Source organism: Elaeis guineensis, chromosome 2 (assembly GCF_000442705.2).
Source record: "Elaeis guineensis isolate ETL-2024a chromosome 2, EG11, whole genome shotgun sequence".
In the NCBI taxonomy this organism is placed as follows: domain Eukaryota; kingdom Viridiplantae; phylum Streptophyta; class Magnoliopsida; order Arecales; family Arecaceae; genus Elaeis; species Elaeis guineensis.
This window is the reverse complement of record NC_025994.2, coordinates 2,768,142-2,840,230: the sequence shown is the minus strand read 5'-3', so window position 1 is coordinate 2,840,230 and position 72,089 is coordinate 2,768,142. Positions and strand designations below refer to the sequence as shown.

The 72,089-nt window shown below is 38.9% G+C and overlaps 1 protein-coding gene across 1 annotated transcript; it reads left to right on the top strand.

Moving 5' to 3' along the window:
* The first annotated feature begins 18,865 nt into the window (after positions 1-18,865).
* Positions 18,866-69,700, top strand: LOC105033480 (uncharacterized). The gene is given in 10 exon segments (XM_073251428.1): positions 18,866-19,034; positions 19,146-19,245; positions 19,683-19,863; positions 23,360-23,432; positions 23,522-23,701; positions 24,907-25,004; positions 43,446-43,565; positions 43,644-43,816; positions 69,367-69,398; positions 69,401-69,700. Coding segments are annotated over 10 exon segments (1,203 nt in total). The 5' UTR covers positions 18,866-18,925; the 3' UTR covers positions 69,538-69,700.
* Positions 69,701-72,089: the final 2,389 nt, after the last annotated feature.

Genomic DNA, 72,089 nt, shown 5'->3' with positions numbered 1-72,089 from the left:
AAATCTACTTGTTAGAATCATATCATTCAATGCCGAATCGATTTTTTGAAACAACATCTGATACTGACAACTGATACCGAATCATCCGATCAGTGTAACTGACGACTGTACCTACCAATATGATAAAATAGCTGATCACCCGTATCTCAGAGGAAACGATATCAAAATCGGGCTCAATGTGATAGAACTCTCTTCGTCTAACGTGATAAACCACGTGACAATTTACATATTGGATCACTTTAGACTTGAGAGTGGGGGGCAACTATTGGGGTAAACCTACCGACTCCGACTTTGATCTTCATGACTTCGACTCGACGATAGCTGATCGATCGAACGTATGACTTCGACTGATCGACTCTGATCCGAATATAGCCGATTGACCGAATGCACAACTTCGATGGAGCATCGGTCGAACTGACGACTCCGACTCTTCATCAACCTATTGAATAAATGTCACGGACTTATGACCGATGACCGATGATACAGCGGAATCATCAATTGATGGCCGTGCTTACTACCGACATACAGTCGGCTAATCTGCTCAATATGCCATAACCGTCACGAACGATTACTGACCACACATCACGACGTCATAATTAAAAAATTAATGACCCACTACGTGATTATGGTCCGATGATTTAGTGTCATAAAATGTAAGACCACATCTGACGATTACAAGAACCTCGTCTATAAAAAGGAGTAAGAAAAATATGACTGATAAGTCACTTCTGGTCAGAACTCTGCTACTATGAATATTGACATCTACTGTTCATCAACTTTTCTCTCTAACTTAAGCATCGAAGGGTCCTTATCGGATACAAATCTGATCAGTACGGACGTTATCATATAGATATTCATTTTCGATGATAGACGATGGAGAGTGGGCTACAACAAAAAATTTTACCATCCATGGCGCAAAGCATATGTTCCCGTGACTGCTTAATCATTGGTTCTATATATGGAGGCAAATAAGTCATCTATCAATGGAGCTTAGGTGAACATCCGATCAAACTGAGATAAAGCTGTTATCCCATATCAGATTCCAATGACAACCCCTTTTTTTTTTTTTTTTTTTAATAATTTTTTTATTGATTTATATATAAGTTAGCTTCTCCTTGCTGAGATACAGAAATTTTCCTTTATATAATTATTTTGGTAACTTTTTTTGGTATATAATTATTTTGGTAACTTTCCACTTTATCTTTTCGACTAGTACGATTCCCAAGAAGCGCCAGCCCGCCCAAGCAACGACGCAAATATATGAATGAGAGCGTGGCAAAGTTGTAGTTGATTGCAAATCGGAGGGGCATTAAGAAGGGGAGCAGTTCTCCGTCACTCTCTCTCACACACCAATAATACGTACAGCTGAGCTACACCCGTCACGCTCCTCCTCCGGGCGGCCCCCCACCCCCCCCCCCCCCCCGAGTCCCAACTCTCTGCAATCCAAAACCCTCACCCTAGCCCTAATATGTGATCCTCCCCGTTACTCACCGGTGGCGATCTCTCCAATGGGTACCGTCCGCGTCCCCGCCCGCGTCTGGTTGCCACTCCAGCAAACGCACCGCCGTTTCCTCGTGGGTGGAAATCACACCTCCTCCAGATTCTGCACTCGCTAAAACCTCCCTCCTCCCTCCTCTCCGGCTTTCCATCTCCTCAAATTTCTTCCCGTCCGGTAAGGGAAAAACGCCTTCTTTCCCCGCAAAAAACGCTATTTTATTGGAGCTTGCAATGGGGCCAACCAGATCCCTGGTCCTCAAAATCCTCGCCGCCTCCGCCGCATTGGTGGCGGCCACCCTCCTGCTTCTCGACCTCGCCGCCAGGACCGAAGGCGGCGCCGGCTGCTGCGACGCCTTCCTCTCGGAATTCCCCGCTCCTCTCGCGAACTCCACTGACCTCGACGTGGCCTTCCACGAGCTGATCGCGAGGAACTGGCTCTCCCCCGGTGGCCGCGCCCTCTGCGTCGGTCCGGGCTCTGGCGCCGCCGCTGCCGCCGCTCGGCGGCTGGGATTCCGTACCGTAGCCGTCGCAGCCCCATCTGCCGCCCGCTGCGGCCTCCCCTACGCTGAGGCGTCCTTCGACTTCGCCTTCTCCGCGGCGCTGGACCGGGCCCGGGTGCCGGCCCGGGTGATTTTAGAGATGGAGCGGGTCCTCCTGCCCGGCCGCGTCGGTGCGGTGTTCTGGTTCCTGTCCGGTCCGGTCCGACCGGACGGTCTGATGAAGGCGGCCGCGCCGGTCGCCTCTTGGTTGCGGTTCTCGGAGGTGGTGGCAGCGCGAGCGGTAAACGGATCCGCGATGGTGGTGTTCAAGAAGAGGGGCTTTCCCGGCCAGCCGATCGCCGGGGTTGGCGGGGGCACGTCCCAAGCCGCAATCACAAGACTACCCCTGTGCTTTGACGAAATTGTCGAGCTCGTGCGCGTTGCCCTCCTCGTTCGTGGAGGGTCTCTTGGTAAACTGGTGTAGGTGCACGTGCTTACTCCTGCGTATCTCTCGGAATAAAGTGCTGCCTCTCTCGCTTTCGCAGCGTTTCGGCATCCGGTGGAAGCTTGGGAAGCAGGAATTGATGGTGTCGTTTTTTAATGTTTTGTTTGGAAAGTTTGGTGCAAAAGATGATGCAGTGACGGTGGGGAGTGACTCCTGACCGCTGTGTTGCGTGCTACCCGTTTGGTGTGGTGTGGTGTGGTGTGGTGTGGTGTGGTGTGGTTTAATAAAGGGGCCCCACCTTTGGTTGGGATCCTCGTTTGATGTGGTCCGTTGGTTCAGTTGTGATTGGGTATACCTGGGGGATGCTGGGCCCACTGTTCCTCAGGTGGAGCGGCTTCATGGGCTTTGGTAGTGACGGCTTTCTCAGGCTTTCTTTTACTTAAATCATTGATCAAGTGTGGTGTTTTTCCTAGTTTCGTTCAGTTTGTCACCTTGCTAAATTTGCTGATGTTAAGTTTTGCACGGTGGAGTCTGCTACTTTTTGCTTCTTGGTGCGGGTTAAGAAAGTGAGATCTGGATACAGAGTTAGGTTGGTTGTTATGGTGGGATGGTGGTGGAACGTTTCCCATCCTAAAGCTGATACTTGGTAGAAGTAGATAATTTCTTTTTTTTTGGAGCTGTAAAGTTTGGAATTGATGGTTCTTCGGACCACCATAAGACGAAGAAGAGAGGGATAAGACAGATCTGACATATGGTTCTGTGGACCCCGATTAGAGGGATAAGACAGATCTAAGATTTACGTGTGAACTTTAGCTTGGATGGCACTTTCTCTTGTCCTCTGATCTAGAGATGGGAGATTCAATTTCTTATAACCATAGCTTTTCTTTTTGATATATCTTCGAATCAATGGCAGATCGACCAATCAGAATTTGTCGTAGGGTTTTCGTTCGATCAATCAAAATCCACCATGTGACTGACTCAGAGTTATATGGAGATTTTAAAATCTCCGTTCTCAGTTAGGGACAGTTTGATTACGTTCGTGAATAATTTTTATAAAGCTTTCATACGATCAATCAAAATCTATCATGTGACTGACTCAAAGGTATGTGGAGATTTTAAAATCTCCGTTCTCAGCTAGCGAAGGCTTGGTTACGTTCGTGAATGAATTCTATAATTATGGGATGTGATGTGCGGACTGAATGCTCAGATGAGATCTTCGGGACCAGCAATTAGTTACCAACAATGATCGATTTATCGATGGATATCGATTCTCATCTATATAAATCACTCTTAGGAATCCTTCAAGTAAGTGCTCTTGGGTCTCATACATCTATGTTGTTACTCTATTGCTCTCATAACATCATTATTCCGTAAGAATCTGTTTGACTTAAAGATTAAGAGATTCCTACAAGATACTCTTCGATAAGAGGATTATTTAAAGATTGGGCCTCCTTCCATCAACTTCATCTTAGAAGCAACCCATGTTGTAGCGATCACCATCCAAGCTTGGCGACTACTGCACGATTTCTTCAGAGGCACGTTGTGATCTCCAACCTATCCCTCTAGTTTGCTTAGCCGTACATCCAAGCCCTTCAGTAGATCAAACCACTCGATATTGTGGTCGGACTAGTTTCCAGCAACAATAGATTGATACTATAAATAGAGTCCTAATTCCACTAGGAGAGGTTTTGTTAGATGGTAGATAGATGAATCATATGCATGAAGTTTCGAAGAATACAAACAGCACCATCGATTGCCTAGCCAGACATGCCTATAGAGTTCGATGGTTCTATATAGAGCCTACAGGGAGCTCCATCTTCATCGAAGCTGCAGGCAGTATAGTGGTCAATGTTGAGAAGTTTTAACTGTTTGTGCAGTAAATTTAGGCACTGATTATGGTCATCCAAAACCTCCCATCAACTAGCAGCAACAATGATAGGCTCGTGAGTCGGATGATCGTGGAGTTCCAGCATAGTCAAGCCACCATTTTCCTTTATAGAGCTTGGGGTAGAGCCCTTGCCTCCCCCCTTGGAGACTAGGGAGAGCCCCTTGCAGTCATCACTCCCCTCTTCAGAGTTCAAGGTGGGCTCTATTAAGCCATCACCCTTGTCCTCTGAGTCTAGTGAGGGCCTCTCATAGCCACACTCTCATTTGTGAAGTCCTGGATGAGCCAAGAGATACCGATCCTCTAGCTTATCATCTCATGAGGCCTCGACATATAGCCACTCCTCTCCTCGTCAATTTGAGAGTGTTTCTAGGAGTGAGGCCAATCTCAACTAGAAGCTTGAGGAGATGGACTGCCATTTTAAGTCCTTGTGGCAACATTTGGCCAAGCTTGAGAATGACATGGAGTTCACCACCAAGCCTCCATTTTTTGTGAAGATCATGAATGTGCTTATTCCTCATTGCTTCAAGATGCCACAAATTATGACCTACAACAACACCATCGACCCATTGGGCCACTTGAAGAACTTCAAATCTCATGCTCCAGGAACCTATCGACTCAATGATGTGCAAAACCTTCTTAGCCACCCTTTAAAAGGCAGCTCAGATATGGTATGTTGGCTTTAGTCGAGCTTCGTCTACTTTTTTTAGTAGTTTTATAGAATGTTCTTTGCTTATTTCAAGAGCAGTCAGAAGAAGCAAAAAGATTCCAGTATTTTCTTCACAAACAAGCAGAGGAGAATGGGTCTCTCTGAGACTATATCAAATACTTCAACATGGCCACTCTAAAGATTCGCAACCTAAACCACTCAATCATAATGTTAGCCATGAAGGGAGGGATGAAGACAAGTTGGTTCATTTTCTTTTTGGAGAAGAGGTTTTTGAAAAACTAGTCAATCTTTTGATCCGAGTGAACAAGTACATAAATGCTGAGGAGGCCATGGAAGATCTATGTAGCGAGAAAGCCATCAAGAAGAAGAATAAGCGGGCAGGACAACCTAGATGATCCTCACAAAATGTCCAAAAAAAATGAGAAGAATTCTCATCAATCAAGGAGTCCTTGTCGGAGGTTCGAGGGGTACACACCTCTTAACAACTTTTGGGAGTAAATCTGCTTAGATGTTCAGAACTAAAGCTATGTTAAGCGGCCTCGGAAGATGAGGTCAGCCGCCCGTAAGGACACGAGCAAATTCTGTCAGTTCTATTGAGATTGTGGGCATGATTTTGAGGACTATGTTTAGCCGAAGAATGACATTGAGGCCTTTATCAAGTGGGGATACCTCGGTGCAACATCAACCATCTATGCGATCAGGGTGATGTCAGTTAGGAGCAGTCTACTCCCAAGCCTCAAATCGACAATAGATTGACTATGGATATTATCAATACTATTTTGGGTGGACTAATGACTGGTAGAATAAGCTTGTTCACATGGAGAACCTATGCTTGGGTGGCTTAGATAAGAAGTCCAATGCTAAAGATGTAGAGATCAGATGAGATCATCACTTTCTCAAATACTGATGCCGAGAGTTTTTGAACTCTCCATGATGATGCTGTTGTAGTTCTTCTTATAATTGCAAATTATGATGTAAGAAAAATTTTAATTGATAATGAAAGTTCAGAAGATGTCTTATTTTATGATGTCTTTTTGTAAAATAAACCTACCTAAGGATCATTTGAAGAAGACCAACTCTCCTTTGATCGGATTTTCAAGAAACCCAGTCTCCATGAAAGGCATCATCATCCTTCCCATCATTGTAGGACAGGAACCAAGGTAGACTATGATGATGCTTGACTTCTTAATTGTTAAGGTCCTCTCGGCTTTAATGCAATACCCAGATGGCCAAGCTTAATTACCTTGCATGTTGTAGTCTCCACCTACCATCTGCTTATGAGGTTTTCAACTACCAACTATATTGGAGAAGTTTGAGATGACCAAGCGCTCACCCAATAGTACTACATCATGATCCTTAATGGCAAGAAATCAATAGAGATACTGTCAATCGAAGGCTTTGGCACTCAAGATGAATATAGGCAATAATGTGGGGAATTGATTGTAGAATTACTCTTAGTCCTTGGTTTAAACAAATCCAAATAGGATGGTATAGATCAAAACTCAACTCGATGAAGTATCTAAATTTTACTTTTGGATTTTCTTTAGCTAATGCCAATGCCTTTGCCTGATCAGCTTCAGACATGCTAGGTATCAACCTTGACGTCATTATTCACAAGCTAAATGTGGATCCAACACACCAGCATATTCAATAAAAGAAGAAGAGTTTCGCCCTAGAAAGATGGCATCTCATTGATGAAAAGGTGGACAAGCTCCTCATCGATGATTTTATCCATGAAGTGGACTACTCTAATTGGCCAAGCAACATCGTCCTTGTCGAAAAGGTAAATGGGAAGTGGTGAGTGCAGATCAACTTTATAGATCTCAACAAAACCTATCTCAAAGATAGTTTTTCATTGTCAAAGATTGATCAGTTCATAGATGTCATGTTGAGACATCAAATGCTGAGCTTCATGGATATATCTTTGGATGATAATTAGATCTATATGGCATCCGAGGATGAAGAACAAATCTCCTTGGTTACTGACAAGATTCCATATTGCTACAAAATCATGTCCTTCAATTTGAAGAATGCATGAGCCATCTACCAGTTTCTTATCAATAAAATTTTCAAGATCAGATCAACCATAACATGGAGGTGTACATAGATAACATGCTGATCAAAAGTAGACAGGTTGAGCATCATGTGACCAACTTGGAGGAAACTTTCTAAACTCTGAGAAAATACTATATAAAGTTCAATCTGAGCAAATTGCCTTCGGAGTTATCTTAGGAAAGTTTCTTGGTTCATGGTGATGTAGCATAGAATCGAAGACAACCTATAGAAGATTCTTATTGTACCCAAAATGACATTTGGAGGATGAAGAAGGAGGTATAGCACCTAGTAGGACGCATCATGGTGCTCAGTAGATTCGTGGCAAGATCGGTAAAGAGATGTCTGCCCTTTTTCAAAGTATTGAGATAAATCAAGGACTTTTAATGATCTAAAGAATGTCAAATCACCTTCTACCAGCTCTTAAACTACCTTAGCTTGCTGCCACTCATGACCAAACTAAGTCTGAGGGAATGCTCTATCGCATTTAGCTGTATTCCCCTTGGTGCTTAGCTTAGTTTTATCTAAGAAGAGAATGAAGTATAGAGGCTTATCTACTATACAAGTTGAATCATCTAAGATACTGAGATGATGTACCTTAAGATTGAGAACAAGGTGCATGCTTTCATCACTTCGGCCCATTCCATCATTATACTAACCGGTTAACCCTTGAGGCAAGTTCCATAAAAGCTCGATATATCGAGAGACTAATCAAAGAGATGGTCGAGCTCGAAGAGTTTGACATTCACTATCAGCTTAAGCAGTCATCAAAGCCCAAACATTGGCCAACTTCTTTGTGGCCTACACAATTCTTGAGAAAGTAAAGGTTAGAATGAAGCTGGAGGAAAGTAAATCAGAAGACTTTGGGACACTCCATATTGATGCATCCTCCAACCCAAACAAAAGCGGAGCCAGGTTGATTGTCACTAGTCCTAATGGAGTAGTGGTAGAGTCTGCCTTTCATTTCGATTTTAAGATATTCAACAATGAGACCGAGTACAAGGCCTTTCTCATTGACCTCAAGCTTGCCCAAGAACTTGAAGTCTGGCACCTTAAAGATTTTAACAACTTCCAATTAGTCATTGGATAAGTCTGAGGAGACTTCAAAACTAGAGTTTATAGCAGGGCTAAATACCTTCAAAGGGTGAAAAACATCTCTTTGGCCTTCGAAGAGTCTGAGGTCCTACAAATATCCAGGTCCGAGAATGCCATAGTCGACTTGCTATTGAAGCTGGCTATCTTAGAATGCTATGACCTACAAAAGATGACCTACTTAGAGGTGATCAACAAGCTGAACATCGAGGAAGAATTGGCCCCAGTTTTACAAGCCAATTTTCAACCAAGTTGGATTGACCCTCTTGTTGACTACTTTTAAAATGAAAAACTTCTTGAGGATAGAAGGGAAGATGAAGAATTAAAAATCAGGCTATACACACAGAGAGGAAGCTCTATAAGAGATCATTCACTCTACCTCTCCTTTGGTATCTCTGACCTTCTGAGTTTGAATATACGCTTTAGAAAGTTCATAAAGAAATCTACAAAAATCACCAGGAGGGCAGGATCTTAGCTTATAGGATTCTACAATAAGCTACTACTAGCCAAGCATCTAGAAGGAAATAGTTGACTTTATGAAGAAGTATAACTAGTGCCAATGATATGCAAACATCCAGCATTAGTTGATCGCTTATACTGATTAGTGCTTCTTGGCATTTTGTCCATTGGGGTGTGGACATTTATGGACCATTTTTCACAAGCAACTGGACAGAGGAAGTTACTAATCATAGCCATCGATCACTTCATCAAGTTTTGTACCAACTTGTATATTGATCGATCACTTTATCAAGTTTTGTGCCAACTTGTATATTGACCACTAGCTCATCTTAGTCGATACCTCCAAGCTAATGGAGAGATTGACGTGACTAATAGAACTATTCTGTAAGGCATGAAGATGCAGCTAGATCAAGTGAAAGAATTTTGGATTGAGCTCCATAATATTTTGGGCATACCACAACATCCATTGAACTCCCACTGTGAAAACTCCCTTTGGCCTTGCCTTCTTCATCGAAGCAGTAATCATGAAAATTGGTCTGCTCTCTCATCGAGTAGCCTCCTTTGACATACAAAGGTATCTAGAAGACCTTCGAGCAAACTTGAATCTTCTGGAAGAGATGAAGGAACAAACTCGAGTCTAGATAGCTATATAATAACAACGAGTAGCTCAGCACTACAATTTCTAAGTGCAACCAAATTCTTCTAACTTGGAGATCTGGTGCTCAAGAAGATTGAGGTAGCTCAACTAGCGAAATAGGGCAAGCTCGTACTGAATTAGGAAGGGCCGTAAAGATATCCAAGACACCTTGCAACCTCCTATCTAAAGCATTTAGAGGAGACTCCCATTCTTTGGATATGGAATTCGGTCAACCTCTAACTGTGTTATATACTTAACTTATCAATAACTCTTTTCTTCTTACAAGAAATTATTAAAAGTATTTCAGACTGGGTACCTAGCTCCCAAGCAAGCAAAAAAATTGGATGCATCCCGAAATGATTACCGATAAAGATACTCTCTAGTGTAAGAGGTTGGATGAGTTATCTGACCATCCCAACTAAAGAACCCTCATGGTCTACAAAGTTTGCATGGCTAGGAAGTTCACGGAGAAACTTTCCTAGGGCCTACACCTCTGCCCATTAGATAAGCTATTTTACTAACCTGACCAATGAATTTTTGTAGTGTACAAAGCCTACATAGCTAGGAAGTTCTTCGAGGAACTTCCTAGTGGCCTACACACCCTTTTATCGATTGAGCTATCTAACAACCCTGACTTGCAAAGCCTTTATGGCCAAAAAGTTCTTAGGGAAGCTTCCTGATGGCCTCTATTTATCGGATGAGCTATTTCACAACTCATCTTATCGACCCTCGAGCCAAAAGCTTGATGAGCTATCCAACCTCTCTAGGTTGGGATAGCCCATGTGCCAAAGGATTGATAAGAAATATTTTGTTGGCATGTGTGCTTGAAAAGAAGAGCAAGACCCATTTTTAGTTATGTGGCAATGCTTTCTCTCAACAATGCCATTTTGCTCAGACATATGAGGATAAGAAATATGAGAGGCCTTATCGAAATCATCAAGAAAGATTTTGAATGAGCCTTGAATTAATTCTCTTGCCCAACACTTTGAAAGAATTTGATCGATGTAGAAAAGATTTTTTTTTATTAAGAATTTTAAAGCAATAGAGGCAAGAAAGTACATCAAATTTTTATTTCAATGGATAAAACCAAATATAATAATTGAAATCATTCATAAAAATGATGTGGTAGTTATTGCATTAAGGTTTTGAGGTGAGTTAATGTGGTGGTGGAGGTGTGTCGATCAGGATGCCAGGATGCCATGGAAGACCTACAAAAAAAGTCCACTTACGATGGAGGGGGGTGCTCCAGTGGAGGACCCTTCGATACTTAAATCAATGGGAGCTTTGAGCACAATCAAGAGAGGAAGAGAATGCTGATTTAGTGAGGCATTGAGTGTCATATCTTTTGGAGATCTCCTTATTACCTTTATATATGGAGAGATGTCAGAGTTTGTTATATTTGAAGCCATATGATATCAAGATAGGGAGCCCACCCACTAACTGGATTGTTAGTTGTGGATGACGTGGTCACGTTTTAGGAGTCAATGGGAAGATTCCAACTGATTGCCCATATGACTCAACAGGTTGATGCACTGGGGTCAGCATGTAGCCAAAGTGCTGCCTGAATGGATTCGCTTCAAGGTGGATTGTTGGATCTTGCCCTTTGTGGCTAGTGAGTTCTCGACTTGATGGTCGGTGAGATTTCGATCTGGAGGTTGGTCGGAGCCTGAATCAGCATCGGTTGGAGGACTCCATCTTTGTTGTTGACCCTATAATTGATTTTAATGATTCCAAAATTTTGAGTGATTATGATACTAATTATGTATTTCAAGAATGGATGTAGGATTTTTATTAAAAAAAAAAGAATGAATAATAAAATAAATGCTATGCTTGATTTCACTGCTCAAGTCTTTTGAAAAGTTCTATTCCCTTTACAAGCTCAAAGTAATTACTTACTTAATTGAAAATCTGATTATAAAGTCAAATTTATTCAAAAAGGGAGACAGCTTTTAAGTTTCTAAATTCAAGCTAATTTTAAGAAGAAAGAAATATTTTAAACTTATTTTGAATCAAAAGACAACTTTTAAAAGAGAGATGATTTATGTGAATTAATATTTTGATTTTGATGCACCTCTCATTTTGATACATTCTTATAACTTGTTGATTTTGATGAAATTTTTTGATCATTTTAATAAACTTTTTGATGCTGTCAAAAAGGAAGAGAGAAATGTTGAGTATATGCTTAAAAGATTAATGCTTAAAAAACTCAATAATTTAACGTTTAGAATGAAGCCTTAATACTCATTGTACTCATTGATTTGAATTGAGACATTAATTTGAAAAGAGTATGTGAAATATGTGCAATGAATCAAAGACTAATTGAGAACATTCATGAAGTGTGCATTCATATGTTTAATCTATTACTTCATTATGCATATTAACAAAATGCATTGAAACATATTATTTATTTTTATTACGTATATATTCAAAAATTTTATCATCATCAAAAAGAGAGAGATTGTTGACTCTATAATTGATTTTGATAATTTTAAAATTTTGAGTGATTATGGTACTAATCATATATTTCAAAGATGGATGTAAAATTTTTCAGGTGCTTACAATGAAAAATTATCTATGAAAAAAATTCTTTCAAGATGTCAAGCCATAGGACTTAAAAGAACAAGTTCTCACAAGTTTGGATGGTTCACTATGAAGAAAATAAATTTGAAAGAAGAAAATATTATTTGGAAGTACTAAGGTTGAGAAATTTAAATTTAATAGGCAAAAATATGAAAAGAATAAAGATGAAAGATTTTGAGTCGACTCCGATACTTTGGTATCAAGTGGCACGAGCTCGAGTTGACTCATGAACAATAGAAGTCGACTCTCTCTCAGAAAAATAGAAAGCAAAATTTTTGAGTACAATCCATAAGCTGACTCATGGGGCAGACGAGCTAACTCGTAGTAAAAAATGTGTCGACTCGAAGTGAAAATGAGTCAACTCCTGACACGGGACAAGCATAACAGCTAATTTTTCTGTACTTCTCCAACGACTAGTTTTGTTCCTAACGGCTATTTTAAAGGCTCCAATGGTTAAAACTCATTCTCCAACCACTTCCAAGGTTATAAAAAGTTAAAGAATCATTTAGAAAGTAAGATTAAGTGGATTTAAAGAGAGAATCTTTTATTTTTGTGAGGAATATTAAGTATCCAAAAAGAAAGAAAAAAGAGAGAGATTTGAGCATAGCTTTCAGTGGGCTTTCAAGAGCATTCATTTTCATCATTTCTACATCTTCTCAAGCTTCAAAGAAGAGAAGACAAAGCTTCAAAAGATCAATCATTTAACTCCTTCTCCGCGCTTCAAAAGACTTCTATTTTAGTTTTTATTTTGTGCTGTAATCTTATCTTATATTTTTATTTTCTTTATATATATTTTTTGGAGAAAAAAAACTTGGGGTTAAGGCCCGTCCAAGCTCAGAATTAGACATTGTATTATTTTGGATGGTGAGCCCAAAAAATCAACTGGATTGACAGAGAGCCTAAAAAATTATCGATATAAGGTTGTAGTTGGTGATCTCGAAAAATCAATTAGATTTGTTTGTGAGTCCAGAAAAAATAAACACACTGTAATCAGAAAGATTATAGTAAAATTTTCAAAGAGAGCTTAGAGAGTGGATGTAGGTGCGGGTTATACCGAATCACTATAAATTTTTGTATGTTTATATTGTGGCTTTATTTTTTGCTTTACTTATTTAGCTTAGCTTTAAATCCTTACAAAGCATCATACATATATTTTGAATACACTGTTACTTGAATCATACACATCACATCTATTTAAATTGGTTTAACTAGAAGCACATAATTGCCTTAGAGCTTAAATTGATTAAAATTTTATAAGAACCTAATTCATCCCCCTCTTGGATTGCTATCTCTGGACAACAAGTGGTATCAGAGCAGATGCTCAATCATTAGTTGTTGACCTAGTAGTCTAGAGTTAAAGATCATGGCAACCCAAATAGAATTCTTATTTAATGAAGGATATTCTATAGATAGATCTCTATTTTTTAATGGTTCTAATTATACCTATTAGAAAGCTAGGATAAAAATCTTCATACAAGCACATGATTATTAGTTATGAAAGATTATAATAGATGGCGCATATACCCCTAAAACATTAATTAAGCATGATAAGAAAATGACCCAACTAAATGTTAAGGCCATGAATATACTTTATTGTTAAGAAAAATTTTGTCCGATCGCATTGGATATCAGGAAGGAAGAATATATTAGTAATTAAATTTTTTTATAATATTTATGAAATCTCACCTTAATACGCAGCATAAAGAATATTAAGGTAAAAAAGTTCCTTAGTTGATTTGTTTCGCGAGATCTGGATGCGCAGATCCTCTACTTTACACGCACGTCAAGGAGAGAGAGATGAAGACCTTCTTCAGAGAGGAAGGAGAAGAAGCCTTGAGATCTGATCTCAAAGCTTGGAGAAGTCCACATGCTACACCACAAGGGGAGGGAGGATGCCAAGAGGAGAGAGACGCCTAGGGGAGCACGCCAAGGAGAAGGGGACGCCCAAGGGAGGAAGTCTCACGCTTAGCCCAATGCTTGATTAGTTTCTCTCTTCTCCACACCTCTCCTTAAATAGGCAAGAGGTTTTAGATCAAATCAAATACCTTGAAGGGTTAGGAATAGAACTCTCCATGTTTGAATCAAATCCACACTCTCTAAACAATAAGGATTTCTACGCAAAGTAGGAGAGGTGCCAACTTGCGCCTCTCTCTTCATGCCGCACGCTCAAAGGGGACCCCTCTCCATCTTGGTCAGCCCATATGGTGAGAGAACATTAGAAAAATGGGGTTAAGTGGATCAAATCAGATTTGATTCAGATTTGAGTTCAATTCGAATCCAATTCGAACCAAAATCGAAAAATCTGCTGATCCTAAGTCTAATTTGGACAATTAACTCAATTAAATCTTAATAAAATTAGATCCAATTAAATTAGATCTGATCTAAGATAATTAAGACTCGATCCAATCTCTCATAATTGCTTGGAACATTGATTCGATCAATTTCATCTCTGGAATCAAACTTGCACCTCATGTGCAGTGCTAGCTGAACATAGTCAGTGTTTAAATCTATATGACCTATAACTTAATTTTCAATTAAGTTAATCCACATATTCAATCAAGTCTCATACTTTCAAATTGAATACATAAATATCTGATTAATTCTTTTCTACATTATTTGACTTTTGTGCACAACTCTATAGGTTCGAATACTAAGCCGATAGCATAGGAACTTCTTTCTATACTAATCGAAGTGACCATCTAGCAATGATACCCAACGTCCGGATAGGTCAAATAATTACAAAGTAATATTCAAGAATTTCGGTATATGGTTACCACATAATTCATCCCTTTGATCCTAATACTCAAAATGACTTAGAATTTAATTGTCAACCTGAATAGTCATCCATATTGTATTTCAATCTTTCAAATCCATCATATGAATTATCCTGATCAAGATTTTACTAAATTAAAATATAGTGATGTATTAACTCCTATAATCCGAAGGGATCGATTCCATCTTGATTTACACACCAACTTCATAAGTACTTGACTGTATCCAGTAGCCTTTTGTCACCGTATTAGAAATACAGGTAGTCTAGCATCAAAGCATAGTGAGTTACTTACAAGTTACCGTGGTGATCTCAGGTCGGAGAGATACTTATACCTATATCCTTTGTGAGCTGCTCTTGATAGTAGAGTGCTTCGTTGATGAATCACTATTTAGTGATGATGTACTCTTACATCTCATCTGTATGTCATGCCAGTGTCTCCACACTCTTTGGTTTAGAGGATAATCAATCTATATAGCATATAACGATTTATACTCGATAAACGTTATTGTTCTTGTTAATAACATATTATTTGGTCATGAATAAGTTTAAGAACTATTCGATAAATCTTTCTTTATCGATTATATCATAGTTCTAAGGATTTCATCATAATACAAGAATTCAAAGAAAGATGCACTTTTATGATGAACTTATCAAAAATAACTTTTGTTCATTAATAATTCATATACAAATTACAAAGAGCTCAATTATCTATAGATTAGACAATTGATTTTAAGACATATTTTTTAATAACTTCCGTTTGGATTAAAATCAATCAGGACTGTATCTAATACTCATCTTTCACTTATGATCATCGAAGTTTTTGATCCTAAGAGCTTTAGTGAAGAGGTCAACCAGATTTTTCTTTCCATCAATTTTTAGCAGCTCGACGTCATCCCAATCGATGATCTCACGGACTAGGTGATAGCATTGCAGAATATGTTTGGTTCTCTAATGGGACTTGGGTTTATTAGCTTGAGCGATGGCTCCAGTACTGTCATAATATTGTAGAACTGGACCTTCAACTGAGGAAACCACTCCAAATTCACAAATGAACTTCCTCAACCAAACAACTTTCTTGGCAGCATCGGATATCGTAATGTATTCTGCTTCACATACTGAATCAGTTACTGTATGCTGCTTGAAACTCTTCCAACTGGTCACTCTACCAAATAAAGTGAATATGTAGCCAGACATACTTTTACTGTCATCAAAATCTGACTGAAAACTAGAATTAGTATATTCCATAAGTTTAAAGTCAGTATCTCTATAGATTAACCATTGATCTTTAGCATTTTTTAAATACTTAAAAATTATCTTTACAACTTTTCAATAATTTTCATCTGGATCAGACTGATATCTACTCACTATCTCTAGTGAGTAGGTCACATCCAACCTCGTACATATCATAACGTATATAATAGATCTTACTGTCGAGGCATATAGGATTCTACTCATATGCTCTCTCTTGAGGAGTTATCGGATAATCCTTTTTAAAGAGAGTAATTTTTTGGCCTATCGATAGATAGTCTTTCTTGAAATTTTTCATGCTGAATCGTTTCAGTATGGTATCGATGTACGTGGATTTGGATAACCCAAGCAATTTTTTAGATCTATCTTTATAGATCTTCATTTCTAGGATGTAGGATGCTTTTCTCAAATTTTTTATGGAGAACTGTGATGATAGCCGTGGCTTTACACTCTGTAAAGTCAGGATGCCATTTTTCATTAAGAGTATGTCATCTACATACAATATAAAAAAAATGACTATAGAACCATTAGTCCATTTATAGATGCAAGGCTCTTCTTTATTCTTAACGAAACCATACATTTTGGTCGTCTTATCGAAACACATGTTCCAACTTCGAGAGGCTTACTTCAGTTCATAAATAGATCTATTTAGCTTGCGCACTTTAGATTCATCTGTGAATGTGAATCCTTCAGGTTGCACATCTCTTCTTCCAACTCTCTATTATTTTAATATACAATATGATAATTTTAACCTAGGATATCATAAAATTAATAAAAAATATAAATTTTGAGATGTTTGACCTATAGAATGTCATAATATTAATCTAGAATATTATAATTCTAACTTAAGATGTTATAATAATGTCAAAACTATTTTTAGAAGATATTTTATCTAGAGGATGTCATAATTTTAACATATAATATCATAATTTTGATCTAGGATATCATAAAATTATTAAAAAATTTTAATTTTGATGTATTTTATTTTTTGAATGTCATAATGTTAATTTAAAATATCATAATTTTGATTTAGAATGTCAAAATATCATCAAAACTATTTTTGAGAAGTGTTTTATCTACAGGATATCATAATTTTAACATAAAATATCATAATTTTGATCCAGGATGTCATAAAAATATTAAAAAATATATTTAAAAGTTATTTTATTTATAAAATATTATAATATTAATTTATAATATCATAATTTTAATCTACGATATCATGATATTGTCAAAACTATCTTCAGAAGGTATTTTAGCTATGATAAAAATTATGACATCTTGACTTATTATATAATTTTTCGAAAAAATTTATATGACAAGTTGTATTCAGAACTAAAAAAAGAATTCTATTTGAGCCTACTAAAGGAGCTGCTGTAATAAAGGAACTATAAAAAGATGGTAATAAAGGATCTACAGATGATATTTTACTTTCTAATGGTTGGATATATTATTGGACATCCAGACACTGAGCTAGAAGCTCAACAAAATGAAGAAAAAGAGAGAAAAAAGAACGGCATTCGTAATATCCATCCAGACTTTAAAATAGTAAAGATACTTCATTTTGGAGGAAACATGCATTTTGGTTATGTTTAATTCAAAAAGCAAATTATGATGTGCATTAAATGTATTCGGTGATGAAACAATACACTGCTTTTATTTTTTTAAGCCTTCAAACGTTCAGTTTGATACGAAGCGACATCCATCAGTTATGCTACGAGAGCACTATATGAATCAATCAGATAATGCGGTACGCTTCATATCAGATTTTCTACACCGCAAGTGGTGTACAAAAAATTTCGTCTTGGTGGTAACGTAATGTTCTAATCGGGGCCAGGGCCATCATCAAGAGAAACCAAGCGATGGTGGAGGCCTGAAATGAAGGAGGGGGAAAACATGATTAGTTTGGTTCTCTTTGCACACCTTGGCAAGATCACATCAAAATCTTAGGCATTCATTCTTTGATAGATAAATATCATAAAAAAATTAACAAATTTTTTTATCGGCCAATTTGCTCATATTTCTATGTTGCTCTTGGCGGATAAGTTATTTTTCTATAGTTAAAATTTATACATGACATAGAAGGATAATCTTATCTATCTATGAGATGAATAAGTTATTTTCTCATTAATTGAAAAAATAATATATTTATGTTGTTACTAAAATACCTCTGGGCCTATATAATATAATATTATTTTATAATATATTATATTATTATAATATAATATATTGTTATTACATTATAATATAATAAGTTATTATAATATAATTTATTATTATACTATAATATATTATTAGTATAATATATTTATATTATATTATTATATAATATAATATAATATTATAATATTATAATATCTAAAAAATTAGAAATACCAAAAAAATATGGATAACAAATTTTAAAATTATCTTTCAATATATTTTTCAATATAAATACTATTCAAAAAAAATATTCATTCAATAAAATATAGATTTTTGAATAAATTTTTTGTTGTATCTTAATAAGAAATGAATTTCTATCAACCAAATGTTTCGAAGAAAACTAAATTGGCAAGCTGTTAATTAACTGGTCCAGTATGGACCGAATTAGTCTATATTTATGTTCATCTCGTAAGTAAAAATATTATATCTATAATTATCTTGTATTGTCTTCAATTTGGATTGAATCAAGTAGAGATATGGATTGATTTGATAAAAAAAATTGGATTGAATCAGATCGATGCATGTAAATAATATAAAATTATTATAATTTTAAAAAAATATATATATTAAAATTATATTAAATCAGATTTGAGATGGATATAATTTTTAATTCAAATTTATTTCGAATATTTCTTCTACAATCCATATTTATTCCGAATTTTAATCGGAAATCTGCTTCATTCAGACGGAATTGCTGTCACCGTTAACACGTTGGACGCTGCCAAAATGGACACGTCCGTCGCGGTCGTCCGCCGCCCGTTCCGCGCTCGCTTCGGATCAGTAGTTACGGTCACCGCTCCCGTTGGGCTGGAGTACTGTGCTGTGCTCATCCTTCGCCCGTTCGCCGCCTATCCACGCTATCGGTAACCTCACCGTCTTAATTCTCCTCGGGACTACACATATCAAATGGCAGCCCATGTACGCCCCTTCCCGCTTCTCTCTCTCTTCGCGCCATCTCCTTTCTCTGCACTCACCATGAAAAGCACTTCGAGTATAGCCGTCATAGGCAGCGGAAGTAATTCCTTCGGTTCCAACTATTTTTTGATAGAAATCTTGTTTACTTTTTTTGTGATTCAATCTTGATTTGATGCAATACATGGGGTGTCGATCGATGGATGCTTGCCAGTTTCCGGGGCGGTGTGCGCGTCCCTTCTGGCCGGCAGAGGAGTTTCCGTCACTGTTTTTGAATCAGGGAGAGGAGCCGGTGGGAGGATGTCTCAAAGGAGGTTCGCTTCCTTTTCCACTTCATGTCCTCTCTTAATTATATAAAATATTCGTTTAATCCGTGGTTTTTCCTGACCTTGAAATAATAAAAAGCTTTAGGAAAGTGTGTGTCGTTTGCTTAAATCCCATTTATTAATTCATGTCTTGTTCGAAATGCTATCTCTCAGATGCATTCAGATTGGATGCTGTTCTTCGGAGTTGGGGATCTTTTTCTTTCTTTTTTATGCATTGGAACGTAGTTTTAACTGATGAATGGGTTATTTTTAGTTTTAAGAAAAAGTAAAAAAAAAAAAAGGAAGAAGGAAGTGATTGGCATTTGGTTCTTGTTATTCTGCATTTCAGACTACAATGCTTAACAAAAATGGATGAAGACAAGCAAACTAAGTGTTTTTTTCACTCATTTTGGCATGTTTTGAAGTTCCATTTGCAAATTTTGTAGAGAAACCATGGAAGATGGGAGAGAACTCTTTTTTGACCATGGTGCTCCATATTTTACTGTGAATCATGACGAAGTAATGAGTCTTGTCGGCTCATGGGAATCACGGGGCCTTGTCGCCGAGTGGAAGGAGACTTTTGGGTCTTTTGACAGAAACACTGGCAAATTCCTTGATTTTGAGAAGGTACGTGTGCAAAGCTTAATATGTATCAATTTCAAGATTTTTCTTCAGGGAATTGTAAGGCATGAACATACTGTATAAGGCGTGGTATAGGATCCAAAAGTGGGACCATACCTTGACTCATGAGATCCGACATCAAACCTTGAAGAAATTCATTGCAACAGAAACTTGAAAATGATTGTTGATGATAAGATTCTTCAGACCCCACTACAGAATGGACAGTGATGTGGGCAGGTGTCTAATATTTCTCAATAGATCAATCTTGTTGGACACATGAGGATAATAGGGATTCATAGGCTTATCTTACCAGCATTCTAGGAGACCAAGAACTTAGGGATCATTTATCGTTGTTTCTCTAATCCATCAGTACAAACTACTTAAAGGTGCACTGGGCTTACTTTATCACTTCAAGCCAACTTGTTCCAAATTCCTGAGTCATTTTCTAAATTATAACACTTTGTGCTCATTGCAGTTCCCTTTATCGACATCCTTCATCTTGTTACCATTGATTGTCTTGGTATTGTATGACTGGGGAAGTTGCATTTAAATGAATTATGCCAAAACATCCTGGTAGTCTTGAGATAGAGTTCATAACCTGTAATTTCATGATGAAGTTCCTCGAGCAAACTGCATGTTTGGAAGCCTTATACGACGCAACTAACTCAGCTTTATGGTTAGAAGCAACTTCTGTCTTTTGCTTTGTACCTCTCAAGATTGCTCCACCAGCTGGTCAGACAACATAGCATGGCATTGACTTCTTACTACCTGGACATTCTATATAGACATGGTTGGAACCCATATATTCTATCACCTCTGGAAGATTGGACTGACTATATGTAAGCGTGTAATCTCATGTTGATCTGACCAGAGAGAGAATCCTTAATCTGCTCAATTTGAGTTTGAACAACTAGGATAAAGAAACTAGAATGAGTTTTTGTGGGCAAGTTGAAATCAAGTTTTTTTCCTCTTTATTTTCACAAAACCTTCGACAAAGTTCTTGTCAGAATTACAAGGGCCTTCTTTTACTTTCCTCTTTTTTGACCTCAAATATCAAAAATTGACAGCACTTTGAGGAAGTAATGCCCTTCAAAAGTTACATTGCTTGATCAAAAGTTAAGGGAGGCATGCTTTTCTCTCTAGCCTTGTCCAAACACACTTGAAGGTCTCCTAGCCTAGCTGATTTACAGTAATTTAGGCAACGGATGTTGAATTGCTTGGACGTGTCTTCACGCACTTTTTGCATCTATTGTATTTTGCTTCATGCTCCATGAAATGGTTCTACCAGCTAGTTAGAAGATACAGCCTGATATTAAGTTCCTGCTATTTAGACATTCCGCAGTCAAAATCTGTATGTTCAGTTGCCTGTAGAAGATAAGATGAAGCATATGTAATCATGTAAACTTGAGTTCCTTGAAGTTGGAGGTATCAAGCATGTTTGTTGCAGTTGTTTAGACATCCACGCCATGCTACTATGAAATCTTTCTAAAACTCCAATAACAAATGCATTTTCTGGTTCAGTCCAAATTTGGGCATTCATTTTACTCCCAACCATCCGGATGCAATAGGGGTATGTGTACTTGCTTCTCCTTTCAACTTTATCTTTTGGAGATTATGTCATGCTTAGCTTGTTTCTTTTGATGATGGGTTCAAGACTTTGTTTGCAATCCTCCATGATGAATCTCTCTAAAATTTTGCTAACATTAGGCCCTTTGAGATGATGCATTCTTTTTCCTGAGGCCTATCTCTGCCACTGACATGAGATAACTGCTTAGTTTACCTCAGTAAACTCAAATCGTTGCTAGCAAGTAGGATATTGTCCATATCATGGGAGAAATCTATGTTCACTAATTGTAAGGAACATAGCAACGTTCAACAATTTTATCTTTTAAACCATAAGAAGTGATGATGTTATTAAACTTGATACACCATTGATGAGGGGATTGCTTTAAATGTATTCACTTTCTTAACTTTCATACAGTATGGATCTTTTCTATCTAAACAGAATTTAAAGGTTGTTTCAAATCTCTATTGAGAATTAAAAATTTCTTGCACATTTGGTGAACCTGTGTGAGATAATGAGCCACTGCTGCCACAACTATAATCAAAGAGTTGTTCATAGATGCCTGATGGAAACCTCTTGGTGATCGGTGCCTTCATTTTGGGTAAATCTAATATCAGCAAACCTAGCCTTTCTCCACCCTAACCTTTGATTCCAGTTTGGTTTTATAGATAAATCCATTTAAAGGTAGAAGTTTTCGTTCTTCAAGGTAGTTTAACAAATTCCAACACATAGAAATACACAAAGGAAACTAGATTACAGACTTTCTTTCTATCCTGTAGATCAACTCTTCCTTCTTGGCCAATCAGATTATGCCTATGTAGTTGTCTCTTCTGCTACATTATCATTAAAAATAGCAAGTGATGGGATCATCATCAATTCTTCTGAAATGAGAACATAAGCTGGTCGTAATTTGCTCAAAAAAAGCAAGCAGGATAATTCTCTAAGGTTGTCATTTTCAAGAAAATTGGCATGCCTAGCCTGCACCAAATATTATTGGAATGTAAAGCTGAAAAGCTGAACTGTTAGAACTTCAGGATAACCAGTAATTTGGGCACTTATCAGCATTTGTGTCTAACTTCTCATGTGGCTTGTACAGCCTGGCCTGACAGCCCAATATGCATAGATGTGCCAACTTGGGTTTCCTACATTTTCACAACCCAGTTGATGAATAGCCTTGTGTTAAACAAATAAATAGAAAACAGAGGCATGGGTAGTTTCCAAAGAGGGTGTGAAGCTTTGGAGAGCGAGAGTTAAACGAGGAGTTATGAATTATCAAAGTGGACGACAGCTACTGGATTAGTTTTATATTGATATAGATGTGCTTTTTTCTGTTAGTTGTCCAATCTATGGGCCATATGAACTGCCCTGAAAGGACTATAAAGCAATTGCCTTTTGTTCAGGACCAAGGTTGTAGTTGATTGTAGAAATGTTTCTATTAATCAATTCATGGTGCAGCTCATCTGTGTTGGTGTTTGTATAGCATACTGATGCACCTGTATACCCATTATTGGTAAATAGAGAGAAGGTGGTGGTGATACCCTAGTGAAAAATAATGTCTGTGTCATCTGCTTCTGTCTCTTCTTTCAGAAATGCAGGACATAAAGATGGGATGACTTATAAATTCAACTGAAAAAGTGAACAAATTCTTGGCAATTGCTACCGTAAAGGAGGCTTAGACAGCATGCAGCTGTTCATTACATTATTTTTTTCTTCTTCTGTTGAATGCGTCAATGCATGCTTATAATTAAATTCTTTATAAAAGAGCACTACAATATTTTGTATCAATTCATGGAGCAATCTGGCAAGTTCTTTTAGACAGATGAACTTACCTGTACATACATTCATCTCCTAGTGTTGTATTTACACAATGTTCCTACATTCATTTGCTAGTGTTGCATATACACAATGTATCACCATTTATGTATTTTAATCTTTCAGGAAGGGCTAACTAAGAAATATGTGGGTGTTCCAGGCATGAACTCAATATGCAAAGCACTATGTCACGAACCTGGTCAGCTTTGGAGCTTAATGACAATATTTTCTGGTCTCTGAGAATAGATTCCATGTAATGTCTATTTCTGGTTGTGTTTTTCTTTTCAGGAGTGGAGGCCAAGTTTGGCATCACTGTTGGCAAAATCAATTGGCTTCAGGATAGAAGTATATGGTCGTTGACTGGTTTAGATGGGGAAAATCTAGGCCGGTTTGATGGTGTAGTGGCCTCAGACAAAAATGTAACTTCACCAAGATTTACTGGGGTAACTGGAAGACCTCCACCTCTTGGTTTGTTGGCTTTCTATAATCCTCATACTATACATCTTTAAAGTTCAAATTACCCTTCTGTTAGGATAATCTATCACTTTCTGTTACTATAAGACCAACCTTCAATCAATTTTCGACCTGAACTAGGAAAACATCTGACTGATATTTGTCATTTATAGTAGGATGGCATCTCATAAGATGGTTCCAAAGGAAATATGTGACCATTGGATACTTTGACTTCTTTTTCGTTGGGTCCATTAAATGTGGGAGACTTGGACAAGTACAATGAGATTTGATGTTTGAATAATTGAATAATGCAGAATATAAGGATTTGAGTCATAGAAGAATAGATTCTAATACTGAGTCAGAGATTAACTAAACCGAGCATTGGGATTTACATTTGATTGCTTTTGGAGATAAGTGCAATCTCTTAACACAAGGACATGTTACTAAGTAGTAAGTACACAAGCTATTCCATCTTATGTATATTCTTTAATATGAAGAGTTCATTTTATGGTCAGTTGCTATTAAAACTTGAGCATAGTTTCACAAATAAAACAGAAAACCAGCTATACCATATGCTTATAATGTTTGATGGCAGTATAAGACATGGGCATAATTGAACATTGAGAAATATTTGACAATTAAATAGAATGAATAGGGCTGCATGATGATGAAGAGAAGGACCAACAAAACTGTGCGAATCATTTGAAACGCACAATATATGCCATAGGTGGCTTCATCCACTAGGGGCCATGACTCAATTTGAGAGGTGTCAAAAGAGGATGGGAAAGAAAACCTGGATAGTTTAAGTGGTCTCAAGAAATAAAATCCAATTTCTATTTTTGAATTCAGCATTTTGGAGGAATCAATGTCAAAGTAGGATCCGTAAGAATCATCTTTGCTGAATAGACCTAGGTCTGTTATTTTGTATTATGTTTGTGTAGGAGTGCACCAAGTCCTTCATTATGGATGTTATTAATTCATTTAATTGGTTCTTTACAACATGTGACATAGGTAACCATATTTAATCCAAACAAAAGGAAGAAGAAGAAAAGGAAAGGGAAATGGACTCCATCCCTTAACCCTTTGTCCACTTACTAAATGAAGACCTTGACTTTATTCCTTGATCTAGCATTTTGTTCTATGTGATGCAATATGATATGACTTTTTGATAAAAATCCATATTTAATACTCTGATGCACCTCCACTGATGATCATTTCAGATGTGTCATCATCTCCAGAATTGGCAGTGATGTCACAAGATATTCCTGTTCGTTCTTGTTTTGTTCTTATGTTGGCATTCCGAGAACCACTTTTGTCAGTAAGTTCTTTTTCTTTCCTGGTATATTTGGTAAAATCATTATCATGTTCTTTAAATTTGAAGCATCTTAAACTGGTCTTTCTAAAAATAACTGTCATTTGAACTGGACAAGTTCATTCAGAAACTTAAAAAATTACAAGACCTGTGTTGGGCATCAACAATCAACTTTAATGGGGCTACTTAATTTTTTGATTTGTTTCAATGTTTTTGTTATTATGCTATTATTTAAACATTTTGTTTACATGATATTAATTGGAATGCATCTTGTGTTTGGATGTCAATTATTTTGTTATATATTTATAAATCAAGGTTTGCCATCGCGGTACCGGACCCTGTACTGGAACCATCCTATTATAGTGTTGGTACGCGATTCAATATAGTACAAGGTAGCATACCAAGTGTCGGTATGGTATGAGATACCATACTGGTACGGTATGGTACACCCCATACCGGGTGGTATAGAGTGGTATGATAGACCACTATAAACTATTAGGTATGTTTTTGTTGATCAGGTTCTGTCTTAATGGTAATTCTTTTTGTATGTCTTCATTTCTCAGTCTTCTATGCCGTGTAACCAGACTATTGAGGGGCATTGAATCCAGGATCTTAGGTGCTAAATCAAGCTAGGACAGAGGCTTTAACTCAATATTTTTGTTTTCCTAACATCACCTTTGCAATTTGTGTGGCAAGTTAATCTATATGTTCTTATAGAACCTTAGTAACAGGAACATTCCAGTTATGGTGCTGCACTGAATCTCCTGAAAGCACATCCCTTCAACTGCTTCCTTATCCAAAGAGAAAAATTTAAAAGATCTACTATCTGGCACCCATCCCTGAATCTGCTCCTACACTTTCACCTGCTTCTAGTAATTGAATATAGAACTTCTCATTGTCTAAGAGTACGAGGGAATTTAGGTATCTTATGCTCCCAATAAAGGTTACAAAATATAAACACAACCCACATGTTATTTCTAGGGGTGAAAGTGGATGGGATATTATTCGTCTGGATCCATTTTTATATCTGAATCTATTTGAATATGCACAAATTTGAGGATCCGACAAATATCCGTATCTGTATCCATATCCAGATATGGCTGGACAACTATTTGATTGGTATCCGAATATCTGATTCTACTTGTAATCCTATTTAATTTTATATAATGTTCATTAATTTTTAAGAAAAATATATAACTATATTAACATGGTATTAACTTGATTCAGTAGTCATAAAGTTTGATTATTCAACTTATATCTGTGTTTGTATCCATATTTTCAGTATCCAATTTGTATTTGTATCGGTTTAAAACAAATATGGACATGAATTTTTGCATCCAATTAATGTCCATATCCGTATTTGTATTTGTCAGGTAAAACAAATATGAATATATGGATATACTGGTATCTGATTCGTATTCTATCTATTTTCAGCCCTAGTTATTTGTGATTGTTATTTCAATTTTGATTAGATGAGGTTTCCGTTGGATCTAATAATGATATGATTAATATGTAGGAAGGAATCTCCCACTTTCAATGAAAAATAGAACATGCTAGCTGAGTAAAATGCAAATGAAAATTACATAGAAATGATTCGCTTATAGAAACAAATAGTGGTTGATAATCCATATAGTAATTGTGTGATTTATGGTTCCAAGTCAATTATAGACATGGTTCCTCGTATCGACGCATACCGTCCTATTCTGGCGTACCATACCATACACCCAGTTTGGTATGGAACAATAACAGAACATGCTTATGTCAAGTGGAACTGACCAGTTTTGTCTGGTTTTGTGTGGTATCCACATGTATCACTTGGTTTCGGGTGATTCCATGGCTAGGCATGAGAAAAGGGTCTCCGACCCCATGTTGGTATAAGACTATACTGTATTAAACTAGGCATTTGTACAGTAACAATAAGGTACCACTACAACAAATCTTGATCATGGAGTTTTTATATAGTTAAGCAACTATTATCATTGCAACTAATTCAATGTCTCAAGAGCAAGTGGAACTAATAGATGTTGGCTTCATTTGTTGCATATACATTCGAGAGTAAGAAGCTAAGGACTTCATTTGTGATCACGAAGAATGAAGATCAGTTGAGAAATTCTCTCACAAAAACTACATTGGCATGACATTAATATGGGTGATATATTCCAAGATGGGTACAACCGTACAAGTAACTTTTTTCTCTAGCTTGAAGACTTATGAATATTTAACAAATTTTCAATTGTCAAACTAAATTATATCTTTTTTTTCTTAGTAGTTCGAAACTTTAGGAAGCATCATTTTAGATAAATTGAACCAAAATTGTGATTTTTGATGGTCCCAAAGGCTATGTAGTAAAACTACATGAATGCTAATGGCTTTATTTAGTTTCAAATAATGGAAGCACGATTAAGAGCCATGGGTTCAGGTTTGTTGAAGCTGAAAAATGTAAGGTATCCGACATTGCTGAAGGGTTGTAAACTTGTAATAGGTGGTCGTTTCCATTGTTTTGGGACTAATGAACAGAATATGGAAGAAATTTCTGGATTTGGAAAAGCTTGCAGTGACATTGGGTGTAATCCTTCATAGAATGATCGCAGTACAAGTTAGAGAGACAAGGCTTGACGGTCATAATAAAATGTGCTTCTTTGATGTCCTCTTGGAAGAGTGCTTTGAGCATAAGTTTCAACTCCTTGGATGCTTGATTCATAGTGTCACGTCCCGAACCCAACACCCGGATCGGACACGTGATGGCCGCACTCCTTAGGATGCCCTAAAGAATATGCAAGGCCCAAAATAATTCATTACAACTTCAACATCCATAATGCCTAATTTCAATAATTAGTAAAACTTGCATTATTACAAATTGAATTCCTGCAATCCTTTGATAAGGTATCAATGCCACTCTGTCTATGCATCCGTTTACTCGCAAATCTATACCATAGCAAATCATGAGCATTCTGCAATTTTGAGAAGAAAAGAGAAATGGAAGGGTGTGAGCTTTACAGTCCAGTAAGAATTTCACATATCACACCAGTATAATAATATAATCTGAAAATACTGATAAGCAATATAGCATGGAATCTCATATTCAATATCCAGAATATTACAAATATCCACAAAATATATGTCAAATACATATCAATCATTTGTCCTGTCAAAAGAGATGTGTTATCATATATCAACTAGTGAAAGCCTTTTATTTAGCATGAATTTCATATCTTGTCATCTATTTTACTTATCACATATCTAGTTTTCTTAATCTTTTCTTTCTGACTTTGGACTAATCAAGATTATGCCTCAATTCTTGGTCTGACCCAAAATCCCACGCCTAAGCCCGTGGGGGCTGTCCTAGGCACGAGCTTCTGGCGGGCTGTCCTAGGCATAAGCTCCTGATGGGCTATCCCAGACATAAGCTCATAGAGGTTGTCCTACGTATGAAAGCCCATAAGAGCTGTCCCAAGCATAAGCTCTTAACGGGCTGTCCCAGACATGAGCTCCTGACCGGCTGATCTAAGTATAAGTCCGTGAAGGCTGTCTCAGGCATAAGCTCCTGACGGGCTATTCTACGATGAGGCTAGTCCAAACCATATTTTTTTGTTTTATGTTGAATTTGTCACATCAATTTCAGTTTGAGACGTGATTAAAATAAGTATATCAGATCCATAGAGTCATACTGTCAATTACTGGTGCACATATATCTAACCAACACATAATATACTCATGCTAAATATTATTCGTGAAACAGTTGTATTTTGAGCATAACAAATCCATCCATCCAAATCCAACAATATAAATTCAACGATACAAATCCAACGGTAAAAACAACATATATAGTGGTGATCATATACAGGGATTCTTACCTCTATCGCAAGTCAATTCCAAATATGGTGTCTATCCATCCATGCTTAGCATGTCCAATCCTCAATCAACCATCAATGCAATAAATAATAAATTATTATTAAAATTTTATTTTCAAGCTCGAATATCCGAATTATTGAAATTTCAAAATTTCTCAACCTTGCTTAATATATGACTAATTAAACAATTAAAGATTTAAGAAATTATCTTACTCAGAAATCGAAGCATAAATCTTCTTGCTCAACATCCTCTCATCTAGTTGACTATACCCTTACGTAGCCAAATCCAATACTAGAAAAAAAATCATCAAATGACTGGATCATGGTAGAAATATTTAGGAGAGAGAAAGGGCTTGATGGCTTGGAACAACAATGTCGGGCAGTCCGAGAAGATTCGACCATAATGACTCGACCAGTAGATTAAGAAACAAGAATCCAATATGTTCAAAATAAGCTTTGCCAAGGATAGGTATTCTATGAAAATCATGATGAAAATCAATATTGGTCTAGAACCCTCTATTGAGGTCACTTAGGATTCATAAAACAAGCAAGGTCCAGATCCATCGTCTAGATATGCAACGCATAAAGAAGGTAGAGAGAGGAAGAAAGAAAGAAGAGAAAGAAAGGAGAAGGGGAGAGAGAGAGAGAGGTCTTTTTTTTTTCCTTTCTCAAAACGGGGGATGTCCCGTTCTTCCTCTCTTCCTCGAGATGGCAGTAAGAAGATCGGGCTGCAACTTGTGATGGTGTTTGTCATGACAGCGGGGACGGCAGCAAGTGACGGTGGTGATGGTTGCTGGTTAGAAGGAAAGAAAGAAGAACAAAAATAAAAAGTAAGGGATTATGATGACTATGCTTGGATTAAGCCTCAAACTGGCAGCTATGCTCTAAGATCTCACATTACTCACCATACAAAGGCTCCGGTGACAGCCAACGACGGCGGCAGAGTGGTGGTGGTCAGGAACAAGGGAAAAACCAAAAACAAAAGAACAAGAAAACATAGCAAAAGAACAAGGAAGATTTGTTCAATTGAATCCGACAAACTCCAGCTCTAATCATCCCATCAATGGAAGCATTGGGAACTAGAAGAGATAAAGAAGAGGGAGCTCAAGCCTTCACGTCAACTCCGGCAAGGTATGGGAGTTGGCATGAGGAGAAAAAATCTCAATGAAAACAGAGGAAAAATCTGCACAAACCACCGGCAATTGATAGGAGTTTGAGAGGATGCATAGGGGGAAGATTTGAGGGTCTTAAATAGGCTAAATCTTAGGGCTTTTCGCTGGAGTTTGGTAAGCCCTAGGACTCCATCTTCTATCGAAATTTGGAGAGGAGATAGATTTTCATTGGGAGTCTTTCTTTCCTCACTTGCCCCAAAAGGATCTTTTCTAGTGGAATCGGGCCAATCCAACCTAATGACAGGCCAAACCGGCCCACTACATAAAAAAAATCAGGGTTATCACATTCTCCCCCTTTAAAATAATTTTGTCTTCGAAATTAAGTTGTATTGTTAGAGGTACATACTTCAAAAGTATACATCAAGGTCCGCTGTATAGGTATCGGTGCGCATACCAGCATCGGGCCGGTACGATATGGTATTGGTATCGTACCGTAGTGATACATGGTACACTCCGATGTATCGGTTCAGTTCCAGTACAATTTTTGTTTTGTTTCATTTTTTTGGTCTCCAAGTTATTAATTCATAATTATAACCTTAAAATTACATTATATTGCATATTATTGATATATTTGAGTTCAATTTTTGAGTTCGGTAGCGGTACAGGGACTCTTAATCCAAAATTTTAAATATATATTTATTTATATTATATTACAACTCTGTCATCTTAAAATAAAAAAAAAATATAAATGTGCATCAAAATGTATCTAAACTTTTAAAGTATAAAGCACAAAAAATGATATACTAACCTCAAGATCTGCTGTACATTTAATATCTCGTCGAGTGTCTGTGACGTTCGTAGATCTCTGGATCATTGACATAGTCTGGAGGAACGTCAGTCCATCTCTCTAATCAAGATGCACTGTGCTTTGAATATTCATCTCATAAGGCATTTCTCTGGATTGTAAGACATCTCAGATCTTTTACTCAAATTCTGACTCTGAGAAGTATCCTCGAGATGATGATATGGCTGTGGAGGAGCCCATCCAAATATGTCGGTAGCAAAATTTGATCCGTAAGATGCTCCAAGCTGTATAGGGTAGTAACCACTAGAAGACAATGCCTCAGATGCACTATATCTATATGGATCATAAGATGGCTGCGGATAATAGGATCCATAATGTGAGGATGATCTAGATACATCCATGGATCCTACTCCACATGCAAGATCGGCTGCAGCTACATCGTGTACTGGACGACCTCTAGGAGTCCATCGTCTATATGAAATCGCTCCCATGATCTTACCGGCTCATCCATCATGGTCCTATCTTGTGTGGCATGTGTAAATTGGGACTCATCGATGAATCGAATATCACCTGCGGCTATGTCTCATAAACAGTGATCTCCTGTTCTTCAGTTCCTTCCTAATCATTAGATCCATGACTACTACTAGTATTATCATCACTCTCCCTGATCTTCGAATCTGAGTCAGATAGCTCCTATACTTTCGAGAGGTGCACGTGCAACTGTTTTTCTTTCCCCTTCTGTCCCTTTATGACTGAGTTTCCTGTGATTGGGAAGATGGATGTCTTATTGCTGACTGCCGACCTCGTCTAAATATTTGTCGCTCAAATCTCTGCGAAGATGTATCGGACATCGAGTCATGTGATGAATGAGTCCCTATGTCCCCTCAGGCTATGGCTGATCAGCTGGAACCTTATGTGAAATATTTTTTCTGCCCATTGCCCTGGATCCACCCTGGTCTCCCTAGCTATCACACTGGCTAGTCGTGGAGGAGACACCGGCTCATTAAGCTCTGGCTCCTGCTGCTGATCTACAAGCCATCCGACGATCGAATTCGTCCTCATCAGCATAATCATCTAGTGTCGGATCAGTGTACTTCAATTGTACTTCCTTTTGAATGCATGTCAGTCTCAACCTTAGATTATAGTAAACATATACAAGATCATTGAGTGCTTTTGTGTCAGACGATTTCTCTGTTTACTGTGGATAAGGGTGAAAGTTGACCAATTGCGCTCACAACCACTAGCAGAGATCGTTTGGGAAAGAATGCGGATAGCCGCACCTCTCAAATGTTCTGCGGACATTCCAAAATGAATCCATCATTTAGCTGCAAAAGTAAAATTATATATCAAATTTTATGATATTATTAGACATTTGATGTCAATCTATGCTGCTCATTATTGATATGTAATTTACTGGATTCATCTATTTTTTGCTTATGACAGCTAATGGACTCCAAAGCTGTCTGATCTCTCTCTAAACTTTTCATCTGTAAAAAAATATATTTATTAAATTTATAAATATATCATTGAGTATAGATGAATTCAATTGAATAATCACATCTGTTTTAAATAGCATACTTTTGCAAACACAAGGATGCGATTTCTGGATTGGGCACATCTTATATATATCACATTATGAAGAGCAGCAAGAAGCTCGTTATCTATATCTATCCAAAAATGGTATACTAGAATCTCGGATTCAAATAATAAGCTTAGATAAATTCATAATTGATTAAGTATACTTTTAGAAGTATAAGAAAAAAATATTTTAAAATATTATTGAATTCGTGCTTATCGGCTAGATGCAAATCTCTACCCATCTGATAGTCCCAACGCGGTCAATGATGTTAATGAATTCTTGAGCATGCTTCGGATCATTCTTACTGATCTGTTTCTTTGTCCTCTCCATCATGTAATATAAGAAGCCATCTGAGGGTATCTTTCACTATCCACGATGCGAAGCACTCATATAATGGCTTAATAGCCTTCACTATCTTTCAGTCTGCTGTCAGAATGACTGACTCGTCACCAATTCTCCACATGACTTCCATCAGTCGACCCTCGCATATCTGCTCTCCTGCCACTCGACACTGACAAACATCTGACGTAAGGCTATTTCTTCTGAAGAAGACTATCAAATGCTATGTAGTTGGTAGCAAATCGTGTGATATCTGGTCTTAAGATCTCTCCTCCAGTATACGTCCGCATCAATGAAAGGATTCATGTGTGATTGTAGATGAATCTAGTAATAGTCTGGACAATCTCCACTACTGTTGCACCCTACGAATCTTTTCAATTTCATCAATAGAAGATCAATGCAATGTGCAGCACATAGGGTCCAGTATATCTGCGGTCGCTGCTCCATCAGCAACTCTCCGGAGTCTTATATTGTGGCCCACTATCTGTGATGATTTGCACAACATACTGCTCATCCACTGAATCAATCATCTCCTCCATCGGACCAAGGATATATGCGGCATCATGCATCTTATCTGAAGCATCAATTGATTTGTGTAAAAATATTTTTCCATCACAGTATGTCAAAAAATTAATTATGCTCCGTCTAGTAGGACCGGTCCAACCATCACATATCACTGTCAGTCCGTATGTCGGCCATTTATTCTTGTAAGAAGCAATCCATCTTTTTAGATCCTCCTTGTTACTGTCAAGAAGCTGACCATAGATGTTTTAGATCTGACGGATCTACACCTTGATGACAGCATCTATGGCTGAAATGACAAATCGATAGTAAAGATTGCCTGCTGTATTTGCTGGAATATGGCTGAAATAAAATCATGATCCAATAGCTTGCCACATATCCTTCTTCTTATCCTTTTTCACCATAGTGTCAATCTTCTGCTGCTTTGAATCCTTACTGGGAAAAGTATGTGGGTCCTTTTTATTTTTTTTTAATTTTTTTCGCATGTCGTCAAACGCCTGAGAGCTCGAAGTTCTCTGAGAGAGCTCTGGGTCTCTCAGACAAAGCACCTAGGCTGTCATTAAATGATAGCCCAGACTCCATACACCCCCCACACCCCCACCCCATGTGATTTTTGTCGGTACGATTTGGTTCCACGCGATCCAACCATACTGAGCCATATGCCTGGTTTCGGGCGATATGGCCCCGAACGTGCGGTTCGGATCTATTTTTTGAAAAAATGGCCGAACCGGATCGGTTGGCCATCGGTCCGGTTCGGTACGCTCCGTACTGGGTGGTTCGGCCGATACGGCATTCTTTGGTATACATTCTTCATGTCATTCTCAATCTTTCAATAATGTCTTACATATTATTTATTTCTCATGATCTTGATGTAACAAATTATTTGAAATCTCAAATTTATTTCTTCGTGTTGGTTTTTTTTTTTTTTCCTAACAAAAATAACATTTTGACCTAATATTAAAATACCGCAGTTATTTATTAATACATTCCACTCAAAATTCATAATTGTCTTAGACTGCCTATGATAGAAAATAAAGAAAGGCCGAACATCGGCACTCTTCACAATCATTGATTTCTTTCTTTTTTGACCTTCCAACAAATTTAATAAGTGGATTTTATCTTAAGAAAACCTCAACCTTCTATGTCAGTTTGAGTAATAATGTTAAATTTCAAAAAAAATGAGATCTATTGTAAGACATTCTAGGTTTGAACTAACAAAAGAACCATTAAGCTATTAACAATAATTTGAGATATCTAGGATTTCTTGGCATTATCTATAATGAAATAACCTACTAGCAAAAATTACACAGCTATGATCAGATTAGGTCAAAAATTAGTAGCATCCTTTCATTATCAATAAAATCCTTCTTTATTTGCAACTAATGTATTCCATCATAATATCTTTTGATTTAAAGATTAATATTTTTAATCAATTTAAACCAGCACGCTTTTGCTGTGCACTCTGATATTAATTTATCAAATTATATAAGTTTATTAAAGATAAAAATATCTTTGTATGTTAGATCAATCAAAGATACATCCAACCTTCAAATTTTTATATAGATCTTAGAGCAAAACTTTAAGTTTCTTTATCTTTACTGCCCCTTGGTCATAGCACATCAAAATTAAATCTTGATCCACTTTCTATATTTGAAATCATTGCATAAGCTTGATCACTCAAGAATCCAACATGTCTAGAATTAATTAGAGTTAACCTTGGATTTACCTTACAATCATTTAGATAATTTCCAAATCAATCTTTTTTTGTAAAAGAATTAACTCCAACTTGAACAAACTAGAAGAACTCAAGTCAACATCTTCATAAGTAGAATCAACTTGGTTATTTCTTGTAGAGCTTCTTTCATCATAACTCTTAGGATCAATCAATAAATCCATGCAAAAGCTTGTCCCTTATATGTTAAGACTTATATAAGTCATTCAAAATTTAACAATAAAAGATATCTTAGATCAGCTCAGAAATTTGAACTTTGACTTGAATAATTAATATACTCCACTATCTTCAACAATCACAAAAAAATTAAGGAATCTAATCCAAAAATGATAATACGAATTATTAAAGATTTCATCATAGTATATATCATACTCTAACAAAATCAATTTTCTTATTCAATTTAACAAGAATATCAAAATAACTTAGATCCGCTTAGAAAAGTAAACTTTTGACTTGAAATTTAATGCAATTCGAAAAATCAAGAAATCCGATCCAAATATGATATTTTGAATAACCAAAGATTTTACCAAGATGTGTATCTCATATTCTCATAATAAAATCCAAGTATATTTTTCATCTAAATTCGAGTTTCATATATGATCCTCTTATAGGTTCAATGCTCGAAAAAAATTTCTCTCTCATATGATACAATTCCTTCTTAGATCATACCCTGATTAACTTTCTTTTGATAAGTCTAAAATTTATAATGCTCAGACAATTATCATCGAAATCAAAAAAAATTATCATGATCTTCACCTATATAAGTTTACCATTTCAAAATTATCAAGTATATCCAACATAACATATCAATACCTCCCACTTCATTTCAGGGTCAACACTTCTCATACTCAGGTCAACCCTACTAATTATAATCTAAGATATAACTCGTCAATTCTATTATAGACATCATATGTCACTTATGTATAAATTTCATTATAGTATCTATTGATTCGAAATCCAAATATTGAATCCTTTATTTTATGTCTATCATATTCCTCAAGATCATAACCTAAGTTCAAATATTACTAAAGTTACAATCCTGAATAATTATAACCTTAAGCTCAAATACCACTTAAGTCATATTCTCTAGTGATCATAACCTAAACTCTAATATCATTCTATCACATCCTTAATGATCATAACTTTAAACTCTGATATTATCTATCATACTCTATTGATCATAATCTCAAAGTTTGATATCGCTTATGTCACAGTCCCTAGTGATTTTAAATCTAAGCTCTGATACCATTCTGTCATGTTCCGAACCCAACATTCGGATCGGACACGTGATGGCCGTACACTCCTTAGGATGCCCTAAAGAATATACAAGGCCCAAAATAATTCAATACAACCTCAACATCCATAATGCCTAATTTCAATAATTAGTAAAACTTGCATTATTACAAATTGAATTCCTTCAATCCTCTGATCAGTATCACTGCCACTATGTCTATGCATCCGCTTACTCGCAAATCTATACCATAGCAAATCATGAGCATTCTGCAATTCTGAGAAGAAAAGAGAAATGGAGGGTGTGAGTTTTATAGTCCAGTAAGAATCCCACATATCATACCAATATAATAATATAATCTGAAAATACTAATAAGCAATATAGCATGGAATCTCATATTCAATATCCAGAATATTACAAATATCCACAAAATATATATCAAATACATGTCAATCATTTGTTCTATCAAAAGGGATGTGTTATCATATATCAACTAGTGAAAGCCTTTTATTCAGCATGAATTTCATGTCTTATCATCTATTTTTCTTATCACATATCTAGTTTTCTTAATCTTTTCTTTCCGACTTTGGACTAATCAAGATCATGTCTCAATTCTTGTCTAACCCAAAATCCCACGCCTAAGTCCATGGGGGCTGTCCCAGGCATGAGCTTCTGGCGGGCTGTCCCAGGCATAAGCTCCTGACGGGCTATCCCAGGCATAAGCTCCTAGAGGCTGTCCCACGTATGAAAGCCCATGAGAGCTGTCCCAGGCAAGGTATGCTGAACTGATACCGCCGCCGTTTCGATTGGCTACCGTACCGAACCGACGAAGGTGACCCGAACCGGAAGAAGAAAAATAGAGAAAGAGAGATAGAGAGGGAGGAAGAAAGAAAAAGAGGGAGGGGAAGGAGCCGACGGGGCTGTTGGATGGCCTTCGGTTGGCAACCGTGGCCGCTGGAGGGCGTAGTTTGCGCGCGCGGCACCGCGGACGTGAAATAGGGGCGTCGCCCCTGTTTTCGATTTTTTAGAAAAGATAGTTTTAAGTGAAGCCGGCAAATAGTTTGCTGGCTTCATGATTTTTATTTTTTTTAAAAAAAATCCATTAAGTGGGCAACGCAGTTGCCGACTTCATGAGTTTAAAATCAAAAAAAAAAATTGAAACAGACCGTTTGTTTCGAAAAAGAAGAAAGGGGCAGAGCCGTGGAGGGGCTCCGCCCGCGCCACCGCCCTAAGGCCGTCAGCGTCGGCTCGCCGGCCACCGGGGGCCTCGTGACGGAGGCGCCGTCCGTCCGGTAGGTCTCTCCCCCCCGAGCGCTCTCTCTCTCTTTCTCACTCTCTTGAAAGCCCTATCGGACGATACGAGGCTCGGAAGCCCTCCGACGGCCGCAGCCGGCCACCGCCGGCCTCCGACGGCTCCCACCTCCCTCCCTCTCCTCTCTCTCTCTCTTTCTCACTTTCTCTCTTGTTTTCTTCTGTACTGTCGGTGTATCGAATTTATCGGTCGAATCGTGTCGGTTCTCCGTCGGTTCGGTACGATATGGAGTGTACCGGCTGGTTCGGCACGGTATGGCAAACGCTGGTCCTACGCATAAGCTCCTGGCGGGCTGTCCCAGGCATGAGCTTCTGGCCGGCTGATCTAAGTATAAGCCCGTGAAGGCTGTCCTAGGCATAAGTTCTTGACGGACTATTCCACGACGAGGCTAGTCCAAATCATATCTTTTTGTTTCATGTTGAATTTGTCACATCAATTTCAGTTTGAGATATGATTAAAATAAGTATATCAGATCCATAGAGTCATACTGTCAATTACTGGTGCACATATATCTAACCAACACATAATATACTCATGCTAAAAATTATTCATGAAACATTTATATTTCAAGCATAACAAATCCATCCATCCAAATCCAACAATATAAATTCAACGATACAAATTCAACGGTAAAAACAACATATATAATGGTGATCATGTACAGGGATTCTTATCTCTATCGCAAGTCAATTCCAAATATGGTGTCTATCCATCCACGCTTAGCATGTCCAATCCTCAATCAACCATCAATACAATAAATAATAAATTATTATTAAATTTTATTTTCAAGCTTAAATATCCGAATTATCGAAATTCCAAAATTTCTCGATCTTGCTTAATATATGACTAATTAAATAATTAAAGATTTAAGAAATTATCTTACTCATAAATCGAAGCATAAATCTTCTTGCTCAACATCCTCTCATCCAGTTGCCTATACCCATACGTAGCCAAATCCAATACTAGAAAAAAAAAAATCATACAATGACTGGATCATGGTAGAAATATTTAGGAGAGAGAAAGGGCTTGATGGCTTGGAACAACAATGTCAGGCAGTCCGAGAAGATTCGACCATTTTGACTCGACCAGTAGATTAAGAAACAAGAATCCAATATGTTCAAAATAAGCTTTGCCAAGGATAGGTATTCTATGAAAATCATGATGAAAATCAATATTGGTCTAGAACCCTCTACTCAGGTCACTTAGGATTCATAAAACAAGGGTCCAGATCCATCTTCTAGATCTACAACATGTAAAGAAGGTAGAGAGAGGAAGAAAGAAAGAAGAGAAAGAAAGGAGAAGGGGGGGAGAGAGAGAGGTCTTTTTTTTTTCTTTCTCAAAACAGGGGATGTCCCCTTCTTCCTCTCTTCCTCGAGATGGCAGTAAGAAGATCGGGGCTGCAACTTGTGATGATGTTTGTCATGACAGCGGCGACGGCAGCAAGTGACGGTGGTGATGGTGGTGGTGGCTGGTTAGAAGGAAAGAAAGAAGAACAAAAATAAAAAGTAAGGGATTATGATGACTATGCTTGGATTAAGCCTCAAACCGGCAGCTAAGCTCTAAGATCTCACATAACTCACCATACAAAGGCTCCGGTGACAACCAACGACGGCGGCAGCAATGGTGGTGGTCAGGAACAAGGGAAAAACCAAAAACAAAAGAACAAGAAAACATAGCAAAAGAACAAGGAAGATTTGTTCAATTGAATCCGACAAACTCCGCTCTGATCATCCCATCAATGGAAGCATTGGGAACTAGAAGAGATAAAGAAGAGGGAGCTCAAGCCTTCACGTCAACTCCGGCAAGGTATGGGAGCTGGCATGAGGAGAAAAAATCTCACTGAAAACAGAGGAAAAATCTGCACAAACCACCGGCAATTGATAGGAGTTTGAGAGGATGCATAGGGGGAAGATTTGAGGGTCTTAAATAGGCTAAATCTTAGGGCTTTTCACTGGAGTTTGGTAAGCCCTAGGACTCCATCTTCTATCGGAATTGGGAGAGAAGGAGATAGATTTTCATTGGGAGTCTTTCTATTTTCACTTGCCCCAAAAGGATCTTTTCTAGTGGAATCGGGCCAATCCAACCTAATGACAGGCCAAACCGGTCCACTGCACAAAAAAGATCAGGGTTATTACACAGTGGGCTTTATAGTACATTGTTATGGTGTCACTGCTCTACTACTTTCAGAGAGCTTCGCAGTGGTAACGTTCATCATTTGTTGGTTCTGTTGATATCATTTAGGTAGTGCATTAACATTCTATATTGTCGGAGTATTTTCATATCAAGCCTATCGGGAAGGAGGTCAAGCTAACATCTTATATTGGTGAAAGACATCACATGTCATGTGTAGACAGATATGTCATTGAGATTTTTGATCTCTCTGCTGTTCTGCTAGAATTCTTTTCTTTGCTCATAAATCCTTGTCCATGCAAAGTATTTTTGAACAACTTTGATTGCATGTTATTGTAATTGATTCAACCATAAATCAGTAAGTAGAAAGAAAATTGGTCAGCACCTGCATATTATTGAATAGTCATGCTTATTGATGGTCTACATCATTGCCTATTTTGTCTTGGACCTGTTCTTCATTTTGGTGGTCTCTGTCTTGTATGCAGAGCTACTATATTGGATTTTAATTATTTCTAGCAAATTATGACCAGTTAATAAATGCTAAGAGCTGGTGCTTTAATTTAGTAAGACTGAGTTGCACTTCCCCATTTTCCTCTCTTGTTTTCTTTTTTCTATCTCTTATCATCTATATTGCAAGTGCTTATTTTGTTATAATATTATTCTGTTCATGTTTTTAATCAAGATATGGTCTAGGTAATATCTTATGTTCACTGGAGTTGTTGATGCAACTTGAGTATGTTTGAGTTACATATAGAATTGAAAATATTGACATATATTGAACTGGAGGGTGAGTTTGGATTGAAAGTTCTATAAAATGTTATAGCTTGGTCACTAGCTGCAAAAGATTTCTACCTAGGCCAGCATTTCTTCTTCTTTTTTTCTTTTTCTTTTGGATAATGCCCAGCAACGTGAACATGCACCCCTTCCTCAGCACTCCCTTCAACTGTTTTAAGAATACCTGCTTTCTCACACTTCACCGCTCCTATTCTGGCAACTAAGAGTTGGTCATGAAGGGAGCATGATTGTAATTCCAGATATTTGCATCTCATGTTACAAAGTGCTAAATGCTTTTCAAGATATATTTTTCCTATGAGAAATAGAACTATCATGGATTTGATTTGGGTCCTATAGAAATATTTGGAGGTTATTATGAATATTAAATCTTAACCCTTAATTTTGACAAATACAAAATTGGCAATTAACTCTGGCTATGGTTAAGCTGATCATTCCTTTGATTTTGTATGTTTTATTGCCAGCAAAGACCCTGCAACTACACAATCACTGTCAACAGCTTGTCAAGAAAAGATGAGCTTGGGGTCTCTCGTTTCCTCAATTTTCCTCCTACCACTATAGAAGAAGTGTCCATACAGCCCTGTACCTCCCGATATGGGGCATACCGTATCATACTGATCTCATACCGGTACATAGTCCCATACCATACCAACACTTAGTATGATTTCTCATACCATACCGAACTGCATACCAACACTGTAATAGAATAGTATCGATACGGGGTCTGGTATCGAGATGACAAATCTTGCCATGGACAAACCCAAACTAAGTCTCCACTGCTTGTGATGCTAGTTTTCCTGCTCCCCCAAAATTGCTTGATCCCAAATTGCTGCTAGTTTTGAAGAGCTTTGTTTGGGACCATATCATGAAGAGTATTTCCTACTAGTGTACTACTATCTTGCCTTGCATCCCTTCAAACATTCTTTTGAACCTAACATTTATTGTGAATCTTTTTTTGGTTGGAACACTTTTAGGCCACATTCAGAAGTGTTACCACTTTCCAATCTTTTCTTTTATGAGTTTGTCTTATTGAGTAATGGCAGATCTATAGGGGCAGGAGGCCATGGCCCCCCAAAATAATGAAAGAAACACTGTAGCACCTAGCAAACTAGGTGTTTTTAGCGCCCCCACTCCCCCCCCCTCTCTTACATTGTTTGGCATCATAATTCTACAGAAGTTGCCCTTGTAATTGAGAAGTCATCAGAACCTAATTGCATTGAGTGATGCTTGGATCTATTTTAAAAAGCCACCAGGCCACAAACGGAACACGGGATGTGTTGGGTTGGCCATGTTGATTAGGTCCGTCCATCCATCTATTTAGATGGGATCAATTTTGGGTATCAATCAAAAGGTCGTTTCATGCATGGAGTGATTAGATAACTCTTTTTCCATTTTGGGTGCCATTTGAAGAGAGAGGAGACTATTATTTTTAGACTACATGTCATGATGTCAAATTTCAACACTCTTCTAGCATAAACCTCTTGCTTGCTTTTTTGTATTTATCTCATCTTCTTAATGAAGCTGGTGGAGCCTGCCAACTCTCTTTTGTCAAAAGAAAAAGGAAAAAAAAAAGAAAGAAAAAGAGAGAAATTAAAAGGAAAACCACTTGACGGACCTCCCATAAAAACACCCTGTTCAATAACCTACCTGTGATGTATTATTGGGTAAGGCTTCCTATATCCTGATCCTATGAGGCCTAGGAAATCACAAACAGCAAATCCAATGGACCTATGCTGTCTTTGTATGAATACAAATCCACAAGAATCTATACAAGTCTCAACTCTCATTCCCTACTTACACACACATGCATGCACAATTGCACGCATATGCACAACAGAAAAAATAATTCTATTAAGAATACTCTAGGTAATGGCACAGTGAACCATCAAATCCATTGTCTTTTTTTTCCCCTCTCTCTCTCTTGATCTTGCCTTCATGGATAATTTGGGATTTTCTTCTGATAGTTTCGATATCTTGGTGGATTACCTGCCCAAGTCATGCATGCAAAATCCTTTCTTCATTAATTCACTGCCAGGGTGAACATGTCCACAATTCCTTGGTTGCAAGATGTAACATGTACAATATAGTAAATTGGTCCTACAGATTTGAGGGGAAAAATTGTACCACAGTTCGTAGTTGCTTCTTACTTGTATTGGAAAGGAAGCACTTGCTAACTATTATTTGTTTTCTCCTCAAAATAGTTTTATGTTATGCCCAACTGTATGAAAAACATCAAGCACAATTAGAGTAAATCTTTTGGCCATTTTTCCATCGAGAGACTGAATTTTCTTTTTGTAAGGCTTTTTTTTTTTTTTTTCATATAAGGATTTGAACCGTAGAAGCGCAAGCCGTTAGGGGTGAGGTGCCAACCAATTGTGCTAATTGCTAATAGTTGTTGGTGAATGACAATGTTTTTATGAAGTCAAAAACCTATTTTCTTATTGACTGGTTCTCTTTTCAAGAAAAGTCAAATGGATTTTTCATATTTTTAATAACTCATGCCCTTCTCTTGGTGACTCTGGTATGATTTCTTGCTCAACAACCTGATAGAGACTGAGGTGCCTAGGAGTATTTGGGAGAGTGACACAGATGAGAAGATTCTTTACATGGCAGACTTAATCAAGAGATCCCAATATAGATAGTGAAAGCAGTATTTCTCAGGAATTCATTCTTCCATTTGTGTCCAAGTTCAATCTTGGCCCTGCTATATAGCATGCCTTGGTTTTTGGGTTACTTATCCTCAAAACTTGTATCTCTCACTGGTACCTTGGTTCACATGACTCGTAACTAGTAATAAAAGGATATCTTGGCCATCAAATTGACACGCATTAACAACTCAAAATAGAATAAAAAAAGGTATCGAAGCCAATCCTGAGTACGATTTTATGCTTACTTAATTTTGGTATTACAGCTCTCCACCTTATTACTGTCTGAGGTTACTTGATTCTTCATGTTAATCTTTTATCTTTTAAAAGTTGAAATTCTGACTTCTGTGTATAGTCCTTCAGAAGACCATGTCTCATTTTGCTTTTAATGTTTTAGATACCTGTGAAAGGCTTTTCCTTCAAGAACTCTGAGCTTTTAACCTGGGCTTTCTGTGACAGTAGTAAGCCTGGCCGTTCTTGTTTATCCCCTGATAGGTAACCTATTCCTCACCATCTTGTGCTTCTATATATACGTACATATATGTTGCTACAGATTTGTTTTTGTCAAGTATTTACTTATTTCCTTCATATTCAGTGAACTTGGGTTTTGCACTCAACAGCAGAGTATGCAGCTAGTGTAATAACCAGAACTGGGCTTCGAAAACCTACAAATGATACACTGACCAAGGTGGCAGAAGAGTTATTCCAAGAATTTCAGGCCACAGGATTGACCATTACACACCCATTCTTTATGAAAGCTCATAGATGGTTGGTATATTTGTCCAGTTGTTGGGCTGATTTCAGCCAAGCAACCTAATCTCTTATTTAGATGCGTGCATGAATCTGTCTTTCTATGCATGTGTATAAACATCTGGATGTGTGTGTGTGCATGCTTGTGTTATATATGTGTGCATATGCACACTAGCACATGTGCGTAGATACATCTGTATATCTACATGCATGCACATGCTATGCATGTATATGTAATTGAGCTAGAATCTGGCAAGTGAAGCAAGTTTGAAATCATTTAGTGAAGCTTGAAAAATATTAGTGCAAATTTGATGGTAAAATAAATATTTGAAAATGTTGATGATGTTATAATTTAATGTCCCAAAATAAAAAAAAAAGTTTTTAGGTTAATTTACCTGTGCAGCAATTGAGCATAAGACTAGGTTTCAAAATGTATAATGAGCAAGATAAGTAAAAAATCCACAATGGTTCACTATACCGGACCATACCACCCTTTACCACCATATGCCATACCACATCGATTCTCCATATGAATGGGTATTAAGTGTCGGTACCACAAGGTCAAATGTACTTGTGCAGATACTATACCGGCATGGTACCGGTACAAATATTAGACCAATCCTGCAAACCATGATACAGATTGTTAATCATGATTTAGTATCTTGAAACCCATAAGACCTGAAGTTCAGTGACTTTGGATGCTACTAAGTGATCGGGGCAAATTTGTTACCTAGATGCTCTAATAAAACTCTGTAGCAGTTTCTGCAATTAATTAGTTGTCCACCTCTTGATAGATGATCTAGATTTATTAACTAATTATTTGATGTAAAATCCTGTAACAAATCAATGGTAAGGTATTCATTTCTTAATAGATGGTCTAGATTTGCTATTAAAACTTGTAGCAGATCTAATGGCTTATAAGTTATCCATTATGCAATGCAAGGTTCAAATTAATTGGACAGAGGTTGAACTATGAATACCTAATCAGATGGCTCTTAAAGCTAATGGAAACATGAACAGCCAGATTAGCAATAATCAAGTAGCTGCCACTAATAACAAAAGTTACAATAAATCCTGTGGTTGTCATCCATCAAAAATCATCATTAAATATAATCTTATGACTATTTGAGAGGTGGTTAAATCCAACAGTAATGCTTTTATATATGTCAAATAATGATTGAGATATATTAAGATCTCATAAGCCTATAAAATGTCTATCAAATCCTATGATAACAACTTAGTGTATGTTAAATCTAAGGGCTGGAAACCATCAAAATCTAGTGCAGGGAGCTTCCACCACTAAGTTCTGAGGATGGTTAGATGTACGCAGCCTTACCCCCATGTGCAGCGAGGCTATTCTTGTGTTTTGAACATGTGACACCTAGGTTACAATAGAATAAGCTTTACATTACACCATGGCTCACCCTCTAGGAACCACTAAAAGTGCGATAACCAAAATCATATAATAAAGCTTTCATTTTACACATGCTTATTATTTTTAATATTTGCTAGCACTTATGATAAATCTCTTAATTGGAGGTTCCCTAATCGAAAAGGGATAATTAACACTAGATTCAAGTGCATGGGAAATCTCTCACCTACTTAATAATAAAAGCCTTTCTTATGAGGGAATTTGAAAGGATCATGGCCATTTATTTGTATCATGTCTATATTGATGTTCAAATTGAGTGACAGATTTGTGATCCTGCACCAATCCATTCATCAAATCAAAATACTGTATCTTGCACCAAAATTGTCTACTTTGTGACCAATCAATGCATGAGATATCTAAACATATATATTTATTCTTGACATTTCAAATGTTGTAAATTTATGCTCCACAAAGTTTTTCAGTTTCAATGGACCACCATTGATTTTGCATTGATAGGCTTCGGATTCAAAATACTTCGGTAGAATTTTAGCTTAACTTTGTGCATAGACACTTTGTTATCTTTTTATTCTTGATGTATTTATTGGGATTTTGGCATGGTTAGTATACATGATGTATTTATAAAGGAGCCTAATATGATAGTGGTTGTACTATGGCAGTAACTAGGATAGTTTGAAGTTTGAGTGTTTCTTAAAATTAGCTAGGAACGGGCTTTTTTTTACACTTGTTCTCTTTTTACATGTTTAACTATGTACAAGCTATGACACATAGAATTAAAAAAGAATATGACTTGGAATTCTCTCATGTCTTGAAGTATTGGCAGTTTATAAAGAGCACCTCAACACTTCCAAATGAATTTGGTAGAGATTTGAATGAATAACTATTGATGGGTTAATCTGGTATAGCCACGTGTTAAGGCAGAGTGTTGCCACAAGGCCATCTTGGGCTGTGATTGGACAACCAAACAAATGGATATGCGGGAAGTAGGCAGCAATAGGAGGATGCATGACTTAAAGCACATGTCATCCCAACAAAGATGGTGATGCATGGTCAAAGCTCGCCTGGCATAGAGTTTCAAAGTAGTGGATGTTTGGTGGTGAACATAGGAGTGCGAAGACATTTAACATAATCGTCCACCAGCCTACCTTCTTAACTAATACTTGTAGGAATATCTCTATAAGGATTTCGGCATTCGACGAAGGGATATGCTCTCAACAAACTAATAACCCAACAACATGATAGACTCTTCATCCCCTTAGTTTAATGTTTGTAACCTCACATTATATGCCGGCAATCAAGGAGACTTGCCTTAGTCTAGCTGAATAGCCATTGTACTAGCTTGATAGTGAAGAGTAATGAAGGTCTCTTTCTTTATCTCTTTGCTGTTATATTAGTTACAACTTGTTGGGGGGATATTTCCTCCTTGGGCCGAAGATATGAGCTAGTGGCTAGATATGGGCTGTTTGGCGTGGTGATGTAATCCAATCTTAGCTTCGGCCTGTGATGATCCTGGGGCCCGGACCACCTCCTGAACGGAATTCTTAGGATCGATCATTTATGACTTCGACATCAAATTTACTCCTGTCCCCATGGCGACTGGTTTCTAACACGGACGGTAGATGGTGGAATACCTGAGCATGTTGAGTTCTGACTTCAGCCGTAAGCATACATCAGCTGCTATCAGACTTCACCTCATCGGATAAGATCCAACTTAGCCGTTTCTTCTCTTCAGCACCATCTTCCATCGAATTAAGCCAAATCCCTAGCTAAAAGGACAGGACTGATCCCACCTGCGTCTTATTTCAAAATTCAAAAGCACCCACGACTTTCAGTTGATTTGAAAAGGAAAAAATAGGTATAATAACCACCCCATCAATCTCGCTGAAAGTTTCACCATGTCGCGCTTGAATCGGCCCCATGATTTCTCTGAAGGTTACACGGCTTCAACCTACAAAGGATCTACAGAAGATCTTCCAAGGTACACAACCATAATCTTCTACACTTCTCTTCTATTTCTCTGTGATCTGACTTGAGCGTTGGAGGTCCCCGTCGGAGCCAACTTCGGTCAGAATTTGCTTGTAGATTTTTTTTCGGGAGGACGTGCCACTGCTCTAGCAGTTTCCGATCGTGGTCCAAATTTCAGTGGCAACAGATTGACACTAGAGGAAGGATTTTGACCTAGTGAGAAGGAGCATCAAACAATGATTATGGCACTAGGAAGAGCGTCTATTCGGAGATCAGGTACTGTTGTCGCCTCCCAGCTAGCGGAGAATGCGGCGGTCCAGTAGGTTCCGACGCAACCACAGTCGGAAGTTCAGCAACCACCTCCACAGATGGTAGCTGTCAGTGCGGAATAGTTTCATTTACTATTCCAGCAAGTTCAAACCTTGACCACCGCTGTCCAGACGATGCAGCAACTGTATGCTACACTCCCGACGGCGACACCTGCAGTGGTGGCTATGGTCGCACCCCCACCGGCCATCACAGTACGATGGTAGATCTACCTTCAGCAATCCCCCCATAGCAGCCTGCGAGACCTCCGCTCCCTCGAAGTCTTGAGCGGGGGAGACGGACTCATCACAGTCGACCCCAGAGTCCAGAATCTAGAAGACAACGATCATCGAGTCATTCTAGGCAAGACTCAATGCCTAGTTGACGATGTCCCCCACAGTGTTCTGAAAATTGTACTGCCAGAGATGTCGACATTGATTGAAAACTTTGAGAGATGAATGAGTGGATGAGATGATCCATCATCAGGAACTGGCTCGTGACGACGAGTATAATACTAACCTGCCGTTCAGTGATCGAATAATGCGAGAGCCACTCCCAATGAACTTCAAGATGCCGCAGCTTGAGAGCTACTATGGGATCACCGATCCTGTGGATCATTTGGAGAGCTTTAAGTTCCTGATGCTCATCCATGGGGCAACCAATGTCGCCTTTGCCATATCTTCCCATCCACTCTGAAAGGTATAGCTCGGCATTAATGCACCAGCCTGAAGCTCTGAACGATCCAATCCTTTGATCAAAAGAGTCGACTATTTGTTGGCCATTTTGTGAGCAGCAGGAGACAGCAGAAGGGATTTACTCCCTGATGAACGTGAAGCAGAAAGGAGAGTCCGTCAGATCTTATCTTGATTGTTTTAATGTGGCCGTGCTAGAAGTTCGCAACCTAAACCAGTCGGTTGTGATGGCCCCCTGAAGGGCGGACTATTGAAGAATGGTCTTTGCTATTCTTTGGAGAAGATCTATCCCGAGACTTCACCGACATGCTGGCTCGAGCAGAGAAGTACGTTAGGACAGATGAGGTGTTTGAAGGAGAGCCCTGATGGTTCCAGCTGAAGACAAGAGGGAAGAAAGGTTGGAGTCTCCATCAAGGAGTGGCAGCATCCCCGCTCTTCTCCCAGCGCCGAAGATAAAGAACTCCCCCATGAAACTCTTGACAAGGGATAACTCTCAAAGGGATCGGTGAATGCCTCCACCTGGGAGGTTCACCAATAACACCCTTCTGAACGTCGCTCGAACTCAGGTGCTTATGGAGATCAAGGATCGGATCCCGAGAGCAGTGAAGTTGCGGTCCAACCCGGTCGGCGGAATCCAATAAGTATTGTCTTTACCACCGCGATCATGACCACGACACCGAAGACTGCATCCAGCTTCGAGATGAAATGGAACTTATCCAACGCGGTTGCTTGGATCGATTCATTGACGTTGGCAGGATCAACAGGAGCAATGAAGATTATCTGCCCCGCCAGATCGCAATAGAGGGAGCCTTTTAGGGACCGGCCTCTTGTAGGAGTGATCAATGCAATAATCGGAGGACCCCCGAAAGGATGGAAGTGACCGAACCATCTAAGAGGCTGAAGACTGAAGAGTCCTTTGCCTTTACTGAGGAGGATGCCTAAGAGATTCAATTTCCTCATAATGACGCGATGGTTGTAACTCTTAATATTACAAATTATGATGTACGTCGCGTCTTAATTGATAATGGAAGCTCGGTTGATTTTTATTTTACGATGCTTTCTCTCAAATAGGCATACCATCAGAATGAATAAGACGGATGGATAGCCTTCTTGTAGGGTTTACTGAGGATGCTGTACCAGTCGAGGGGATAATAACTCTTCCTATAATAGTTGGGCATTCCCTTGACGATCTAAAATCTCGATGGATTTCCTGGTAGTTTGAGCGCCTTCAGCCTACAATGCAATCTTCGGACATCCGGAACTCAATGCACTCCAAGCCGTTTGTCTACCCACCATCTGAAAATGAAGTTTCAATGGAGTCTGGAGTTGGCAAAGTGCGTGGGGATCCGGCTTTGGCGTGATAGTGTTACAACATTACACTTCACGGATGGGCCATCTGAAGCCTACTCAGTTGATGGGATGGACACAGGATGAACTGTCCGAAGAAAGGAAAATCGATGGAGGATTTGGAGACGATCCCGCTTGGAGATGGCAACAGGGAGCATACGTCCTGATTGGGTTGAATCTCGATCAGGTAACTAGAAAAAAACTCATTTCCTTTTTGCAGGCCCACGCTGATGATGCATCGACTAGGGGTCAACCCGAATTACAAGCCTATTAAGCAGAAGAAAAAAAGCTTGTGTCAGAGTGACAGAAGATGATAGCTGAAGAAGTGGACAAGCTGCTGGATGCGGACTTCATTCGGAAGCTAACTACCCCAGCTGGATCGTGAATTTGGTCCTCGTGAAAAAAGCGAATGGCAAGTGGAGAGTCTGCATCGACTTCACAAATCTTAAGAAAGCATGCCCAAAAGATAGCTACTCCTTATCCTCAATTGACCAGTCGGTGGATGCAACTTTAGATCTTGAGCTGCTCACTTTCATGGACGTCTTTTTTGGATATAATCAGATCCAAATGGCTCCTGAAGATGAAGAAAAAATGACTTTTATTACTAAGCAAGATCTCTTTTGTTATAGGGTGATGCCATTTGGTTTGAAAATATAGGTGTGACTCACCGGCGCCTGGTCAATAAGATTTTCAAAGATCAAATTGGCCAAAATATGGAGTTTATGTGGACGACATACTTATCAAAAGTAAGACCTCTCAGACCCACATTGAAGACCTTGAAAGACCTTTGCAACATTAAAAAAGTACAGAATGAAGCTAAATCTACAAAGTGCGCCTTTGGAGTGACATCGGGCAAATTCTTGGGCTTTATGGTGTCCGGACGGGGGATAGAAGCAAATCTAGAGAAGATTCGGGCTATATTGGAAATAAGCCCACCAAAAATATAAAGGAAATTCAGCGCCTCATCGGTTGAGTGGCGGTCCTGAATAGATTTGTCTCGAGATCGGCTGAACGCTGCCTTTCATTCTTTCAAACTTTAAAACAGCTGAAGAATTTTCAATGGATCGGTGAGTGCCAGCAAGCCTTTGAAGAGTTAAAGTAGTATTTGAGCTCGGTGCCACTCCTTAGCAAGCCAAATATCGGCAAGGAGCTTTATTTGTACTTGGCATATCTTTAGCGGCAATAAGCGCTGTGCTGGTCCATGAGCAGGATAATATTCACTTATTCAGAGGCCGATATACTACATCAGCCGAGTCCTGCATGATGTGGAGACCAGATACGCGAAGTTAGAGAAGCTGATCTTTCGCTTATTGTCACAGTCAGAAGACTTTGGCCATATTTTCATGCACATCCAATTGCAGTATCGACATATCAACCACTCAAAGCTGTTCTGCATCATCCGACACTTACGGACGGTTGGCGAAATGGGCCATTGAGGTTGTAGAATTTGAAATTCAATTCTGACCTCGATCTTTTGTCAAAGCTCATATCCTGACGGACTTCATTGTAGAATGCACTGTTCCAGATGACCCGGAGATGCCAGAACCCATTCAGGAAGATATAGTAGAAGAATTGGAGTCATCAGAATTGGAAAATTTGTGGGTGATATATGTAGATGGTTCATCAAATGTCGTTGGATCAGGAGTTGGGTTACTGCTGCTTGGACTTGAAGGATTCACTGCAGAATATGCCCTGAGGTTTAGCTTGCCAGCTACGAACAATGAAGCGGAGTATGAAGCACTTCTGGCAGGTCTAAGGATCGTCAGGAACTTAGAGTGTCAAAATTGAAGATTTGCATGGATTCTCAATTGGCAGCAGGACAAGTGAAAGGAGACTTCGAAGTCCAGAAAAAAATATGAGAAAGTATTTACAGAAGGTGAAGGATCTGATATTAGAAGTCCCTGACTTTGACATTCAGCAAGTACCTCAGGCCGAAAATTCAAAAACCGATCTGCTTTCAAAGTTGGTGACCCTTCCACCAGATGACCTTCTGCGACAATCATTTTTCAAAGTTCTGGAAAGGTCGAGCATAGAAGATCCGGCCCAAGTTTTACAAGTCGAGGACGAACCTTGCTGGATGGATCCTTTTATTCTCTTCTTAAGGGATGCAGTGCTATCTCAGATTCAAAAGAGGTCAGGAAGATCAGATTTCAAGCCTACGTTATATCTTCTACGACAGTAGGCTCTACAAGCAATCCTTCTCTCTATCGCTCTTAAGATGTCTTTGTCCTTTCGAAGCCGAATATGCTCTAGGGAAGTGTACGAAGGAATGTGCGGCAATCACCTGGCTGGCAAATCTTTAGCATACAAACTACTTCGATAAGGGTATTACTGGCCTAAGATGCAAGTGAAGTACTGATTCGTCAAGCGATGCGACTGGTGCCAATGGAATGCCAATGTTAGCATCTGTCGTCCTGCCGCTCACTTTGATTGCTGCCCCTTGGCATTTGCTCAATGGGGAATGGACATCTTAGGTATTTTTCCACTAGCATCGAGCCAAAAATTTTTATTGGTGGCGATCGACTATTTTACTAAATAGGTGGAAGCTGAGTCTCTTGCCAAGATAACCGAAGCCAAAGTGACAGATTTTGTTTGGAAGTCCATTATTTGCAGGTTCGATCTTCCTCAGATGATTATAACAGACAATGGTCGCCAATTCACAGGTTTAAGGTTTGCTGAGTTCTGTCAAGATTGTGATATCTTCCAGTACTTTACTACGGTGGGTCATCCTCAAGCCAACGAGGGAGCGAAGTCACCAACAGAACCATTCTCAGGGGCTGAAGGCTAGGATCGGTCGAGCAAAGGGAGCTTAGGTTGATGAGCTATATAATATCTTATGGGCTTACCGAGCCATCCACAGAACTCTGACGGGGGAGACTCCTTTCAACCTTTTCTTTGGAACCGAAGCTGTCATTCCTGTAGAGATCTGACTCCCCTCACATCGGGTTGAAAATTACAATGACCAAAGTAACACAATGGCTTGGGCAAATTTGGATTGCTTAAAGAAACTCATGAGAAGGCAGGAGTGCGAATGGCGGCATATCAACAGAAGGTGGCGCGATACTATAATTTTTGTGTCCGAGGTAAAGAATTCAAAGTCGGAGATCTGTTCTACGGCGAGCCGAAGTCTCTCAACCTACAAAATGTGAAAAACTAAGTCTAACTGGGAAGGCCCATCAGGTGGACGAAGTAATTCAGCTAGGAACTTATCGTCTCAAGCAATTGGATGGGATACTTCTACCTCAGCTATGGAATTCAAAAAACTTACGAATGTACTATGGTGATGTTATTATTGCCTATTGAATATTACATTCTTCTTAAAACATTGTTATCTTTTTTCTTTCGATATGATTTTGATGAAATGAATTCCCTCTGGGGACTAATCGAGTAACATGTTACGAAGGCAATTAATAAAAAGAAGAATGCCAGAAAGAAACAAAAAACACAAGGTATGTATAAGAGTCCATTTTTTCATTACTGCAAACGTTTACAAAAAGGAAACAAACAGAGACAAATGCAGAAACACAAAAAAAAGGAAAAAACATGGACTCCTCTAGAACCACAATTCCTTGGTCTCATCAAGACCAAGACCCAAGACAAGGAAGGTTTAATCCTCATCCGAAGAAAACGTCTCAACCTCCTTATCACTATTCTCGGGATGAAGGCGGTGCAGGTCTAGCTACGGCATCAGATGCTTGATGCGGGCTTTGCAGTTCTCAAAGCCCTGCACGAACCCGACCGCGAGGCATCGAGAAGCTCTCCCTTGAAGGCTTTGAGGCCATGAATTTGGCTTGTGGTGAGGCGGGCTTCTGTGAAGGCCTCAGTGGTCCTCGGGTGGAGAATCACATCGGTGAAGGAACCCTCACCAGGAGTTCTCAAAGAAGGCACGTTGGGCGCCGCTTTCGCTCTCTTGGCTGAGCCTTTCCCTCGAAGGAACTCCGTCTTTTTCTTTGCAGCCTCCTTGATTTGACGGGAAGTAGGCTCTATGGTTACAAAAGGATGAGAAGAAGGAACGAGAAGAAAGAAAGAGTTTGTGGGTGCACCAGTGGTAGGAAAGGCCAATTTATAGACAATCCAAGTGGAAGTGTGCCTACTCAAGAATCAATCCAGCTCCCCCACGTGTTACATTTCGAAATTTCAACCATCACTACCATTTATTGCATCTCCCTCTTATCAGAGCGAGGTCAATGGAGCACTTCGAGAGCCATCCTGATTCGCCACGTGGCAATGAAAACTGGCCTAGAGAACATCCATTTTCTTGGAAAATTCCCCAGCCGTTATGGCAGGAATCCCAAGGTATGTTATGAATGGACGCTTTAATTTTCGAAAGAGTTTGATTAGTCGCGGCAATTCTTCTCCTAATGAATAGCAGAAACCTTCGTTACTAAGAAGCAGGGCTAACCCTTGAGGATCTTTGAAGGCCGAACTCACTCTTCAGCGAGTCAAGCCCGTGAAGATCTTAGTAATAAGGAGAAATTGTGGTTAACCTATAAGAACTGCTAAAGGCCGAACCTGCTTTTTAGCGGGTCAACACTGCAAAAGCCTTGTCGGTTTGGGAAGTAGGGGCTAACCTACAAGGACCTCCAAGGCCAGACTTGCTTTTAGCAAAGCCAACACCCATGAAGACCCCAACTGGTCAAGAAGCGAAGGTCAACTTAAAAAGGCCTTCGGAGGGCTAATCTAAGAGGACCCTTAAGTCATCAACTTTGGCAAGACACAAGCCGAATCTTAAGACATGATCGTTCTGCAGATATCATGGTGAGCCGCCCCAATGTGGAAGCCATTCTTCCAACCTTAAGTCCCATTCACGAGACTACAAATTATGCAACGTCGAAGTTTCGAATTTGATTCCTGATCAGTAAACTTCTTACAACAATTACAAGATAGATGACTACAAACAGGAAAGGGAAAACACAAGGATTGAAAAGTCAATCCTTGGCTAGTGGAGCTTCAGCGCCCGATGTTCCCCTAGGTCTGAAGTTGGAAGATGGGAATCAACTTCCGAAAAAAGCCTCCTAACTAAGCTTCATATTCTTCAAAGCGAGATCCATCGCTTGAGCTGATACATCACCAATTGTGATGGTCGTATTGCGCAATGTCGAAGCAAGCGATCCTCCAATAACTTGACGGTTGCTTTAGCGTGTTCGGCCGCAGTTATCTTCTCCGCAATCTGAATTCGAAGTTCGGTTAATGCGGATCTGTCTTTATGAAGGGCTCCAGAGAGGTCAAAATTGTTCTCTTGGTTGTGACAAGTTCACTCTGAATATCATCAACCGCTAACCTCTTTGCATCCAATGAGCGATAAAGATTCTTATCTCGTCCTTAGCCAAATAAAGTTCTTTCTTGAGCTTATCAACTTTTTGCTTGGCTTTATTGCTGATCTTACATGAGGCAAGGTCATATTTCAATCTTGCAATCTCATTTTGAGCTTTCTTCCAACTATTATTTCCGATGGATTTTGCAATCTCATCAAGCTCGACGGTCAATCTATATTTTTCGGTGAAGTATTTTCTGTTGTCTCCAGATGCTTTTGCAAACTCTTTTTCTCCATCGCCGCCTCTTCGTTATTCATCTCTAGCTTCCGAAGTTTCGTCTTAGCTTCGGCAGCATCCTGTTGAGCCTGACATAAGTCTCTTTGAGAGTTTCAAGTCGAATTCTCAGAGGCAAGGCCATCGAAGATGCTTAATCCGATATTGGATGATCATACGGTCACATCGAATCAACTGAGAAGAGCGTCACGCACAAATAAGTCCAAGAGTAAGGGTAAAACTCTACTTTTCATTAATTCCAAAAGTCAATTTTTATATGACTAACAGAAAGAAAAAGAAAAAGGGATATAAGTTTAGGTATGCCCGACCTCAACATGAGGATCGACCGATGGTGGATTAGGTGTAACCACGGCCGGTTGTTCCAATGCTTGTGGAGGTGGCACAACATCGACAGAGACGGGTGCAGGGACAATCTTTAGAGGTGCAGTAGCTTCGGATGGTCCTCCGCTCGCCTCGACGATCAAAGTTTCTCCAGCGATCTTCCTTTCCTCCTCTCCTAGGTGTTGCAGGAAACTCCAATCCATATTTGGAAGCGCTCCACTTTCTTGCGGCAAATATCTAGGCAGTGTTGAAGGCATCTTTATTGAAGGCGAGCTTCTCATTCGAATATTCATCAGATGCACGGAAGGCTTCTATGGCTGCGCATCCTGCTTCAGCAACTTGTTCCTGGGCCTTCCTCTCAACATCGATGGCCCTGGCTTGTATTTTCAATCTCTCCTTTTTCTCCGAAGCCAATGCGGCTTCGATTTCTTTTAACTTATTCATCAATTGGGCAACCTCAGCTTCTGCTGCTTTCGCTGCTTCCGTCCTCGATTTGGCTTTGGCCTCTGCAGCTCCAACTGACTTGCATTTCTTGTCTGCTTCGGTCAGTTCTTTTCAGCATCATTCATTTTGGTAATGATGGTCGCCGCATAATGCTCCGCCTACATTCACAAGATAGGGAGTGAGTAAAAAAAATAGAGAGAAAAAGAAGAAATATAAACGAATTCATCTTCACCAAGCGGAGATCATTTGCCTTTGCTGCTTTGCACTATTTTCTTTTTCGGCCCTCCAGACCAGCATCAAAGAGCATATTCTTAAAAGCTCGATTGGAAGTCTTCCAACTATCGAAAGCCCCTTTAGCGGTTGATGAACCCGAATCTTGTTCCTGATCCATCGGCCCTTCAGCAAAATCTAACTCCGTCAATACAGAGCCAACTTGGGGGGCGAAGAGCATGGCAGATTTCAGAAGCTGGCCTCAAGGGGGAAGAATTGAGATAACTCCCTCTTGAGTGGATAGTGGAGCTGCTTCCTTATCACCTTTGTCCGAAGCTCTGGGTTTCTTCTAAACACTGGTAGATGAAGAAGGTGCCGTCCTTTTCGACGTTCCCCTCAACTTCTTCACTTCCTCGGGCTTCATCACTGCCATAAGAAGGTTCAACATCAATGAAAGGCAACAAAAAGAGGCGTCGAGAGGAGGAATAGAGATCTCCTCATCTTGGGATCGGTCGGACTGACACCAGCATTAAAGAGAGACTGCTTCGATAGCAACTCTGTAGTGGGGGAATCCTATATCTCCTTAAAGTTGCAAAGCGTTCTAGATTTTTATTTCGAGCTTTGGGATTCGGAAGTCAGAATTCTTTGGCCGACCCCAGTGTGGACACCCCCAATCCTCTACAGAAGGATCGAAAACAAAAAAGAACCGAACCTTCCAATTATGTACCGAAGATGGAGCTCCTTTTATCAACGCGGGGACTCCTCTCGGTGGGGAGACGTACCATCAATCTTTGGTATGTCTTGTCACGGTGTAAAAGGATCAAAAAAGGGATAGAGAGGGCTGGACCTTGGCTTTGGAGCGAGAACTAAAAAATCGATGATAAAATGGAAGGAGTTTGGAATGACAGAACCCAAAGGAAGATCGAAAAAGTGGAAAATCACGACAACAAAAAGGTGAATAAGAAGCCTAAGTCCGACATTAAAGGTTTTTTCATACAAGCTTATCCTACCAGGAGGAGGATTGCTTACTCTACCACTGAGACCAAGAGATCCTAATTCAAAAATAGTTGGGATTCTATATTGAGCACGAATGCGATTCAAATCCTTTACTCTCAACTTAAACTCAATCTGATCTGGAGCAAAAGATATGGCGCCTTGTTCTCACCTCCACTAACAGGAATACCCCTGAAAGAAGGAAGCGATTCGGAAGAGCGAGTTTCGCTATGGCTCCTAGAATCCGTCATTGGAGATGCAAGAAACAATGAAGTAGAAAGATGAAAAGGAGATAGTAAAAGATGAGAAGGAAAACCAACCTGCTGTGGCACAATATGGGGGAAGAAGATGGTGATTCTTCAAGAGATGAAGACGACTGCCTGGAAGAAAACCATCGACGAATCGGAAAACCCTCAAGACGGAAAAGAAAATTGAAAGAGAAGAAAGAGGTCTGAGAACATTTAGAAAAAGTTAGAGACCGCCTCCTTTTTAAACATGGGAAATCGAAACCGTTCGGATACTGAATCCTGTTCGGCGTTCGATAATTGACACGTAGCGCAACCCATGGATGGCAGAGAGGCGTCAATCGGCCAATTAATGATATGCGCGGGAAACGAGGTGTGCCATTCTCTTGATTCTGTCGATTATCCTTTAGTTATGATTGCAGTTTGAAATGGCTCTTTGGTTCACCCAAGAAACATATGCACCACTCTTGCAGAAAGAACAATGTGTCTTTGGCCAATTGGAATTCTAGTGCTCCTTTCGCTCAAATTGAACTCGGGAGTAGGGGGCATGTATTGGGGGGACATTTTCTCCTTGGACCGAAGACATGAGCCAGTGGCTAGATATAGGTTGTTAGGCGTGGTGATGTAATCTAATCTTAGCTTTGGCCTATGATGATCCTGGTGTCTGGACCACCATCCTGAGTGGAATTCTTAAGATCGGCCATTTATGACTTCGGTATCAAATTTAATCCTGTCCCTACAGCCTTTAATACAGACGGCAGATGGTGGAATATTTGAGCATGCTGAGTTTTGACTTCGGCCGTAAGCATACATTAGCCGCCATCAGATTTTACCTTGTCGGGTAAGATTTAACTTAGCTGTTTCTTTTCCTCAGCACCCTCTTCCATCGAATTAAGCCAAACCCCCAACTAAAGGGGCAGGGCCAATTCCACCTGCACTTTATTTGAAAATTCAAAAGCACCCACGACTTTCGGTTGATTCTGGAATGGAAAAGATAGGTGCAATAACCACCCCATCAATCTTGGCTGAAAGCCTCGACATGTTGCGTCTGAATCGGCCCCATGATTTCTCCGAATGGTTACACTGCTTCAACCTATAAAAGGATCTACAGGGGACCTCCCAAGGTACGCAACCATAATCTTCTACACTCTTCTGTTTTTCTGTGATCTGACTTGAGCATCGGAGGGTTTCCGCCGGAGCCAACTTCGGTCAGGATTCGCTTGCAGGTTTTCTTTTCGGGAGGACGCGCCACTGCTCCAGCAGTTTTCGACCGTGGTCCAGATTTCAGCGGGAACACAACTTTATCTCCAACTCGTGTGGGAATGTGAAGTTCTCGACTGCGCGGTGATTGAAAGAATTCCACTATTGCCTACCTTTATTTGTTGACCTCGCTCATTGGCCTAGGCCTTTGACAGTCACCCGTATGTCACATGAGCCGGTTGTGGTTCTTTTTTTTTTTTGTTCACCCGCAATATGACAAGCCAGAGGGTCAACATATTTTTTTCGGCATGCCTGGTGGGACCCCAGATAATTGAGATTATACATCAAAAAGAGAAAAAGGGGCTAAAGGCTGCCCCCTAAAAGGGAGAATCTCCATTGGATCCAAAGCCCCTGCAAGACTGGGTGACGTCCCCTTAGGGCCTTAGCTTGGAAGTTCTTTGAGAGAATCACATAGCAAGGCAACACTATGACTAGCGTAGAACAGGTACAGCAGGTTAGGGGACACTTTGACTATGTCCGGGACTTCCTCATGTCGTTTGCTCAGAACTTGAAGGGGGAACCATACCACAGCAAGGGCACATATGCGTGAACCACCAAGTTCTCTCTGAAGATGAGTATGACAAATTTCACCAATAAGTGAGCTACTTCCCTTATCGACATGATTCCTCCAGCATTGCTACCAAATAGGAAACTGGTAGACAAATGGAAATCAGGCAGGAAGACTTGTGCCTAGTGTAGCACCATAATGTTTTTCAGGGATAATGCTTGGCCAACGTGAGACCCAAAGGGGTGATCTGACTGCAGAAGCTGGGTAGGTGGGCTAGGATCATCAAGGAGCAACCTTAACATGGTCTAGCACCACCTCCTTTATAGGGGGTTGCTGAGGTGTATGAAATACTCCAGGAGTATTATAGGCTAAGGCTTAGACAAATTAGACAACCAATGTACAGAAGGCCATATGCTAATTGGATCAATTGGGCTCATCCATTCTTGCCTGGGTTTAGAGTCCCTAACTTTACCTTATTCACTGGCAAGGACATCCCATCCTCTATACACACATTAGCTGATTCATGGTTAAATGTGATGAGATGCCCTACAACGAACTCTTTAAAATTTTTCTGAGTTCATTGATAAAACCACCTTTTGGTGGTGCACTAACATGGTGGCTAACTCTATTACTTGCTGGCAGGATATGGAGGATCAGTTCCTTGCCCAATTCTTTTGGATGGAACTTCAATTGTTGGTCATTGACTTGTCCAAGTTGTATCAACAACTTGAAGAATCAAATACTAGTTCATCATTCACTTCAAGTGAGTGTGCATTAAATGCCATATCCCTCTTCGAACTATCAAATTAGTTCAACTTGCTATGTTCGCGCTTGACATCGAGCTTTGGAAGAGGTTCGAAGGTATTGAGTTTGTTGGACTTGAACTAGCTGCTCAAGTGACCAAATATGAGGCCCTCTTGAGGGAAGAGGCCCAGATGAAGAATGCCTCATTTGGGACCTATTATCGGGATCCCAACTTAGAAATTGATGTGGCCGACATAATCAACTAGAAGCCTTACACAATTATACTATCGAGGCTAAGGCTTTGGTGGAGTTGGAGGACATTGCCCAATAGTAAGTGCAGATGAATGCTCGTGGCATTCTCCACACCTATCTATTTGACCAAATGAAAGTTGATCAAACATTTGATCACCTATTGCATGGACATTTTATTAAAATACGAGCATGGCATAAAATTCCATCGGCCAACAAAATTAGGGGAGGGAATTTTTCAAATGGTATAATTTTTGGAGTTACGCGACTAACCATGTTGTTTCAGGATGTCATCCAAAATAATAGTGACAAAGGGCTACTCAAGTTCCTTGATAAAAGGGAAGTGATGGACATCACCAGCAATCTAGTTTTGAAAGTGGCTGATAACATTATGGTGGTTGCGGCCCAACATGCAAGGAAGGCCATAAGCAAACCAAGTACCGAACTAAGAGGGTTGGTCACTTGCCAAGCCATGGTAAGCACTATTTGACTGCTAAGTTAGGAAACAACAGGTAACACACCTAGTCAAATTCACTCTGGATGACCTCTACGAAGCTTGCAAGGCTCCAGAGTGAGGGGCAAGAAAAATTGGCTCTCCACACTCCTGTAGCACGAGAAGTCATCAAGGTTGTCAGTAGGAGTGGTAGCCTAGGAATAGGGATCTAGGTTCAGCAAATATCTTGAAGCTATCAAACTTATACGTTCAACTACGGATGCTCTACTTGTTAATCTTTGCCAATAGTTGGGGGACTTCAGTCCATCGAGGATATCACCCACTTCCCATGCTATGCACAATAGCATGAAGCACACCCAAAGGTGTAGATGGCTACACAAGTAGGTGGCTGTTGGGTTTCGATGGCGCAGCGGAACGGTTGGGTGTTTAAAATTTTTATTCAAAACATCCTAACGCACCGGAACCCTAGAACCCAGAATCCTTTGACTATAACAATCAAAGCATATATGAAATAAGTATGGACAAGAGGAATACCTATAGCCTAATCTCAATTTTCATGAGGCGTCCAAGTGTCTGCCCTCCAACGGTGATCCACATGAAAATCGGACTAAGGACAGTGCTCCTTCTTCATCTTGCTTCAAGAGTTCTAGTTCCTAAAACTCGACTAGCCATCAGTCGATCAGACCTTCCTCCAAACCTAAATTTGGACCTCTCAGAACCTTCCACTGGATCTGACCACCTTCTTCTGAACCTCTTAAATCCTTTGTCTTAAGAGGATTAGGCTTGTCTTAAAAGAATAAGCCTTGTCCTAAAAGAACTAAGGCTGTAAGAGAGGGAGGAGTGGATAAGACCCTTGCAGGAATTGAATGATCAATCCATCTGCCGCCTCCTATTTATAGCAATAGGAGGGGTGCCAGAGGGTCTAGATACGCCCATTCACGCATCTATAAAATCAACGTATCAGAAATTAAGAGACTTATCTGTGAAGGACTCTAAATTATCAGATACGTTGTTTCAGCCTTCTCTCGTGTCCGCCCAGAAAGTTGTTTTCAGCGTCCTTCCACAAATCAAAAAAATTCTAATTTTGCCATGTGGATAGCCCTTTGAACGAGGCTTCTTATGGCACAAAGATTAAAGCATGAATATATCCCAACGGAGAGAGATGTTGGCGTGAAGTCACGACTCGTGCTTCTTCCTTCCGCACGCGCGCACGCTGATGGGTGTATTAGGCATCCTTCCCACCTCCAGATAAATCTAGAAAAATTTCAGATAATGTTCCATTTAATGATGTAACAAATAAGAAATATTATCTGATAAAAACATTTCATTTAAAAAATATTTTAACGGCAGAAGGACTTTGCAACGCGAAGAGATGCATCCATGCTTTCTCGCATGCGCGCCTCACATCTAGAAGAGTTCCATGCCAATTTAAAAGGCTATTTCATACTTTAAAATAAGTGCCAAGGAGGTTAAGGGGCTGACTTCCATGTTCTATAGGTGAGAGACCCAAAGCAGAAGGACTTTGGTCCTTCTGCATGCCAAAAAAAGAAATGCGGGTGCGCACCTTCTCATTTAGTGCCAAAAGTCTCTAACCACTTGGACTCGTGGTTCCAAAACGTGGATAAGGCTTTAGATGCCCCACTTTGGGCTGCATCTAGGTGGCTTGACCTAACTTAAATGCTCATCAAATTGGGTTAACCAAATAGCAAGGATTGAGATCAAATTTGATCTCCTAAGGAGTTAGGATTTTCACACGTGCTAGCATGCTTATCGGGAACCCTGATTGGATCCAAAATTTCAATCAACCTTATCAAAAGGGTCCTTGGTCAATTTTCTTATGTGTGTGACCTATTGGGTTTCATATCTAGCTAGCAGTAGGTTCGGATGCAAATTGACCTAATTTTATTAGATTCTTTTTAATCGATTAAGGTTCAAAACGAGCTAACCCAAGTTCAGCAATTAGAATCCTTTCTAATTGGTAATCGAATTAAATCCTTTAATTCAATCAAATCCATAAGTCAAGATTGACGTCTAACAATGCATCATGACTATCTAAAAGATGTGAAATTTGATAGAAATATCAAATATATCCTTCAGTGGCAAGTTACCGTACAATTCAATCCTTCGATCATCCTTGCATCCCGAATATGTTCATGAGTATAAAATTACGTCAAACTCAAACACATATTCATATTGATTCTCTATCAACCATTGATGACTCCAATGATGAAATCTTCATCCTACTTTTGGTTAAAAGATTTTTTCTGAGTTATCTAGAGATGAGAATTCACAGGATGCGATCTCCTCTTATTAAGAGTGATCGATTTCTTGTTGATCGACTCACAACCTTCATACATACTCCATCATATCCAAAACATCCCCTACATGTCTTAATGATATGCTTGGGTATGAATCAAAATATGGATTCATGTGCACAATTCATGGTGATCTCAGGTCTAAAGATCACTTGCACAACTCCCACTTAGAGAATCATCTTTTGACATGCAAGTAAGGCTTCCATAAGATATTCTTTGTTGGCGAGTCAATTTAGTGAATTCATTTTCTAATAAGCACCCACATCCTTGTATTAGTGTCTCCATACAAGTAGCTAGTGAGATCAGCCACCTCTGTTGAGCATACATAGGATGTGCCAGTCTTTACGCAACATTGATCTCCAACTCAATGCTCCCACGATCAGAAATGTTTAAGATTAGAGTTTTAAGATTTTAGGTCTTACAGACATGACCTATTAATGTCTCCTAAAATCATTGTCTTAATCTTTGAGGTTCATCATAATCTTAAACATAGTAAGATGCAGCTAAAATGATGAATCAAATACCTCATTTCATTATCAAATGAAAAATGCCATTACATGAATTGGAAGCTTACAAAGAAAAGTTCCATCGCATCATACATGCGATTGGCTTGTAGGACACTTTCAGTGGCTACGAGGAGGGGTGGTCATAAGGTTGGTGAGTTTTAGCATTTTGGTGGCAAAGGGAGGGCCCTTGGACCCCAAAAAAAGGTGGCAAGGCAAAGTGATCATGATTGTTGCTGCTTAGGTTGTGACCTAGAGTGATAAAGTTGCCAAACTAGAGGAACCAATCAACCACTTGGCACCTTAGGTAGTGGCAGTGAAGAAAGCACCACAAACTGATCTCAATTGAATGTTTGAGTAGTATAAGAAGGATTTGAGGGTGGATTCATCAACCTACAGCCTAGAGAAATCACTTCTTGAGTAGAAGGATTCCAATCAGGTTGGCCATCTTGGTATCAGGCCTCGTACTTGTGCCAACTTACAATTGTGTTGGTATAGGGCCAGTTCAACATAAAGTGTCAATATGCTCCCATACCATATTATCAGTATCCAATTGATATGGTATGGTACATCCTGTACCACCCGATTCGATATGGTATGGAAAATCTTGATTCCAATGGTTCATGGCAAGGGGATGCATTAAGTTGAAGGGCTTTCCGAACCAAGTGTTGGTGAATATGGTTTTCACCCATCCTTTGGTACTTGAGGCAAATCTTAGATAACCATCTAGTATGAAGGGTGATGTAGTCTATTCCAAAGATTCATTAACTCAATGACTCATGGAGGACTCAACCACTCTAGGATAGGAGCTGGCTGCGGGTGAGGCTCTCCTTCTACCTTCAAATCTGGAGCTCCTAGTAAACAAGCTCTAAAGAACATTGGATGTCACTTTGGTCGGTGTAGTTGGAGTTGAGGTTAAGCATTGGGCAGATCAAAATCCCTTACATTTAGCCAACTTGTTGTGCCATTTATTGGGCGCATAAACTTCAACCCTGCATTATGATCAGACATGGAGGGGTTTGGCCGGGCATAGAAGTGCAAATCCCTATTGATTAAGAAGTATGCCCATGTTTCTCTCGTGGTTGGTGAGATTGGATGTGCAGTTTAGGAAGGAGAGCTCTCGAAACTACTCTAGCTTGCAGTATCCCTAGGAGAAGGGAATGAACTAGAGGTAGTCACCAAAGGATCATTAGTCCATGGAGAGGTAGACCAGGTAGCGCCCATCGATGTCCAAGCTCTCAAGATGACAATGGAGTCGGTTGAGGTGCCACCTCTAGAAAATACTACTGCAACCATTGTAGCATGAACTAGAAGGGGCTGCCCAACCTGTCAATGATCTTCGCCTTATGTTAGTGATGGCATTCGTAAAAAAGATGGCAAGGACAAAAGAGGCAAGCACTATAGGCTTGCTCAATGTGAAGAGCTTAGTGATGTAGATATATTCTTAGGTGCCGCAGTTCGCATGGCTACATACCAGGAGCTTGCAGATCTAAAGGGGGCAATACTTTTGCTCGGTGGCCTCCTCATTATTCCACCCTCTTTGGCAATGAAGGTCTCATATGCTAAGGCCTCGAGATACGCATAGTTGAAGTCCGGAACCAATGGAGGAGAATTCACTAAAGGGAGGCCGGTGATCATGGCCACGTTGAAGATGGAGAGGCTTATCATTTCATAAGGGAAGTGGAAGGTGTTGGTTAAGGTCGACCATAAGCAAAGGGCTGCAGCTAGGAGGTTGCTATTGGATACAACCTCCTTGGTGTTGTTCTAGTCAACTTTGTAGATGCTTGGCTCCTGCCAATAGGCACCCCTTTGTGGTTTCCATCTACCGTATCACTTGACCTAGTTGTCAGTGATAGTGGGCTATGAGTGAAAGGGGCAACCTATCAGCTTCATAAGCCTCCCCCAACTGAGCTTCTCCTTGAGAAGCTTTTGTTCCTTGGCAAGGGGGAAAAGTAAACTCCCTGGTGATTATTGAGGCAAGATGCCATCTGAGCATGTATCAACACATTGGGAGGACAACCAACCTTCATCTGCTGCTATTGAGATGAACATATCCAAACATATCATATTTTGCTACTCATCAGCAAAGGTTTTCACCCAGCTGATTAGTGACTAGGGTCAAGGGACTTGTGGCATCAGGGAGGAGATGCCGAAGGAGCCCAGTAGGGTCTTGCTCTTGGATGGGTGGAGTATAGGGCCTTGCCTTCAGCCATCATCTATGGACGACAGGAAGAGAGATTGTGGAAGGAGAAGGCTAAAAGTTTCAGGAGCTTGAGAATGGAAGGAAATAGATGAGAGCTAGGAGGTCAATAAAGGGTGGAAGTAGGAGAATGGGTGCTACTCTCTACCCTCAGAGTGGCCTTAAAAAAGAAAAGGTTCTAACTGGAGATTGAGGGGAAAGAGCTGTAATATCCATCACCATTATGCTCCAAAATACGCGCATGTCTATTGGCTGTGCAGGCCAAGGTGCTGGTCGCTGCAGCCAGTAAAGTTTTATCAAACTCAGTGAGTAAGGGGTGCAAATGTTAGTGGGTTAATTTGAGTGTAGCCATATGTTAGAGCAGTGTGTTACCATGTGGTCATCTTGGCCATGATCAGATACAGCTAAAATAATAGATACTTGGGAGCCGAGTGATGGCGGGAGTATACATGACACTCAAAGCACAAGTTAGTGCAATAGAGATGGTGACATGTGACCATGCTTACCTAGTACACAGTCTCAAAGCAACTGAGTAGTGGCAAAAGTACGAGCTTGAAGACAACTGGCAAAACCATCGATCAGCCCATCTTCTTATCTTAATCAACAATCTCAAGATTCTCTCTATAAATAGAGTCCAGATAAAGGGACACATTCTAAATATACAAACAACCCAACAGAACTAATGTATTCTAACAACCCAATAGAACTAAATATACCATCCTGAATTGCCCAATACGGGGTATATTGCAATTATACGAAGTCGAAACTAGTATGAAACTCATGTTCAAATTGGTACAGGCCCTATATTGTCCCATATCAAGAGAAACTGACTATTGAGATGTATTGATGTGCGTATTGAACCATATTGAGGCATGCAGACTAGTACCGAGCTGATCAAGATAAAAGAGTAGGGCTGAGCACGGGTCGGATTCGATCGAGTTGAGGAAAAAATTTCATCTGACCGAACCCAATCGGTTGAAGAAAATTCAACCCACTATCGACTGTTTATCATGTATAAACCGTTTGAAATCGAAGTGAACGGTTTGTAGCGGATTCGAGTGGGTTGTGTCGATTTGGGCTTCAATATTGACACTATTGATTTTAAGTCCAATATTGGCCTACCTAAGTTATTTATTATTATTATTTTTTTATCAATTTAATGTAAAAAAGGCCTAAACTTATAAGTTACAAATTTTGGGCTTATTTTTGAACATGTACAAAATAAAACAGAAAAAGGAAAGATTTACTCATCTGAAAGTAATTACATCTGAATGCTTTCATTTTAGAATTGTTTCAAATTGATGTACTTTCATTAACAATTCAACATTAATATTCTCATGAATCCAAATGGGTGATGGGGTATTTTTTAAAATGAAGTATTGAAGTCTAAACAATGCCGTCCCAAAATGAAAGTAAGTTTGTGAAATATACATCGGTTGGGTTCGGTTTCTTACGGATTAAAAGTGTAGGAACCAAACCATCCGTAAATAATCGATTTTTTACAAACCTCAACTCGATTCCATCCGATTTATGTCTTTCAACCGACCGAAACCAATGTTTATTGGGTCGGATTAGGTGGATTTCTTCGGATCTCGGTGATTTGCTCAGCCCTATAAAAGAGAGAAAAATGGTTTGATGACTTTTTTAGTATAGGGTGCATATCATACCATATCGAATTGATAAGGTACCGGTATGGTACCTGATATCGTTATTGCAAATCTTGCTTCATTTTTTTTTTAATCTTAGTTTAATATTCACAACCTCAAACTATACACCAGTGATCAGATAGATCTATGGTAGGCCAAGCAAACAATTGTTGTACCACCTTAATAGTATAGAGTAATGAAGGTACCTTTCTTTATCTCTTTCTTGTTATCTTAGTTACAACTTTATCCCCAACTTATGGAGATATGAAATTGCAATTGTGAGACAATTTAAAGAATTCCATAGTTGCCTTTTCTTATCTACTGACCTAGGCCTTAGAAGGCCTCCTGCCCATCATGTGAGCAGGTCATGACCCTTTCATCATTCACCTACCTTGTGACAGCCCAAAGGGTTAACAATAATGGATACACGATAGAATTCTCTTATGCTTTGAAATATTGGCAGGTTATAAACAACACCTCGGCACCACCAATTCAATTTGGCTAGGAAATTGCATTAATAACAAATAAAACTTATAATTGAGATTATGCCTTGAAATATTGGCAATTTATGAAGAAGACTTGAGCACCACCAATTTGATTTGGCTAGGAAATCCACAATATCAGTTCAATATATGTGGGCATATGACAAGTGAAATTGATGGAACTCCAATCTTATGCCCTTATACCATCTTTGATTTCAAAAGGTGGCACTTATTTTTGATGCAAGTATGAGCTTTCATGGAGGTTTTCTTCTATTGTTTTGTGTTGTTCTAATAGCCCAACATTATTTCAACTCCACCACAAATGACTGTCTTCAGCTTCATTGCCCCTGCCACTGAAACTTTTGTTAGCTTGATTGTCATCTTCTATACGTTGATTAGGAAAGACAAGGATAGACCAAAGTGATCTCCCAAGACTGTTTCAGTTATTGGAGCTCTGAAATAACAATAAATGCCCATCATATTTCAATCTCGACACAAGCAATTGATATAGGAGGCTTGTCTCTACTGACCATGAAGCTCATGCAATGCCATATAATTCTGCTTAAGTTTATTAAAATTGCGATATATATGAGAGATGATGGAACATCATCAAAAATGGGGTCACAAGCAATATGGATATTATCTGGTTATTGAAACTATGAAATAACCATAAATGCTTGTCATATTTTGATCTTAAGACAAAAGCAATTGATACAGAAGGAAGCTTGACTGTACTGACCATGAAGCTCATGCAATGCCTCATAGTTCTGTTTTTTTTCTCTTTTTGGGTAACAATGCTTAAATTTATTGAAGTGCCATGTATATGAGATTGTAGGACAATGAACATCATCAAAATACGGTTACAAGCATATAGATATCATTTGGTTATTGGAACTATGCAAAACCATAAATGCCTCTCATACTTCTATCTTAACACAAAAGCAATTTGTATAGAATGAAGCTTGCCCCTACCAACCATGAGGCTCGAACAATGACTTATAGTTCTGTTTAAATCTATTAACAGTGCCATATATATAAGATACTAGAACACCATAAAAGGTTCCAAGCAAATAGATATTGTTTGGTTATTAGTATGGATTAGAAGCCTGGCAGGTGGGTATGGTACCATCAATATCATGCCATTCCAGTGCAAAATCAGCACCAATACAAGTGTCAGATGCCAAAACTATTTGTATGGATATGTAAAAGCCATACTAGTCCTAACCAGTGCATACCATTGGTCCAAGGGTACCATACCAACTATATCAGCTGGCACCTATATTTTTCTTTTTCTTTTTTTTTTTTTTGATGATATTAGAATTTTATATGTACCTGTTGGTACTAGTACCATACCAATTCCATACCATTCGATGGAAAGATTGTATGATATTCAGCATTATATCGGTTGGTACCTATGTCTTCCTCCCTCTTTTTTTCCCTGATATTAGATTTTGTACATACCCATTGGTACTTGTACCATACCAATTCCATACCGTTCCAAAGGAAAGAGTGCATGAGATTAAACAATGGGAGAGGTTATAGCTCATATCGGAGAGGTTATGGCTCATATTTATTGATATAGCTGTGCTATTTTGGTGTTTCAAACTAAATTACCAAGTTTCTCATTTGCATACGATGCTTCATGCCTTTGTTTCAATATATGTAACAACCATCCAGTTCTATAATCCATTATTCACCTTGAGTTTAATTATATGCCAACTTCATTTGACTGCTCGAAAATGCAGGGGCAGTGCTTTCCCAGCTATTGCTATCGGTGGGGGGAGATGTGTTTGTCGGACAATAACAGAAGGTTGGTCCTTTGTGGAGATTTTTGTGCTGGTTCTAATGTTGAAAGTGCAGTACTTAGTGGCATACGAGCAGCTTCAAAGATTTTAGGAAGTTTGAGCAACTTGTGATGCAGCTGCACTTTACTCCATCTCCATGGATATGCTGGGTGACTTATTTTTCTGTGGCATGCATGCAAAATGTGTTAGTTATTATGGTATTGTGTATTTCTCGAAACAAAAAGCGTATGTTAATGTGCACTTTGTTAAGTGAGCTATGGTTTATTATTATGGACGTCATGGTCGTCGTGGAAATTCTTTGCTGCAGGTAATCAAAGGTTGGGACAGTTCTGAGCTACAGGAAGAAGCCTATTCATACGCCAAATCTCCCTGCACAATCTGCATTGACACTGGTGATAGGAGAAACTAAGAAACTTACCTGTTACGGCCTCTTGGAACATTCATATAGTTCTTTATTTATACACCAGATCCAGTTCTTCGCTGCCACTCAAACCCTCAGTCGTGGGAGATACCCTGCAATTATTTTGCAGGCCATAATCAAAACTTGCACATTTGTTGCGTCAAACTCTCTTATGCAGCTTTCTTCTTTCTGCTTGAGGAAACCATATATAAGATCTTTTCAGATGTTAGTTTTTGATCTTTGACTAGCAATCCACGTTTCATCTACATTACGTTGATTGAACAGCTTTTGTCATCAAAGTTTAAAACTCATAACCTGTTGTCAGCCTTCTGATTTGGTATGGAATCCAAACTAAACATCTTGTAAGTGGGAGAAGATGGGCTTGGCATTAACTGAAGTCAGTTGATCATAAGATGGACTTTTTTTCTAGTTCGAGCTCATGTAGTACAGACCGACCTGCCAAGTTCCAAGTATAAAAATGGTTCTGGGGAGAGGAAAGAATGATATTTTGTTTGGAAAATTGCGTTGACCTCCATGAATGCATGGATGGCCTACAAATTTTTACACATGAAAGGATACAAAACAATTTATCTGGTAGACATTAAGGAGGTATTGTGAAGAATATCTTATAAGTTCTTAATTAGCTTTGTGCAGTTACGTGGATTCAAACATGGTTTTCCAAGTAGACTAACTTCACATTTCAATAAAAGTTTTCTGAAGATTTTCTCACAAATGATGGAACCATTCCTTGGTTCGTGAAAGGTTTTCTTGAAGATTTGTCGGCCTGTGCCTCTTCATTAAGCTACAAGAAAGATTTTCCAATCATGCCTGATGAAAAGAATGTTGGTGTTTTGGGTTGATTTTGGTTTGGTGTTTGAAACAAAAATGCAGTTGTAAGCCTCATTATATTTTAAGTTCGTTGAAATTTGGATTTTCAACCTGATCAATAGCTCAGAGATATGTACGTGTGCAGCTACGTATGTAAGTGCATGCCAACTGAACTATTAAGTTAAACATCTGTATTTATATATGATTACTTCCTGTGGACTTGTTTAAGAGGAGAATTGAGCATGCTCTTCTGGACTCAAAATTGACAAGAGATGCATATGAACTGGGGAGTGCAACGACTGTATTGGATTTTAAAGTAGATTTGTGATAAACCTGGGATGAGAGAGTTTGAAATTATTTATCAAAAGTTAAGACCAATGGAGATTAAGTATATTTGTCACACCTCCAACTCAAGGTCATAGGTTAGGGATCATGGCAACTATCATATATTTTAAGGAAATTCTCTTCACAAATATGCAAGATATTTTTTCACGATATCATAAATCAAACAGTAGAATAAAATCTAATAAATAAATTAAGTCTAGAAGTAATTAATTGAAATCAATTTTAATCTTTTACAGAATCCAATAATATTTAAGGATTTTACATCAAAATTCATTAAAATTTTAAATTAAAATTAAGATATCAAAGTTCTGTTTCTAATCACTGTTTCATGTATATCCTCGTGTCAACTTAGTTTTTAAGATCTGTAAAATAATAAGATATAAATAATAAGTTAGATAGTTCCGTAAGTAATGATCACTTAACTAGATAAATTAAGTAATAAAAATATATTGAAAATAAGCATGCAAAGTATGTCGATTTAAAATTGAATACAAAGCAAAATACACAGTACTTTCCAAACAATAAACATACAGATCAAATTTAATCAAAATTTAAATTTTTATTATAAATTAATTTCTTTTAAAACATCACGTTCATCTTGGCAACCATGAGCTAAACCAAAGTAACACAATATAACCTTAAATGGCTGGGTATCAAAGTACTGCATGCAATTCCATTGGTAGGATATTAGATTATCAATATTTAGCACCATCCTATTGTTGGGGTATCGGATTATTAGTAGACAACCTCCACTGGTAGTATATCAAAATATCAGCGCACAATCCCATTGTTGGGTATCGAAATATTAGCATATAAATTCACTGATAGGATATAGAAATACAACATTTAACCCTTATTGGCAGGATTTGATACATAGTTAGACTGCGAGTCAAAATCCGTCTCAAATCAAAATATTTTTCTCAAATCATATTTCATAATTAAATCGAATAATTCATAAAAATCATACGATACCGAAATCAATTGATATGATTTATATCAAATTCATTAAGTTTGACCATAAATCACTTAATATTTTGGAGAAAAGTATATTCGACAATTCAAAATACATGTATCAGACTCATAAATCATG